The sequence below is a fragment of the Tasmannia lanceolata genome, unplaced genomic scaffold (genome assembly GCF_043159265.1).
Source record: "Tasmannia lanceolata isolate RefF3 unplaced genomic scaffold, GAP_Taslan_0.1 ptg000020l, whole genome shotgun sequence".
NCBI lineage: Eukaryota > Viridiplantae > Streptophyta > Magnoliopsida > Canellales > Winteraceae > Tasmannia > Tasmannia lanceolata.
The window spans coordinates 21,940,708-22,012,796 of NW_027518697.1; the positions used below are offsets into that span (position 1 = coordinate 21,940,708).

At 40.0% G+C, this 72,089-nt stretch overlaps 2 protein-coding genes across 3 annotated transcripts; one reads left to right on the forward strand and one right to left on the reverse strand.

Moving 5' to 3' along the window:
• Positions 1-4,300: 4,300 nt before the first annotated feature.
• Positions 4,301-42,863, reverse strand: LOC143855019 (DnaJ (DUF3353)). Its single transcript, XM_077365177.1, has 5 exons — positions 42,727-42,863; positions 16,601-16,819; positions 15,948-16,054; positions 15,344-15,788; positions 4,301-4,738 (listed from the first exon to the last, which is right to left on the reverse strand). The coding sequence occupies exons 2-5, from the start codon at positions 16,744-16,746 to the stop codon at positions 4,588-4,590; spliced, it is 849 nt and encodes a 282-aa protein (XP_077221292.1). The 5' UTR covers positions 16,747-16,819; positions 42,727-42,863; the 3' UTR covers positions 4,301-4,587.
• A 3,445-nt stretch (positions 42,864-46,308) lies between these two features.
• On the forward strand, positions 46,309-55,975 carry LOC143854959 (Pentatricopeptide repeat (PPR) superfamily protein). 2 transcript variants are annotated; one of them, XM_077365108.1, is made up of 3 exons: positions 46,309-50,117; positions 50,213-50,254; positions 55,413-55,975. In XM_077365108.1, exon 1 carries the CDS (start codon positions 46,573-46,575, stop codon positions 48,967-48,969), a length of 2,397 nt encoding a protein of 798 aa, XP_077221223.1. In that variant the 5' UTR covers positions 46,309-46,572; the 3' UTR covers positions 48,970-50,117; positions 50,213-50,254; positions 55,413-55,975. The 2 variants fall into 2 exon arrangements, with proteins under 2 accessions (XP_077221223.1, XP_077221222.1); XM_077365107.1 differs by having other exon boundaries at positions 46,309-50,254.
• The last annotated feature ends 16,114 nt before the right edge of the window (positions 55,976-72,089 follow it).

Here is a 72,089-nt window from a genome sequence, read left to right on the forward strand (position 1 = left end):
ACTTCCATTTCCGACAAGACTTGGGGAGAAGGCGACGATTCCTCCATCCCCACGTGCTCAATCAACCGATTTTTGTGAATCTGTTCTCCGACATTATTACTTTAAATAAATGAAATGAAAAGTTCGGGTTGAGAAACGGAAAAAAAGACCGTGAAGCTCGCCGGAGAAGACGAACCATCACCTTGAAAGAAAGGGGAAATCAATCCGAGAAAAAACTTCGAATCTTCCAAATCTCTGATTAACGTAAAGGAGCAAAGCAAAATGGGAGATTTCAGCAGAAAGAGAGAGATGATCCACCGGAAAACCTGTGAGTATCTCGCCGAAATGAGGGAAGAAGAGAAAGAAAGAGAAAATGGAAGAAAAAAGAAAAATGGGCGGGCTTTTATAGGTCCACCCGCGGGAAAACTCAAAAGTCACGTCACTCTGACGTTTTGCGACATGTGGCTCCTCATTACACGCGCACAATCACCAAAGTCATTAATACGATGTTTCACCATCATTGTTTAAAGCGCCAAACTACAGTTCCCCGAGAATCGCAACCATTACACGTGTCTCCTCGAAATACTCCTCGGGACGAATCAACCATCGCTTATGAAGTAAAAAGTCCCTCGGCACCGAACATCGTTTGATGAAGTCGAGCGTGCGACACACTCAAACTATGTTACGTCCGCTACAAGGTCAGAATACACCCGGGGCCGAATGTGCTCATTTGTGCCATGAGCATTACTCCAACTGAAACGACGGTCCTTCGCATGGTGATGCGTAAGTCGTGATGTTCGATTCCGACTGTTATTAATACTAAGTTCACATTATATCTACAAGCTACTTGCGACATTGAATACAAACATTACAAGGAGACATAAAAAATGACAAAAATCCTTTTATTCACAAGTAAAAGAACCTTTACAAAAGGTGGGCTTCTAGGCCAGATACAAGAAAAAGAAAATACATTCGGGGTCGTGCTAAACTACGGCTAGTTAAAAAAAGACAGAGGGGAATTGTAAAGAGTCGACGCCCGGAGCTTCAGTATCATACGTCTGGTGAACCGCCAAGCGCTACCGGACATCGGACCTCAGCATCGCCACGGCACCCACTTGGCACGACCTTCTTTGCCCCGGAAGGAGGCTTCAAAACCGACTGTGCCAAGGTCGTGGCCGAAGGTCCCAGCATTCGCCCGGATCTTCCTCCGGATCTTCTTCAGGGTCCTCCTCCGGTGAATTCGCCTCCAGATGAGGCTCGAGACAGGGCGACGCGGAGCCAGCCCTCGTGCCACCTTCGGTCACTCCTTGCAGCATCATCTTCAGGGCCTCGTTCTCCATCTCCAACTTCTCGACTTTGGCCCTCACCCGGAGAACCTCCAAGCCTTGCTGGAGAAGTTGATCCGCAACGAAGTGGGGAACGTCGCCAGGAGCAAGGAAATCCCTGGGAGCGGTGGAACCCGAACGGTCTGGGGTCTCCGCCTTCCACTTCTTCTTACTTTGGGGGCCGCGACTCTCCCCCTCAGCTCTAGCCGATAAAGAAGCCACCGCCACCGGAGTTACCATTTCCGGTGGACTAGGCTCCACCGCCGGCGAACCTTTCAGCCTTTGTGACCTCCTTGTTCTACGGGCCACCGGTTCCTTAGCGACGGGAAGCTTTTCTCCATCTCCATCTCCATCCGAAAGCGACTCCACTTCCACCGCCGGGGCTATCATCCCTAGTTGATCATCATCGGCGGCCTCTTGAGACATTTTCGACAGAAAAAAGATAAAGGGGGGAAAAGAAAAAGAAAGAGATGACGGATACCTCTCCCCCTCACCCCCCTTTTTATAAGGGTCACCAGGCGAAAATATCGAGCGGGATTTAATGTCCCGCCGATTTTTGAAATCTCCCATAAAGCGGGAAATAATGACCCGACCCGTTTTTCGAAAAAAAAAATAGGCGGGAATTAAGTGTTTTCGCCGTTTCCCGAAAAACCCTAAGGATAGAATGACGTGCCTATTAAATGACGCGACATTGAATCTGCCCGCCGATTCCTTAAAAAGACGCTTCGACTCCATCACCTCCAGAAGGTCGACACCGGCCCACCACTTGAAAATTTAGCTACTTCCTTGACCCTTACAAAGGGACAAGAAAGTAGGGGGCAGTATGTTAGGGGTAAAATCGGTATATCCGGCACCGAACCTCAAACCCCTTCTCCATTACTCAGCTGAGTCGACACAGTCCCCGCAGCAACACTTGGTAACGAACATTGATTGAACCTCCTTGATACTTCTCCCTTGAGCGGTACCGAGCTACCAAGGGAATCAAGCACAATCACAGGGATCTCGCCCCCAAACGGGAAATCTAGACGGCCGTTACACGTAAGGCGCGGCTTTTGAATTCAAAACATCCCGCCTAAGTAACCATCCGCAATCCTCGCCCAGAATCATCGGAAATCGTATCTCCACGTGTTTATCTGCCAGCCATCACGCTCCACGTGAGCGAAATTAAAGGCACGATTGATATCTCCAAGATCGTGGATCACCACACCTATAAATAGGGGCGACGCACTCAAGCAAAGGGATTGGACTCTCCCTCTCTTCTGAACTGGTCTGGTAACTTGAGTTAGCCCTCTCCCATTCCTCGTCCATGATCTGTGATTGCCCGTCTCTGACTTGAGTGTTGGAGTGGCCGTCCGGAATCACAACTCCGGGCCCAGTGACACTTTTTCTGTGAGCGCAGGTTACCCTGCGAAGCTAGTTCGTGTAGTCAGATTTTGGGCGACATCACTTAGTTCTTTAACCAACTCCTTCATCAAGCTAGATTCTTTTCATATATGACTGCTGCAATCCTCCTCTTCTGCAGGATCTGGTGTCAGTCGAAGAACGATTCCTTTAGCCATGAAAAGAAGGGTTGCAACTTGTGGGGCTTAAACCCAACCCCGACTGGTTCACCCCAATTTCAACTCGGGTTAGCTTGGCATTTCCTCGGGTTTGGTTGTGTTACGTTTGCGGTCTTGTGCAGCTTGACCTGACCCGAACCTGGCCTACGTCCTATTTTTTTTTATTTTTTTGGGTTTTGGCCAGGCTAACCAGAACACAATCTGACCCGATTTGGGGGGCAAAAAAAAAGATTAGATGGGTTAGGTTAGGGTTGAGAGTTTTAGAGGCAGGTTGGGTCAGGGCTGACTATCTTCGACCCGAGGCTTAAAGCCAAAATCCCGAGTCAAAAGAATTGGGCTTGTTACAGCGAAGTAGCCAGGATATCTCAGTCATGATATTTTGGGTTCTTAAAAGAACTGTGCTTGTTTCTTAATATATATTATTTTCTTTCGTGCCCAAAAAAAACATGAAACATTTTGCTTGGGGAAACTTTCGTTGGAAAAATGATTTTTCCAATCTTGATGGTTTTTCTAGGGAAAAAAATTAAGCTAAAACTATTCCAGCTAAAAAAACCTGGAATAATGCTTACATAGCCATGTTTGGCAGCCATGAAAGTATTTTTTTTTCCATGGAATATTAGTTTATCAAGTGGTAGTAGGGGTGCAACTCAGGTCGGATTGAGGCCAACCAGACCCGAGGAACCCATTTTTCCAACTCGAACCCGACCTGATTTCCAACCAGAAGAGGATCAACCCGACCCGACCCGCGAACCCATTTTTCCAACCCGAACCCGACTCGATCCGTCTTCCACCCAACCCAACCCGAGTTTTTATGCTTAAAAAAATAAAAAATTATAAAAAATGTCGGGTTCCACTCGGGTCGGATTGCCAAACCCTCAACCCGAACCCGACCCCGACCTTTTTTCAGGTTGAACCCGACCCGAGTTGCACCCCTAAGTGGTAGGATAGGGGCATGGAGGGTGGGAGAGGGAGAGAAGAATTGAGAGGGCATGATTTAGAGGAGAGGGGGAAGTGGCTGAAAATTTGGGAAAAGATAAACAATTCAAATTACACCTCTCTGAATACGTAGTAAGCTAATATTTCATGAAAAAATTTCATGGCTGCAAACATGGCCTGCACAGCCATAATTTTTTTTTCCATGGAATATTTGTTTGCGCAGTTGTGAGAATTAGTTAATTGTTTTTCCCTGTTTTTCAGCTTCTTCTCACTTCCCTCACTCATGCCCTCCCAAATCTCTCCCTGTCCCCCTTCCCCTCTCTCTTGGCAAACAAGTATTCCATAAAAAAAAGAATCATGGTTGCCAAACATACCCTAAAAAGGGAGTTAGCAATCCTTGGAAAAATCAATTTTCAAAGAAAAATATTCATAGTTGAGCCGGTTCTGTTTGGTCGACCCGCTCGATTTGTTTGGATATCTGCGAACCAAAATGAACAAAGATTATCATGCACTAAAAATCCTTAATTTCAATAAAAATAACTACAGCCTTGCAGATGGCTTCATTTCAGCTCTAAGTGCACAAGACATAATTTGAAAACAGGTCAATAGGCCATTTTTTTCCGGAATCCAAACAGGCCCCAAGGTACTCATTTGAGCAAAGAAGATCCAAAGAGAAATGAGATACAACACATGAACAGCTCTGATATACCCCATATCATGTTTAGTTAAAGAATGACACAAAAATTCACTTGTCCGCTTAGGAAAATCTGGGTGTGGATGGGAGGACACTATTTCAGATATGTAGAAGAAACCCAAAGAAATAGATATGATACCAGAGAAGTCGTAACTTCTAAGCTCCTGGGACCATGAAGTAGAGGTGGAATCACAGACACCATCAAGAAGGTACCCAACAGCCATGAGCCGAAGAACGCCCCAACCCTGAATAGCAACACAGTCATCAATAGGAATCAAGATTTTAGAACCATCATATTTGGATATTATGTATAAGTAAACAATGTGACAATCTTGGATGCAGAAAACCCACAAGACAATCATCAATACCAAAAAGATTTCAAAACTATCATATGTGGATCTTATGTAAAGGTAAACAATGTGACAATCTTGAATGCAGGATTAACTGAAAATCATCAGCTGTGTTTTGATGAATTAAGTCAGAAAATTAGGTAAAAAACACAACAGAAACGTAACAGAAATAAAAATAACAGACATGAGAACAATAAGTTAAATCTAGCTACACCCACATGATATCAATATGATCTGGAGACCCTTCATTTGAGAGAGAGAGAGAGACTAAAGATAATATAGCTTGAAAATCAGACAGGTTGAAATACCCAAGCAAAATTCAATGAGATGCGGCAAGTTGACAGTCAGGAAAAAGTTAAACAAGAGACACATTCATGTCCTTCGGTCAAATGGTTCGGATTTTGGAATCAGAACAACTTCATGCCATGGCAACCACAAAAGTGGCTGAAAGCAATAAGGGTGACAATAACCACTAACGTGGCTGAAAGCAAAATGGAGAAATGAAACAAGAGAGAAAAGAGAGAGAAGTGGAAGAAAATAAGTGAAGAGCAGATCAAAAGGAAAAGAAAAGGAGGTCTGTGCTTTCAAAGAAAAAGAACGATGGGCTTTGGATTTCGAAAAGGATGGAAGCTGGTATTTCGGTTTTGGAGTGATGTGATCAGATCTATATGGGTTTTGGGTTGCAAATGGTAGATGTGATCAAATTTGATAGGTTTGGGTTTCAAAGAGTGGATGCGATAGAATCTAAGATAGGGAGAAAATATGGGGGGAAAAGTTTTCGAATGGACAGATCTAATCTGGAGGTACAAATCTAGGGGTTTTAGTTATGGAACCAACGGTTTGGATCACAGATCTCTATATGTTTGAGTTATAAATCTAGGGGTGTTGGATACAAATTTAGGTGTTATCGTTGCAGATATGAAAGGTTTTGGTGTGGATCTGGAGGTCTTAGGTACAGATCCAGGGATTTGGGTGACAGATATGGGGGTTTGAGTAACAGATCAAGGGGTTTGACTTATAGATCTGATGGATTTTCTTGTAGATCTAAAATCCAAGTACGGTTTAGATATAATGGGATGGTTTTTTTTTGTAGTGTTATGGATCTAGGATCTACAAATGGGCTTTGGTTGGGGTTTTTGTAGGGCTTCAGATCTAGGATTCACAAATGCGTAAAGAGATTACAAAAGAAGAAAAGAAAAAAGGAGAGGGAAGGAGAGATTTTAGCTTGGATCTTTTGAGAACTATCAAAGACAAATGAATAGAGAGGAGAGCTCTAGGGCTTGCACAGGAAAATGAGGAAATGAGAGTATCAAGTTAAGTGCTGATTTGTCTCCCCTTCATTAAATTAATATTCCATTGATAGATTACAAGTATAACCTTAATGAATTATACAAAATCAAAAGGGTAGAAAGGTACATTCCTCTTATTTACAAAGGAGTTATGGTATATTGAGAATACAAGTATCTTCCATGTGACTTCTATACACACTATAATTGTATAAGCCGCCTTATCTTCCACACCTAATTGCTCGCCTCTTATATTCAAATCCAAGACAAGTATTCCACAACTCATTCTTCATAAGATAACGCCATTCAATCCCCTTCCTCAAGAAGAATCCTCCTACCTCAACACCCATCTTGTCACCAAAATAGATAAATGATGACAGATTCTTCAATTTGTTCGCATTTTCATACCCATACCGTTCCTTCCAGATCACCTACTGATTACCCTGCCTCCTCTCGAGTTTCAAATATAGCTTGCCTTTTGGGTCTCTCTTGCCTTTTTATCTTTTTGAAAAAATGCTCTCAATTGCCCTGATCACCCACCAAAGTCTTATTACCCTCCCTCCTCGAGTTTAAAATATGCCCTGCCATTTGGCTCTCTCTTGCCTTTTTTACCTTTTGAAAAATTGTTCTCAATTGCTTCTTGTTTCAATCTAGAGGCATGCTCAACGAGTCCCTAGCATCCAAAAATCTCTTGAACTTCAAGTTCTAAATTTCGATCAACACCTCCGGCTCAGCCGTGGAATTAGAGAGAGACTGAAATGGTGCTATAATTTGGCTTTGGACTTTCTAATTTGAGTTGCCAAATTGTGAACTTTCACTTCCAACCTTGTCCAAAGGACTCAATCAAATCAGCTCCATATAGCACCTCTATTCACTACTTCCACAGATTCCACCAACAAAATCAGCCACCTTACACCATAGCAATAACAAGAATAATGATGCCTCATTAATCACCTCATCTTTCTCCTCATTGCTTAGCCACACCAGCATCTTATTCGTTGAAATATGAAGCACCACCAAAACACACCCCACTCAGACTTCACTTCAAAAGTATCTGTTCAAACTGGTTGTTTACCCTTCATTAAGGGTATTTTTCATTTGTCTATGCATATAAGTCATTGTAATAGCCTTTTTCTGTAACAAATAAGAATCACGCCACTCTTCACCGCATCCCTCCCCCCCCCAACACACACACACAAAACCATATACTACTAGATCTTTTGCATGGTATCAGAGTGTCTAGGGTCAAGATTGCACGATTAAGGGACAAGATTTGAACCTCTGATAGAAGTGCATCTTCCCATTCCTAATTCTTTCGCATATCTCTCCACCTGTTCTTTGCAGAGTCTTCAAAACCCTAACTTCATCTTTCATGTGATATTCAGCTATGTTTTTCATCTCTTTTTTTCTTCCATAGTTTTCATTAAAATACCCTTACTTTATTTCCTTCATTTCTCTCGATTTCTCCTACTTTCTCAATCCATAAAATTCCTTAGGGTCTTTGTTTTTTTTTAATATTTTCAATAGGGTCTTATTCAACATATTTTACAACATTTTCTCCCTTTTCTCCACCTTTTTTCTCCTTTGCTAACGTGCACCACGCATAAGTGAAGGCTCGTGTTAGCATTACTTGAGGCATTATTAGTCATAACAAACGGGCCACCCTCAACTTGAGTTATGTTCTTTTTAGGACATAACAAAAGATAGTTCCACATTATCAAACATCTCTCGAATTTCTCCCTCTTGTCTCTCCCGAAAAGCCAAACTATGCAAGTTACCTGCTAATCGTTTTTTAATAGCAAGTTCCCTGCTAATGTGCACCTAACTTACAGCTTGCATTAGGATTTAACTCATTGTTTCAAAACTCCTCGCAACAATCGTCAACTTGCCCTAGTTGACTCTCTTTTACCTTGGCCAAGTTCTTGCCTGAGTCTAGGTGTTGCCCTACCAAGTCAATCAAAACTCCTTTAACTCTCCTGAGATACTGACTACGCCAACCAATTAGTAGGCTGTGCTGCACCGGGTCTGTGAGTTGTTAAATTTGTGGACTCCTGAACCACCATGCCAGACCTCCCCAATCTGCGAGTTGTTAAATTTGTGGACTCCTGAACCAACACTGCTGCTGATTTATATCATCGCCACAACCCGGAGTGTCTTAAGTTCCATTCAACGGCTCTAGCATATATCCACTGAGAGAGATCTCCCTCACCTCTTCATCAAAATCTGTGTGGGTCATTGATAAGGGTCTCTCCCATCATTTGTTTGATGACTTTAAGATGTCTTTGTTAATTCAATATTCAAATTCATCTTGTATTGTTATGGAAGATGGGTCCTCTCTACTCATCAGCCATGTTGGTACTACGTCCATTCCATCTTCGTTTGGGTCTTTCTACGTCCGAAATGTGTATTTCGTTCCTATTGTCATATAGTTTCACAAATCATCCATATCATTGTTGACACCCTTTTACTTTGGCCGTATCTTTGTCCGAGTCTGCATTTTCCCTACAAAATCAATCAAAACTCCTTTGGATTTCTTGAATTATGACCACGCCAACTGAGTACTTAGCCACGTTAGCCGAGTACTCGTCCGCGTCATGCCGAGTCAAGTAAGATTTGCTTTGGCCGTGATTTGACCTGCATCCGCTTTTTGAAACATTACTATTATTCAACATAAAATGTTATTCGTTCCACAATTTAATTCTTTTTTTCGAACAAGTGAATATATAAACAACTATCCGAAGCTATAAGGAATGTGATATGTGCATGTTAGTGGGGTTAGTTAGATTGTGGTTATTAATTATGTGGTTATGGGTTTAAGGTTGTGGATGTTAGTTATTTCCTATGTGTTATGTAAGTGGGTTAGTGGGGTAGTGATGTAAAACTACCTTTATGCTTGTATTTAAGTCTGTATTTCAATGGAATGGAGAAGAAGAAGAAAAAGAAGTCTACAGCAAAGGAAACTTTGTAGGAGAGTCATGGTTCCTCTCAATTTGAGCCATTAGGAGGTCCGGTTGCCTCGAATCAACATCTTTCCCCCTCATTTCTATTTTCTTTTTTATTTTCGTTACGGCAGATTAGGCACGTAGGAAAGTGGTATCAAAGCCGTCGATCTTGCGCCATGGCTGCGCCTTCGGAGTTTTGGGAGTCCATACGTAAAGATCCGCAAGAGATCAAGGCATTGGTTTTGAAAATGATGGAAGATCATCGACGATTTGCGGTGGGTTGGAGAAAATCAGCAAGGCGATCAAAGAAATCTGCGAAGATGAAAAGTTCAATCGTGACAATGTTGATCTTTTAGTGAAGAAAAATACAAGAATTGATGGTGATGAGGGTGATTCAGTCGAACGCATTGTCAAGGATAGAACTGGCAAACAGGCGGGCCAGGCCGGGTCAAAATGACCTGGAAAATTTTACGGGTCATTGAGCTTGGACCCGCACCCGGCCCGTACTGGCCGGGTCGACCTGCGGGTCACCAGGATTTTTGACGTATTTTTTTTAAGATTTTTTTTTTGTATAGGGATTCGCTAGCCACCTTCGTCGAGGCTACTTTTCAGCTTATCGCCCATCCTTTGCTGCAAAGATCGGCAGAGATCGGCAGAAATACGATTTGCGCAAAGGTGGCTAGCAATAAATAATAGCAATATATAATAATCATGCGGGTACTAAGTTTCAAATGAAAAATTACGGAAAAATGGAAGCAAAATAAAAAAATTACCAAAAAAAATACTAAAAGAATGTATTAGAATATGACAATTACCAAAAAAACTACAAAGAAAATCAAAAAATTATGACAATTACGGGAAAAAAAAAAGGCCACAATAAAACTTATGTACTTTTGTACTTCTCTACGGGAACCCGCGGGTCGACCCAACCCGGCCCAGTTTTGACATATGACAATTACCAAAAAAACTACAAAGAAAATCAAAAAATTATGACAATTACGGGAAAAAAAGGCCAAAATAAAACTTTTGTACTTCTCTACAGGAACCCGCGGGTCCACCCAGCCCGGCCCAGTTTTGACGGGCCGGGTGGACCCGCGGGTCAATTTCAAACGGGTCACAGATTGGTGACCCGGACGCGGAATTTACGGGCGGGCCGGGTGGACCCGCGGGTCCGGGTCACTTTTTGCCAGGTCTAGTCAAGGACCATCTTGATTTTGCTGACCCATTTGGTCGTTTCATCGTTTCAATTTGTGTTTCAATTTTGATCCCAACAAATTTTGAATGTAGAGTTCAAGAGATCGCGACCATTAAGATATGGGACCCCGGTGGATTAAAATGTTTAATTCAATAATTCGACCTTGAGGGCAAGGTTGTTTCTAAGGGGGGAGGAATGATATGTGCATGTTAGTGGGGTTAGTTAGATTGTGGTTATTAATTATGTGGTTATGGGTTTAAGGTGGTGGATGTTAGTTATTTCCTATGTGTTATGTAAGTGGGTTAGTGAGGTAGTTGGGTAGTGATGTAAAACTACCTTTATGCTTGTATTTAAGTTTGTATTTCAATGGAATGGAGAAGAAGAAAAAGAATTCTACAGCAAAGGAAACTTTGTAGGAGAGTCATGGTTCCTCTCAATTTAAGCCATTAGGAGGTCCGGTTGCCTCGAATCAACCTCTTTCCCCCTCATTTCTATTTTCCTTTTTATTTCCGTTACGGCCGATTAGGCACGTAACAGAGTGCATCGAACAAAACAGATCAAACAAAAACATTACATTCTAGGAATCTCATGCAACAACACCAAAGTCAGTTAATGAGTCAGTCAAGGCTTTATTTTTCAGCGTGGAGGTCGGAGGTTCAATCCCAACTTACCTACGATAAAAAGGAGTTAGCCCGATAATTTTCTTCATAGTGAATATGAGAGAAGCAGCACAAAAATTGCTCCAATATGTCCTTTCTGAAATAATGTTTGACCCAATAGGAAGGGATGGAGTCCTCTTTCAGCCAGCAGATAGTGTTAAGAGGGAATCACCTTCAATTCAAATCTTAGTATGGCTGAATTGGAAAGAAAGCTTAACCCCATTACACAACGCCTTCACTTCTGTCTCGGTCACGTCACTATTATTACCCCACAATCGTACATAAGCCAAAAAAGGATTTTGCCATTAGGTTCAGAGAAAGCACCCAGCCAAACAAATAGTAGATTCATCCCTATGAGAGACTTTTCTAATTCTGTCGAAACTAAGTTGAATCCACCAAGGGCAAGGACTAACCACACAGTAGGATGTCTGGCAGAGGAGAGTTAGGGGTTAGGTGGTGGGTCGCAGGAACTCATCACTAATAGATATCCAAGCACAAATAATGTCTTCACTAGCAATGCCTGAAAACATATCCATTTTGATGCATGATCGGATACTTCCACTATGATCCAGGTTATGATTTGACCAAAGTTTTTGCCTCTTCTTTTGAAAAATCTATCATATCTTTCCTTCCAGTTATCCGTAATACTGAGGGAAATAGGACTTTAAATAAAATTTGAGTCTCTTAGTTCCTACAGGTTTACACCACCAAGCCTATAATGGACTAAATGATAATAGATTGTTTATTTCAGAGAAAAATACGAAATAAACCAAAGAAACCACTCCAAATTAGTGCCAACTAGCACTAAATAAACAAATGCTTAGGAGACTGCACCACGAAGGAGTAAAACACATAGACACAACAAGAGAAACACACATTTTCCTTTTTCATTATGTAGTCACCAGTGAGAATCTTCCCATGGAAAAGCCACATGAATGATATCGCCTAAGGGGAAGCCATGGATTTTTAGATGTTAGGGAACCTGGGGAAATTCCAACAATTGGAAGACAGAGCATAATAAGACTTGACTGAAAAAAATCCCACCATGTTCAAGACACCAAAATAGCTCATATGTTTAGTCACCAGACAAAAAATAATGGTCCTTTAGCTTTCCTGACACTGAGAGAAACTCACTTCATGCTGCACTCTTCTCAAGGTTGTTGTGATAACATAGTGAGGGCCCTTAGAAAAGGGCAAATATGAGAGTCGGGCAAGACACAGACCAAAATGTTTCTGTTTCCATCTGCACTATCATGCGTACTGAAACCAAAATCCTAAGTGCATTAGTGGTATACTATATCAATATGTGTTGCATAATTATATTTATATGAATTGCAAGTTATATGTTGTGTATATATTATATATCAGTATTTATATGAATTACACCTGAAATGTGATATGTATTGAATTATTAGACATGTGCAACAATGTATATCACTATGTGTTTTCTTGCTTATGTGATGGTTTCTAAGTGTATATTTGTGCTTCTTCTAGTATTTCCTAAAGCTTAGTCTTAATATTCTATCATTTGAAGTGTTCCCATACATTTTCGTGATTTTACAGAATTTCCATCGAAATTTCACCCCGAAACCGAAATGTTTCCGTTTACTTGGCGACTGAAACCGAAGTGTTCCCATATATTGTTCCTGTTGATTTTTTTAAATGTTAATGTAACTGGGATGGGTCCGTAGTTTGATAGGGCTTAACTATTAATGATACTATTCATGTGTCACCATTCACCTACATGTTAGTGTTTATTAGTTTTTATTTTTGTGGGCTTTAAGGGGGAAGCTTCTAGAATTATAGTTGACACTTTGACTTATTTAAGTTAAAGAGAACCCTCAGATTGTAAGTGTTTAAAGGTCTCTAGAACTTGTGGGAGAAGTTTATATATTGAAAGCCTTAGGGCCAACAGAAATATGAATGAATGAAAAAACTCTTTTGCTATCTGTGCAAATTTGTGCACGTGATGTCTACATAGTCTTGGTGGGTCTTCTCTGGGAATACCCTTGGTGAGATGTCTTTGGTCTCATTGGTATAACTCCAAAAATCTATCCTCCTACTCCAGGTGTGCTGCCTTAATCCCCTTTCGTGTGATGCCTAGAGTTCCATTGGTGAGATGCCGTGGATTGGTAAGTGATGCTAACAATCTATCATCTTTATTCTCTCCAATAGTTTTGTTTACCTTTGTTACAAAATCTTCTAGTTCTTCCCTTTCACATAGTTTCTACCATTAGATCTCTAGCACCAGTTTTTTCTTTATCTTCTAGGACTCTTTAGAACCCATTCTATTGCCACAATCAATTTTTAAGATTGTATTTTTATCTTTGATAGTAAAGCCCGCATTTTCCATTCATGCAGCTTTGAAATTCTCGGTCCCTTACTTTTACAACTGAAATGTTCGTTTATTCCATCTAAATTCTAAATGTGATCATGTTCATACAATTCAGTTCTGTTTGTCAATCTCTCATTGCACTTTTAGATCTGAAGCTGTAAAGTAATTTTCCATTTTGATAAAAAAAAACCCAGTTTAGACTTTTTTAATTTTACTTTTTTACCACTAAAAGGAAAATCAAGTCTAGACTATTTTGTGGAGTTGTTAATTTATGCCACACTGGATGTAAGTTTAGAAATTTCAAGTTTTTCATTTATGCTACACTGGATTTAAGTTAAGAAATTTTAAGGCCTTCATTCTAAGATTAGGATTTTTTCATCGTTAAGTGCATCGAAGTGTTGAGCAACCAGGAAGCAGCATGTAAATAAGATGAGTGTAGCGGAGATGCGAATGCTTAGATAGATGTGACGCCACACAAGGTTAGATAGAATTAAAAAAGAAGACATCCGTAAAAAGGTGGGGGTGGCACCAATTGAGGAGAAGATGAGAGAACACCGCTTAAGATGATTTGGGCATATCCAACGTAGGCCTTTGGATGCTCCAGTGAGAAGAAGTGACTCGTGCCAAGTTGATAAAGTAAAAGGAGACAGGGGCAGACTGAAAACAAATTTGGTAGAAACAGTGAGGAAAAACTTGAGGGCTAGGAACATAACAGAGAACATGACCTTGGATAGGAGAGAATGAAAGAAAACGATCCATGTAGATGAACCCAACTAGTGTCAGGATTAGACTTAGTCACTTTGAGCCGGGTAGATCCTTTCACCTTCTTCATGAAAATTTTCTAAAGGATTCATTAGCCGACCCCAACTAGTTTGGGAAAAAGGCTTAGTTGAGTTGAGTTTGTAAGTGCATCAAAGTGTCCTTCATTAACAGTATGTGAATTTTCAATTTCGTCGCCTTCTTCCTCACCCTGCCCCTTCCTTTGGCGGCAAATTTTCCTTCACTATTTTAATTAGGGCTTCACCACACTACAATTGCCAGCTTTGTCATTGCCCTCCATTGATAAACATCGCCCACTAAGATATCTCCATCTTTCATGCAGCTTTTTGTCCCAGCACTGCAGGAAACAAAACCCTTCTACAAGCAAGGTTTTAAATTTCGGTTTCGGTGTTGGTTTCGGTCACCACCGAAACCGAAACGTTTCGGTTTCGGGCTGAAATTTCGGCCGAAAATCATGTAAAAATATGATTATGATTTCGTTTTTTTTTTTAATTTCGACCGAAATGTCTAAAATTTCGGTGTAAATTTTGGCGATTTTAGTGGAAATTTTGGCTATTTTGGTGAATATTTCATAAAATTCAGTGGGAATTGTAACATTTCGGTGGATCTATTTAAAATTTCGGTGGAAATTTTGTAAAAATGCTCAAAACAGTGACAGTTCGGCGAAATTTTGGAATTTCGGTGAAATATCGGTAAAATTTTGCCTAAATCTTGTAAAGAAACGACTTCATGTAAATTTTGTTTCGGTCATGGCCGAAACCGAAATATTTCACCAACAAAAATTCATGGAAAACCCCCTATAATTAGGGCTTTTCACCGTTCGAAAACTCTGGCTATTGCATAACAAATGACCAAGGTTATTATGATTCACTATACAGATCTCACAATGAAGACAGGCAGTCAGGCACAGGTGCAAGGATTGAAATTTCGGTTTCGGTTTCGGTTTCGGCCTCAGCCGAAATTTCGTAAAAAAAAATTCAGAAATTTCCGAATTTTTAGCCAGAATTTTGGCTGAAATTTGAGCTAAAAATTCCATAAAACAAATTTTACGTTCATTTTTATGTCGAAAGGAATGGAGCCTAGGGGGAATTTTTTTTTTTAAAATGGCTGAAATTTATGTTTCGTCTGAAATTCCGGACCAACACCGAATCAAGGTACTTTCAGTGTCGGTCCCGAACGAAATCCGAAATTTTGGATTTGGGCCGAATTTTCAGACCATGCACAGGTGCGGGCTCGCAGACACACACACACACATGCAGGCACACACACAATTCAGAATATAGCTGAGAATGAGTACGCATACCCGTACAAGAAAGCTCGGATTCCACTCTTAAGCCTCTCGTAAATGAAATATATGGATGCCATTAGGGAAATGGCTACCTGAAGCGTTGGTCCTTCCTCCGTTGGAAATAGAACAGTGAGTGCTCCAAGTATTACAAATGCAACAGTTGTCTTTATGATGAACTTTGTGGATGGAGCCTCAAACCTACTCATGACAGCCTTCACAACACGTGATTGAGTAACCTCTCTCACCTTTTTCTTGATGTTAATCTTAGGGTTTTTCCTCTCATGAAAGCTCTGCATAATTATCTTGTCATGTGCCGATTCAATTGCATCAACACTTGGTTTGTGTCCCGCATATTTGTTTACCAAAAAATTCCTGGCTGCCTGAATTTCTTCTTCGGAAGCCTCACGGCTTATTCCAAGCCGTTTGTAAGGGTCCCTTATGTTAATTCTGGGAAACACGTCTGCAGCCATTAAAAACATTAAAGACATTCTAAGAAAAATCCAAACCAAAAAAGGACTTTCCCAGCTAGAAATATGATTTCCGAACGGTATAACGAACAACTAAACACATTGATGATTTGGCCAATCAGAAAGTGAGAAACATAGAAAATAATTATTACCACCAATAGAGTCATCAGAGCTACCACCAAATGAAGTATCCATTGCACCCTTGATCTTGTGAGTTTGTTGAAACCTATATCTACGTCTGGAGCCAGTCCAATAATTTCTGTAGTAAGAGGCTGTCTTTAGCACTATTAAAAAAATTACGGGTGCAACTCAGGTCGGGTTCAACCCTAAAAAATCAAGGGTCGGGTTGTGTTTGAGCAGGGTCGGGGTCGGGGTCGGGTTGAGGAAGTTGAACCCGAGTCGGGTCGGGTTCGGGTAGACCTGACCCACATCAAAACCGACATTTAAAAAAGAATTACCATTTTTCTGTTTTGTTTTTTTTAGAACATAAAAAACTAACGGGGAAAGATATCACCATAACCAGGTCAACCATACCCAACCTGACTCAACCCGGCCCAAATTGGAAAATAGGTCGGGATCGGTTGGGTTCGGGTTGACATATTAATTTTTCGGGTTGGGTCGGGTTAGCCTTCATCGGGTTGAGAGTTGGGACGGGTCAGTTCAGGTTCTGCTTGACGGTTTAGAGTTTCGGCTTGACGGGTAGCCTTCACCCGAGTTGCACCCCTAAAAAATCATGATAAAGTACCACACCCAAGCAGCATCTCCGAAGTAAATATGCAACCAAACATTCAAGAAGTTTGTGTACCTGTCTAAATTGAAGTGATGTTTCATCCTTCCTCTAAAGTTGACGCTAAAAGGAGAAGCAGAAACTTGCCCATGTAGTGAACCTGATTGTTGTTTAGATACAATACAGAAAGAAGAGGAGCTACAAGTCAATCCAGCCATAGACATCTTGAAAGTAGCCAAAACTGTTGCCGTCAAAATGCCAGGTTCAGCTTCATCAAATAAGAAACAGGGCAAGGAACTGCAATAGAAAATTTGTCAAAATGAAACCTCTGAAAATTCACACGAGAAAAACATGAATAATCACAAATAATGAACTAATTGTAAGCTGCTTAAGATTTAATATTAACATAATTATTTAATATTAACATAATGACACACATGTGAAGCTTCATCCAGGCAGATCCACATGATTGGAATGTATTAGTGTCGAACTTTACCTAATTTTTTAGCCATATATTTTCCATCCAACAATTGAATGGTTAGGATTGTCTGACCGAATCAGAAAATAAACAGATAAGTACAAGATCACCCTTAAAAATAAAATAAAACAGAATGACCGATTAAACCTACCAACAAACTTCTAGAAAGTCACTAGATGCAGATGTTATGTTGAAGATGAGGCCCAAACTTCTAGAAAATCACTAGATGCAGATATTATGTTGAAGATGAGGCCCAAATCAGAAATTAAAAAAAAAAAAACATCTTCTTTGAATCTATCAAATGAAGCCAACTCCAAAGAGATCTTATGGGGTTTGAGCCTTTGCCAAATGCCGATAATGACCTCAAATGTGCAATATGAAGGTCAAGTATCTAAACCTTGCTTACCTCTCAAATGAAAAAAATAAAAACAGAATAAATATAGACATCTTACAATAATTATGTATCACAACAATGATTCAATGTGAAAACATTTTGAATGGTTGCATGAATTAAAATACTGAGACACCACGTACGTGTTGAAATGGGTTTCCTTTTCCATGATCAAAATATAAACAGCAAAATTTAATATATGCAAGTGTCACATAATATGTTAGAATATGTATACCATATACATACAGTATGCATTATATGCTTATTCTATGGACAACTATTTTAATATACACTACATTGTTCAATAATATCAAACGTAATTGAACACTCAAAAATATAATTAGAAGAGCAATGCAAGGAAGAAATGACTGTGCTACTATTTTATAGTAAAACGGTCCAGCTTCCCATGCACAAGGGCTCTTTATAGTGATCGGCTTTGCTGGTCTAGTGGGGCATCACTAGTTTGGCCCATTGCTCCAGTCCCACTCTGTCCAATGAGATTAAGCAATCAATCAAAACCTTAATATGAAGGATACCTTTTTATGTTTCTTTGAAAAGCATAAAATCATGCCATTTTTTATCAAAGGCGTAGGGTCATTGGATCACATGGGACCGAAGGCAATGGGCTGAACTAGTGGGGCACACTAGATAAATGAAGCCACCAAAGTAACTGCCACATGTGGTGGGCCAGAAAGCTTTACCAAGGAAAAAGCAACACGGTCCATATGATTATTCTAGTTAACTGTACATGTAATTGTTGAGTATGGTTGTATACGTGCACACCCCTTTTTGGGGGTATTTATCTCTTTCTCTGTATCACTCACACACACACACACACACACACACACACACACACGTGTGTGTGTAATTTTCTTTTCTTTTTTAAATGGTATATATATATATATATATATATATATATATATATATATATATATATATATATATATATATATATATATAGGGGAAAGTGATTGTGAGCGGCCCCTCATATAAGCTTATATGAGGTGACTGCTAAAAACATGGTGGGCCCACATTTTTGGGGTGATCCGAGCCGGTCATTTGATAGGCCCTGAGGTAGATAAGGGGTGCCCAAAAAAGCAGCTCCATAGAATCATCCCAACCCTTCGTACTGTGGAGGTAAAAGAGGGGGAAAATGGACGGGTAAGTGGGCAAATTTTTACCCGCCCATTTTCCCCTCTTTCACCTCAACAGTTTGAAGGGTTGGGATGATCCTATATAGCTGATTTTTTGGGCACCCCCTATCTAAGTCAGGGCCTATCAAATGACCGGTTCGGATCACCTCAAAAATGTGGGCCCACCATGTTTTTAGCGGTTACCTCATATAAGCTTATATGAGGGGCCGCTCACAATCACTTTCCCCATATATATATATATATATATATATATATATATATATATATATATATATATATATTGTGTGAGGGAGAGAAAACTTAACTCTCACTCACACAACTAGTTTGGGACAAAGGCTGAGTTGAGTTGAGTTGAGAGAAAACTTAACTCTCTCATTCACACATTCTCCTTTCCATCTTTTCTCTCCTCTCTTCTCCACTCTCAATTCTTCAATGTAGATTTAACATGGTATTGGAGCGAAAGATTGAAGATCGAGATTGGAGGTCCCTAACCCTAACCCTAAACCCAGAAACCTTAAAACCATAACCCAAATCATTATCGTGCGACCTTCCCTAACCCTAATCATCCTTTTTTGTGGTTTTCCTCCGCCCCCCCCCCCCCCCCCCCCCCCCGCCCAAAGCCACTCGCACTCCACCACTACCACCCAAACAGTGTCGTACAACCATTAATGATTAAACCCTCTTTCAACCTCCGAATCCTAACCCTAATCCATTACTCTCTACAAACCAGTCCCTAAACTTGCTTTAATCTACTTCATCTCTTTGTCATGATGTTCTAAACAACGATTCTTTGATCTTTCTCATCTCGTGGTTAGTTCCAGGCAATTGTTTGGTAATTTTCTCATGTTGGTGGTGTATGTTTGTGGTGTTGTTGCCTCTTTCTATCTCGGAGCCGTGTGTTAATGTGTGAGATAGCATCGATGGATGCTTTTGTTGGTAGCATGTTCACGATTTGATGGTAATCAGTTTGGTGATGGTGCTTGTCGTTGGTTTGGTGTTGGTTCTGGTGATATTAGTGATCATTTGTTGGTGGCTTGATTTTTCTGTACTCTTCGTAGTTGCTATTCGTTGGTGGTGCATATTAGTCAAATTGGTGGATCTGTCTGCGATTGGTCATGTGGTTCATTGGTTTGTGATGTACCTTTTCCGGTTATTGTCGTTCGTTGGTGTCGTGCACACCAACTGTTTGATGAAATGTCTGAGAGAATTTTTTGATGGCTTTGGTAGTGATCGGTTGTTCCTCGTTACTTAGTAGATGTTGGGTGCCTCGCTACTTGTGTTGTTGGCGGTGATTGGGTTGCAGTTGTTATTGGGGGTGGTGCGCTTCAGTCATGGTGACCTCCTGGTGGATCTATGTTGATCTGTTGTTGGTGATTTGATTTTATGGTCTTGGTGGCGATTTGGCGGTTGTTGTTTGGTGGAAGTCAGTGGAGCTTTTGTTTATGTTGTGGTTGTTTGGTGCTGATAGTGGCTGAGATTTCTGTTGATATTGGTTGTTTGCGATCCATATGTTGGAGTATGTTGGTGGTTTATGATTCGACGTGAATTGTTATTGGAGATTTCTTAGTGTCTGTCTTTGGTGGTGATCAGTTCTTGTTGGTTGGTTGTTTCTGTTGTGGTTATTCAGTATGATGACCCCTAATGATTCATCCGTGTTGAGCGTTCTGCTCTTGCCGTGCACAACGATTATGGTCGTGGTCGTGGCCGTCGCAGTCGTGGATCTAACAGAGATTCAAGGGGAGGCCATGGTGCTGGTGGTTGTGGATCACGTTACTGTAGTTACGGCCCTCCCGTGTCTCTCATCATGTTTCCAGACAATTGCTACAATCTACATCCGGAGTTACGGCCCTCCCGTGTCTCTCATCATGTTTCCAGACCATTGCTAGGTCATCTGCAGCCCCTCTCCCACCTTCTCTGCCAATACACTGGTCGTTTCACATGCTAAGTATAAGGCCTTATTGAGATCCCAAAATAGAGGAAACCAAGCCACTGTCACACTAGCTACGGAAGGTAGCAACCCATCCTGCTTTCTCAGCCGTTCCAGTTCTTGGCTCGTTGACTCTGGAGCCTCTCATCATATGACTGGTAACAATAGACTCCTTAGTTCCTTTGCGGCTTCTTCTACATCTACATCGGTTACCTTGGCCAATGGAACGATGTGTCCTATTTCTGGTACCGAGGAGATATCGCTCGGCCCTGACTTGTCTCTTTCCTCTGTTTTATGTGTTCCTAGTTTTCCTTGTAACTTTCTCTTAGTCAGCTTACTCTCTTCGATGTTCTGTAATAGTCAGGAAATCCCTTTCCTTTTCTTCCTAGAGTTTTTAACTGCACTTGCTTTGTTCATAATCTTACTCAAGGTCTAAATAAGCTTGATGCACACGCCATTAAATGTGTCTTCCTCAGCTACTCTCGAACACAGAAGGGATATAAGTGTTATAGCCCGTAGCTTCGTCGTGTTCATGTCTCTGCGGATGTTACCTTCTTCGAGTATACATCTTACTTTACTGAGTTTGTTCCTACACCCTCCCCTGACCCTCCACTTCCACTACTAGTACTAGTTCCTCAAGTATCTTCTTCTCTTCCGCTGCCAGTACCTCCTAAGGTGAAGATTTATTCGCGTGGTCCTCGACTAGTTTTATTACCCACATCTGCAGATGGCCCCTGGCCTTGGATAGGATAGAATGGAAGAAAATGATTCACATAGACGAACCCAACTAGAGCCAAGATTAGAGCCGGGTAGATTCCTTTCACCTTCCTCATGAAATTTTTCTAAAGGATTCATTTAGCCGACCTCAATTAGTTTGGGACAAAGGCTTTGTTGAGCTGAGTTGAGTTGAGATGTGCAGATGGCCCCTCATGCGCACCGCCTCCTCCTCAGCCTGCTAGTCCACCCACTGCTCCCGAGGTAATTGTTTTTTCTTATGCACCTGATGATGCTCCTGTGTCGTCCCGTACACGTTCTCGCTCTACTCATCATCCAATTTCTTATGCTTGTAGGTCACCCTCTTATAGTTCATTTTTACCATCTATGCCTCTACCTCTATTCCTCATTCTGTTGCCAAGGCTTTGGCTCATCCAGATTGGCGAGCAGCAATGAATGAAGAAATGGGAGCTATGAAGTCAAATCATACATGGCATTCGATTCCTCTTCCTCCAGGGGCAGAGGTGGTCAGTTGTAAGTGGGTGTTCACAGTAAAATACCTACCAGATGGGACAATAGAAAGACTGAAGGCTTGATTGGCGCAAAGGGGTACACACAGATCTACAACATTGATTACACATGAACTTTTTCTCATGTGGCGAAAATTCCTTCAGCACGAGTTTTGATATCTCTTGCAGTGAATATGTCATGGCCTCTCTATCAGTTAGATGTCAAGAATGCCCTCTTGCATGGTGATCTGCAGGAAGAGGTATACATGGAGCAACCTCCTGGGTATGTTGCTCAGGGAGAGATGAAGCATGTTGCCTGTAAGTTACACAATGCCATATATGGTCTTAAGCAGTCTCCTCGTGCTTGGTTTGGAAGATTTAGTGAGGCAATGATATGATTTGGCATGAAACAGTGTGTCGTAGACCATTCAATGTTCATCTCTCAGGGCAAAGATGGTAGGATCTTCCTGATTGTTTATGTTGTCATCATAATTATAGCGAGTGACAATGTAGGTATACAGAGGCTGAAGGACTTTCTTCAGAAGGAATTTTGCACCAAAGATCTTGGTCGTCTAAGATTCTTTCTAGGGATAGAGGTAGCATATTCATGTGGAGGGCTATCTTTATCACAAAGAGAGTATGTACTGGATATCTTGGAGGAGACTGTTCTTCTGGGAGCAAAGCCAGATGAGACCCTCATGGACCCAAATGTCAAGCTTTTACCTGATCAGGGGGAGTAACTAGATGATCCAGGCAGATACAGACATTTAGTTGAGAGGTTGATTTACCTCACTGCCACAAACCCGAATATCGCTTATGCAGTTGGCCTAGTTAATCAATATATAAGTGCACCGCGGACATCTCATTGGTTGGCAGTTATTCAAATAGTGAAATATCTGAAGAAAGCTCCCGGTAAAGAACTCCTCTTCAGAAAACATAGTCACATGAGGATTGAGGGATATTCAAATGCAGATTGGGCAGGATCTCCAGCAGATAGGTCTACAAATGGTTATTGTACTTTCGTTGGAGGTAACCTAGTGTCTTGGAAAAGCAAGAAACAGGAAGTTGTATCAAGGTCAAGTGCAGAAGCGGAGTACCGATCCATGGCCTATACAGGTTGCGAGTTGATCTAGTTGAGGTCATTCATGTCAGAAATTGGGTTACCCTACTCATCACCTTCGCCGCTCCACTGTGACAACAAGTCCGCCATTCATATAGCCATGAATCCAGTCTTTCACGAGCGGACAAAACATATAGAGGTGGATTGTCACTTTATTCGTCATCGGATTCACGAATGGGAGATTTGCGCTGTGTTTACAAGATCAAATGATCAAATAGCGGAAATGTTTACAGAAACCATTGAGCAAGGCTAGATTGAGCAATTTATGTAGCAGGCTGGGAATGTATGATATACATATTCCAGCTTGAGGAGGAGTGTTGAGTATGGTTGTATACGTGCACACCCCTCTTTGGGGGTATTTATGACTTTCTTTGTATCACACGCACATGCATATATATTGTGTGCGTGAAAGAAAACTTAACTCTCTCATTCACACATTCTCCTCTCCATCTTTTCTCTCCTCTTCTCCACACTCAATACTTCAATGTAGATTTAACAGTAATATATATATATATATATATATATATATATATATATATATGTGTGTGTGTGTGTGTGTGTGTGTGTGTGTGTGGGAAATTATTTCAGAGCTCCAATGTTTGTCGTGTAGTAGAGGATGTCAAAGGAATATTACGGTTCTCAAAAAGCTCTTAAAGCCCTTTAAATACGACACGACAAACATGGGAGCGCATGTTTATCAAAACATTGGAGCGCTGAAATCATTTCCCTATAAATATACATATATATATATATATATATATATATATATATATATATATGTATATGTATGTGTGCGCGTGCGCGTGGGCGTGCTGGTTAAATATGATTACAACATAAAATTATTACGATAGATAACTAGTTGTATCATCCACATTATTCTTTTTCTCTACTGTTTTCAGAGATAATAGAATGTATTGAGTGAAAAGTTATCTGGCATGTTTTATGTGTATTCCTAGAACATGTATGTGTTTTATAAATGTATTGAGTTATTTAAAAAAATGAATCCATACAAATCTCTCATAGATATGTATATTCATATAAATATGTATGTGGCTATTTATGAATACAAGCATGAGTAAATTTGTGTGTATTGTGAGAAGAGTCCCAACCCTGAACAGAAAAAAGTGATAGTTAATCCTCTCTGTTCTTTTTTTTTTTTTGAAAGATGACAGAAATTTCATTGATACTGTGAATGATACATTGGGGACCATAGGTCCCGTAAGGTATTACATAGCATCAATAAAGATGGCCAGAAGTATACTTCTAACAAAGGAGGTAAAAGGGTAACATATAAATAGAAAACAGACAGCATTATATTGAGTGTCCCACTACCTACATCCACTCCCCTATTTCACTGAACTTCGCGATTAAGAACTTCTGATATCCCTCGAGCCAATCCATGACTGGATTGCTAAAGTACTACCAAAACCCATTAGGCGAACGACCATGGTCACTCAAGCCATAATGGGGGACTTATACAATTGATTTTCCCCTCTGGAGTACTTCAAACTTCACCCAAAAAGTGTGGGGACCAACAACTCCTAGCAATTTACAGACGTGAGGCCAACCATCAAAGCCAAAATAATCCTTATTCCTTATCCGTCGGGCCCCACTAAAACAATCTCAAAAAATCTCTAAAGCATCTCTTTACACAAAAACCCCGAAGGGACAAGCTAGAGTGAAGATTTCTCTAAATCCAGAATAAGACCCACCAGCTTAGAAGTGAATACCTCATCATCAAGACTCAGGACTGAGAACTCCTCATCTGACGAGGTTTGCTCTTCTGATGCTCTCTTTATAGAAATCATATTCTTTAATTTCTGAATCCCCAGTTTCTTATCCTCCTCCCAACGAAGGCGTCTTAAGGTCTGTTCCTCCTCCAATAGTTTGATGAAAAATGGGTGCTTATGCAAAGGGGAAAGAGATTCTTTGATGGTCCACATACCAGTCAACCTAAAGAGCGCTTCCGGCGTCCTATTAGCTTCTTCATTTAATAACTTCCACTGCTGTTTGGAGAGCTCCCTAGAAACTTCCCATTGAGTTGGCGAGTGTTTGGATGCTATTTCCTTCAAATATTCTATCCTTCTCAGAACTTTTAGGGAGGTCTCCATCTCAAACAAATCCACCGGCAACATTCTCTTTTTGCCACAGAGCAAAGAGGAAGAGCAAGGGGGAGAAGATACCGAATCGGTCGGATTTTCCATTTGAATCCAAGAGCCCAAACCCAAAGGAAGCAGAGAAGAAGATCACCCAAAAAAATAATGTATCGCCTCAGGATGAATACAAAGGGAAAGCCAATTAACCAATTCTGTGAAAAAAAACCTCCCGCTATCATGAAACGGCATTAATTGCGCCGAATAGACGTTTCCCAATTTTGTCATTATTTCTTCCTTCATGTATTAAGATTATCCCTACTACACGTAAAACATCCTCCAATCCTAAGAAAGCTGGTGTCCTTCACGCTTCTCGACGTGCTAGCCCCATTGCTGTTGAGGGGTTGCACATTACGATAAGCGCCAAAACCCAAAAAATACAGAGACTTTTTAACTTCCCGGATTTTTCATACTTCGAAGATATCCTTTAACATTTTAACATCAATTGGGACTTCTTCTTGACAGCTGCACAAACGGAAGACATCAGAATCATCCAAAAAGTCCAAATGTCAGGAAGTAAGACAACCCAAGAAGCTTGCTCTTATACCGGGCATGCCACGAATGAGGGTCCACCCTCTTCTAAGTACTGATCGTGATTTCCAAAATCCTGATTCAGCCTGGACATACCTAGCAAGCTATTATTCTGAGCTAAAACAGGGCCCTGATCTCGCGACCCTAAATTGAAACTTAGATGTCCTTTCAGACCAGGCTTGGGAAGCGAGCCTTGCAAATTTCCAAATCTGACATTTGGAATTTTGAATTTTGAATCCTAATGAGCGAGTTTCAGAATGCCAGCTCGCCGCCTTACCTAAATCTCCAGGGGGCGCACCGACGTTCTGTTTCCCTGTGGGGCAATCAACGAAAAATCTCTTTGACCTTCTCCTGGGTCCAATTGGGGGCCTCTGGATCCCTGGACGGAGACTCCAACTATATAACACTGATTGGAGCTCCATAGCTTCACAAAGGGAGAAAATTTCCAGCGAGGGGCATAGATTTTGGCTGATACAAAACACATACATTGATTATGGAGTCCCTTCATTTTAACTTCCATCACCTGTTCAAAAAGATTTCCCAAAGCTTCAACCGTCGAGGAGGCCCACACATGTAATGGGATACTGTAAAAGTTTACCCAAAGTGTCTCAGAGCCCTCAGTGTAATCTGGGGACCAATGGGAGAGGGAAGATAGGGATACTCCCCAATTTCCGATTCCCAAATCTAGAATCCTGGAGGCCACCTCTGCGGAATCAAAAACAAAAAGGATCTCATCATTGGAAAGTAAGCACGGGCAATCGAGGGAGGGAGAATTCTAAGACTTTTTGGCCCACTCCCATAGATCCTGAAGGGATTCGGCCAAGTCATTCCTTCTACCCACCAAACATGCCTTTAAGGAATCCATTCGTGTTTCTACCTCTTTGCCAGAAATAGAGATTGACAGAGAACCATCCACCACCAAAGAGGACGAGATTACCCCGGAGTCAGGCCATGGATCAGATTCCAGAGCTATCGGGCCTCCAACCCCTGATGTGATGGGAGATGGATATGGAGGTTTTTGTTTTCGATCCAGGCGGCAACAGCGACATTTACTTCGTCGTTTAAAATTAGAATAATTGCAGGACGGGCAAGACCAATCCCCCTGCCTCCACCATTGATCAAGCTGTCTATTTCCGTCCTGAGCCACAGCCACCGGGCGATAAACTGAGGGTGATGAACTCTTCTTCCTCCGAAAACACCATCGACACCTAGTCCTCCATTTGAAAATTGTAATAAGCACGGGACGGGCAAAACCAATCCCCTTGTCTCTGATTTTTTTATTTCCACCTCTTCTGATTTTTTGTCGCTCCTCTCTCCATCCGCTCCTCTTTAAAGTGAAAATATTTTAATCCTCTCTGTTCTTGCCCCCACTCCCTTCCTAGCCTCTAAGAATCAAGATCATATCTTGAGCATGGGTTATTTACCACATCCCCAATGTACTATAAACATTTAACACAACCATGTCATTCTTTAGAGCAGTGTTACCTAGACAATCCAACTTTTGTAAAATTTGTACCTACAATGTACTAACAGTGTACCTTAGTGACAGTTTTTTTTTTTTTTTTGAGAAATTTTTTAAAACCAAAAAAGATACAAAGAAATGACCGAAGAGGTCATGAAAAAATGGAACCAAACAGCAAAGACAACTGAACACAGAAATACAAAGACAAACTAGAGCAGGATATAATGTCCCACCCAATAACTTAGTGACATATTTTGGGGATCAATCCCAATTGTCATCTTATTCAAAAAAGTAAAAAACAATCAAAGAAACCATTTAAGTGCAGTTACATTACTAGACCCTGAATCACATTTTCAATGGAACCTACAAAGATTTCTAACATTGTGAAGTGGCCTATGCCAAGAACCCTTAAAAGGGTTATGTGGGTGGGTTCTTGGGGCTCACGGGTTACAACAAAAAGTTTGTGAATGATTACGAGAATATCAGTGCACAACTCACAACACCCTTAAAATATAATAAAATGAGTTTTCGTAGAATTCGTTACTTCCAGGACAAGGATTGGTGGGGTATTAATGCAAGATGGTGATCTGTCTCTTTCACAAGCAATGGCTCTTTCTAGAAAGGACCTACTAAATTCTACATATGAGGAGGCTTAGCATTGGTGCACCCCGTTAAGAAGTAGAACCCTTATCTTCAAGGTCAACACTTCAAAATCCCCACAAATCATTGTAGGCAACGTCAAGTAGCGAAGCACTACTGAACAATTCACGTATCACTTGAGACGGACTACTTCTGTTTTTCTGCCAGACCAAACTCTTGACCTCCGATCGAGCTACGAGCACGAGTTGGTAGGCGGCTAGGGGGGCGGCTGGACTGGGAAGGGGAGACCTTTCTTTTTGCTTCGCGCCAGATGAGATGATGATGGGAGTAGGTCAGGGGAGGAGTGTGTGTGTGTGTGCGCGCGCGCGCGCTCTTTCTCACTATCACTAAAGGGGTGGGCTGGCTGAGCTGCCTTTCCAATCAATCTCTGGCCGCAAAGACAGATGCCGCTAGGTGGCAAGACTTCCTAGCGGAATTCGATATGGTGATGGAGTATAAGCCGGGGCGTACCAACTAAGTGGTCGATGCATTAAGTAGAAAGACCAAGCTTGCGACACTTGAGTTGGTAAATGCGGAGAGCCAACTCAAGGGAGCCATGCCAGACCGTATACGGAAAGGGTTGGAGAAGGACCCCTTGGCCCTAGTCTCAAATTGGAAAGAAGGGTTACCATGTTGGCATACTAAAGTGATCAACAAAGTTGCTCGGTTCTGACTATGAGATCATCTATAAGAAGGGAGCAGAAAGCATAGTCGTTGATATATTGTTGAGATAATTCGAAGAAGAGGCTATTCTCATAGCCATATAACCACAAATATGGTTTGAGAAAGTAAAAAGGGAATGGACAGACTCTGGAGAGTTACCGAACATCATTGAGTCTTTGCAAAGATCCAACACTCTCCCTAAGCTCTCCTTTATGGATGACAAGTTGCGATATAAGAGAAGATTGGTGTTGGGTCACACGTCCCCTTTAAAAACCCAAAATCATGGAGTGTCATCCATCTCCGACAGCGTGGCACTCAATGTATCTTAAAACTTATAAAATGGCCTCACACTCTTTTTATTGAAAAGAAATTGTTATTGGTGAAGCCTGATCACAGTCTAATCTAGAAAGTATTGTACACTTTACCCCGACTGCAGCGGTCCGGCTCGCCGCTGAGTGGGCCGGGGGGGTTGCAGGGGGGTTTGGGGGCGGTAGCCCCCGACTCGAATTTTTTAAGGTATTTTTATACTGGGGGTAGTTTTGTACTTTCATGAATTAGTATTTTTCCCTTTATGGTAACGCGTCTGAGAACGCCATATAAAAAGGGTATGATATCAGAAGCCGCCCTAGAGAGGTGTGAGGGTTTGTAATATCTTCTTCAGAATAGTGGAATCATTGGCTTGTCGCTCTGCCGTGGACGTAGCCCATACCATACTGGTTGAGTGAACCACGTAAATCTGTGTTCTGTGTGTGAATCTTTCGTTTATCTTTTGTGTATTGTTATTCTGCTGCGTTGTTAATTCCTAACAACTGGTATCAAAGCTGGGTTGAAAAGCGAATCTGACAGGATTTTTCGCTTAGTGGGAGCGTTGGCAGAAGATGGAAAATCGAAAGTTAAGAAATTTAACGGGCATAACTTTCAGTGGTGGAAGATGCAGATCGATGAAAGATCTATATCTTCCGTTGGACAAGAAGCCGGAAGCGATGAAGGTTGAAAATTGGAAGATTTTGGACAGAAAGGCGTTGGCTACAGTGAGGTTATCTCTCACGTCACAGGTGGCCTTCAATATCTCCAAAGAAACCACAGCCGCTGCAGTCATGGAAACCCTAGCTAAGTTATACGAAAAAACCCTCTGCGTCAAATAAAGTTTTTCTCGTGAAAAAGTAATTTAATATGACGATGTCGGATAACGTTTCCGTAGCCAATCATTTATATGAGTTTAATATGATTATTAGTTAATTACAATCTGTTGATTTGACTTTTGATGATGAAGTTATGGCTCTGTTGCTCTTGTGTTCTTTGCCAGCAAGTTGGAATAACTTGGTTATGGCTGGAAGTAATACAATCACAGGAAACTTGGTATTCAACGAATTTCTCAGTTGTATACTGAGTGATGAGATGCGTAGAAAAAGTTTAGAGGTCTCATCGGCACTGTTCTGTCGGTTGAAGCAAGGGGCAGACAACAACAGAGAGGAAGTACTTCGAAGGACAGAAAGTCACAATCCAGAGGCAGATAAAAGTCAAGTGGAAAAGGGAAAACTGAAGGAAAAATCAAAGGAAAATACTGAAATTGCGGCAAGACTTGACACATGAGGAAAGATTGCTGGAACGAGAAGAACAAAGATGAAAAAGGTCAGCAGAATAATGATGATGAAGCAAACATGGTGTCTACGAATGATGAGGTATATGGTGATTTGTGTTTATCTGCATCAGTAGATGTTAAATTTGAAGTTTGGTTCATAGATTCAGCTACTTCTTTTCATTGTACTTCTCATAAGCATTATTTTCATGATTATGTTCATGGTGATTATGGACATGTAACTGTGGGAAACAGACAAGAATGTAAGATGATAGGAAAAGGTACAATTTTGTTAAAATTGTCTAATGGTGGCCACTTGAAGTTGGAAGGGGCACGCCATGTTCCCGACTTAAAGAAGAATCTCATCTCAACAAGCAAACTAGACAGTGAAGGGAAATTTTGTTGGTTTCGGTAATGGTCAATGGAAGATTACAAAAGGGTCTCTGGTAATGGCCAAGGGTAATCTAGTTGGTACTTTGTACATGTTTACTGGCACTAATGATTATACTATTTCAGTAGCTTCTACAGATGGGAATACTACACTTTGGCATCACAGGCTTGGGCATATGAGTGAGACTGGCATGAAGAACCTACACTCAAGAAATCTGCTACCTGGTCTAAAAGGGGTTGATTTTGAGTTCTGTGAAGATTGTGTGTATGGAAAGCAGAAGAGAGTTAGCTTTCTGAAAGGAGGGAACAAGAAGAAAACAGAAAGGTTGGAACTGGTACATTCAGAAGTTTGGGGACCAGCTCAAGTAAATTCTTTCGGTCGAAAATCTTACTTTGTTTCGTTTATAGATGATGCAAGTAGAAAAACATGAGTTCTTGCAATTAAAAATAAATCTGATGTGTTCAATGTTCGATGTTTTAAAGAGGTGGAAAGCTCTTGTAGATAATGAAACAGGGAACAAAGTCGAGTGTCTTAAGACAGGCAATGGCAGAGAGTATGATGCTGGAAGTTTTAACAGCTATTGTTCACTCAATGGAATCAGAAGATTGGAAACAGTTCCAAGGACACCACAACAGAATGGGGTTGAGAGAGAATGAATAGAACCATCCTGGAGCGTGCAAGGAGCATGAGGATTCATTTGGGGTTACCTCAACAGTTTTTGGCAACAGCAGTTGACACTGCAGTTTTCTGATAAATCGGAGTCCATCTAGTGCATTAGATGGAGGGATTCTAGAGGAGTTTTGGATAGGGAAACAGGTAAATTACTCTTTTCTGAGAACTTTTGGTTGCATTGCTTATGCCCATGTTGATAAAGAAAATAGGAAGAAACTTGATCCTGAGTCTATTAAATGTGCATTTGTTGGATATGGTGGTGATGCATTTGGTTATCTTTTATGTGATTATGAACATAACAAAATCATCAGAAGTAGAGATATTATATTCAATGAGAAAAGCATGTACAAAGATAGACAACAACAAAGTAGAAAAGGTGAAACAGAGTTTTAGAACTCGATGAGACTGCAGGTGGGGTCATGCCTAGTGTGCAGGAAATTCCAGAAAACTCAGATGATGATTTTGGAAATTCAGATGGTGAATCTGCAAGGAGTTATGGTGATAATCTTCAAGTGCAGAAACCGAAAACTCTTGTTCTTAGAAGATCTTCAAGACAGATTAAACCTCCTGAAAGGTACTCTCCTGCTTTAAATTATGTTTTGTATACTGATTCGGGTGAGCCGGAATGTTTTCAGGAAGCAATGCAAGATGATTTCAGAATAAAGTGGGAGCAAGCCATGAATGAGGAGATAGCCTCATTAAAACAAAACAAGACTTGGGATTTGGTGAACCTGCCAGCTAGAAAGAAGGTATTGTACAACAAATGGGTATACGGGGTGAAAGATGAAATTAGGGGAACGAAGAGGTACAAAGCAAGGCTTGTGGTAAAAGGGTTTGCACAAAAGAAAGGTATTGACTTCAAAAAAATATTTTCTCATGTTGTTAAAATGACTTCAATTCGTATTTTGTTGAGTATCGTGGCTGAAGAAAATTTACATCTTGAGCAGTTAGATGTTAAAACTGCTTTTCTCCATGGTGATTTTGAAGAAGAGACATGCATCAACCTAAAGGTTTTGAAGTCAAGGGGAAGGAGAATCTAGTTTGCAAATTAAATAGGAGTTTGTATAGCCTCAAACAAACTCCAAGGCAGTGGTATTTGAAATTTGACAAATTTATGCAAGTTTCAAATTTTACTAGATGTCAGCCTGATCACTGTGTTCATTTTCAAAGGTTTGAAAATGGATATTTCATAATTCTTGCATTGTATATAGATGATATACTTGTTGCAGGATCAACTATGCAAAGAATTAATGGACTCAAGAAGAATATGTCCAAAAGTCTTTGACATGAAAGATTTGGGTGAGGCCAAGCAAATTCTTGGCATGTAGATAAGGAGAGACGGAAAGCAGAAGAAACTGTGGTTATCTCAAGAAGCTTATGTCGAGAAAGTATTAAAGAGGTTCAACATGGATAAGGAGAAGCCAGTAGCTACTCCATTGGCAGGTCACTTCAAACCTTCAAAGGATCTGTGTCCGTCAACAAAGGAAGAAAAATAGTACATGGCAAAAGTGCCATATTCTTCAGCTATTGGAAGTTTGATGTATGCAATGGTAAGCACGAGACTGGACATCGCACATGCAGTGGGAGTTGTCAGCAGGTATATGCAAAACCCAGGAAAAGAGCATTGGAAGGCAGTTTAGTGGATACTCAGATTTCTCAGAGGTACATCCAATTATTGCTTATGCTTTGGGGGAGCTGACACAGATGTGCAAGGATATGTTGACTCAGACCATTCAGGTGATAGAGATAGAGGAAGAAGCACCATGGAATATGTTTTCACTGTAGGTGGAACAGCAATCAGCTGGATTTCAAAATTGCAGAAGGTGGTTGCTCTTTCATCAACAGAAGCAGAATATGTTGCTATTACTGAGGCTAGCAAAGAGATGATTTGGCTTCAGAGATTTATGGAAGAGATGGGTAGAAAGCAAGAGAACAACATACTGTGGAGCGACAGTCAAAGTGTTATTCATCTAGCAAGGAACTCAGCATTTCATTCGAGGACTAAGAATATTCAGTTGAGGTATCACTTCATTCGGTCAGTTTTGGAGGATGGACTACTGAAGCTTGACAAGATTGATGGCAGCAAAAATCCTGCAAATATGATGACAAAGGTGATTGACAGCGAAAAGTTGGGCCTTTGCTCAACTTTGATTGATCTTCATGTATGATTGATGGATGCAAGAGCGGTAAGTCATGAGAAGTGAAGCTATTCAGCGGAAATGCAGATATAAGTCTTCAAGCGGGAGATTGTTATTGGTGAAGCCTGATCTAAGTCAAATCTGGAAAGTACTATACAATTTACCCCGACTGTGGCGGTCCCGCTCGCTGCTGAGTGGGCCAGGGTTGTAGGGGGGTTCGGGGGCGGTAGCCCCCGACTCGAATTTTTTTAAGGTATTTTTATACTGGGGGTAGTTTTGTACTTTCATGAATTAGGGTTTTTCCCTTTATTGTAACACGTCTGAGAACGCCATATAAAAAGGGTATGATATCAGAAGCCACCCTAGAGAGGTGTGAGGGTTTGTAATCTCTTCTTCAGAATAATGGAATTGTTGGCTTTTCGCTCTGCCGTGGACGTAGCCCATACCATACTGGTTGGGTGAACCACGTTAATCTGTGTGTTTTGTGTGTGAATCTTTCGTTTATCTTTTGTGTATTGTTAGTCTGCTGCACTGTTAATTCCTAACATAAATGAAACGTGGCATTGAACAATTTGTAGTCAAATGAGACGCCTTCCAGCGCAATAAGAGAGAGAGAGAGAGATGGTCACATATCCAGGAACATCAACTATTACCTGCATATCATGGTAAGAATGTTAATATGGTTTTTGCTGAAAACCGAGAGATATCTAATCTCTCCAAAAAGGATCAAACACAATATGCAGCTAACAACGAGATGAGATGTAAGATACACAAATATGTCGACAAAGAAGACCCCTTATGAAGTCATATGTGGCAACCATCTCCTATGATTACTTCTTATATTGCAACCAACATCAAAAGGTTGAAAGGATCTAAAGACACGATAACCTAAGAATCCTCAAGGAAACTCTTCAAATGGAACGCTGAATTGAACATCAATCTGGTTGTCATTGAGAGAGAGTAAATTTTGGATAGGGGACATCGCTCATTCATGCATGTTGTCGTACGAACAATCAAGTGCCACCATGTTGAGCTCAATGAAATTACCACCACGGTTCTACGGCTCATACAAGGTCATTCATAAAATAGGCCAAGTAGTATAAAGAATGGAGCTTCTCAAAGCATCAAAGATTCACCCAATCTTTCATGTTCCTTGTCTCAGAAATAAGGCTGGGCCAACAGGTAGTGGCATCGAATAATCTCCCAAAATTCAACGATGAAGCACAATCATGGTGCGGTAACAAAGGTACTTCTTCATTTTTTTTATGACAGAGAATATCCCCACCCCAAATTTTAGGGCGAGACTATTCTCTACGGATGCACACAATCACCCATAAACCACACGCATCAGGTAAGGCTGGGGGGTTTGAACTCGTGTCAATGGGGAGCATACCCATGACTTTAAACCAAAGAGCCACACTCATTCGGGTTACAAAGGCACTTCTTCGTTGCTCCAACATGTCACTAAACATGTCACCAGAGGAGGCTACGTGGGAAGTTTGGCAAAAGCTTCATGTGTTTCTTGAGAAGTTTCCAAATTTCCAGCCTTGAGGATAAGATTTTCCTCCAAGGAGGGTGGAATGATACCAACAAGTGTTTCCTAATTTTTCGGATCTAGGATGAGTAGGTTGAGTTTTCCGATTTTTTAGGATATTGGATTTAGTAGGTACACTTTTGCTTGCTAAGTTGGTTTGATTTCAGTCTATCTATTAGGTTTCTAGGTGCTAATTTACTTTGATTTGAGTCTATCTATTCGGTTTTTAGGTGCTAAGTTCATTTGATTTGAGTCCATCTATTATTGTCTATCAGTTTTCTAATTGGTAGCATATCTTTAGTGAGATCTTCAGGTGTTGGAAGTTGAGGATATAAATTATATATATAACACAAGAGAAGCCTACTTGAATACAAAAAATTATATATATAACACAAGAGAAGCCTACTTGAATACAAATTCTGTCTATTTGTACCAAACATAGGAGGTATTTTCCCCTCTCTTCTTTCTCTGCATTTTCTGCCATTCATCTCTCTTCCCATGAACTAGATTTTAACAAACATCTTTCATAGAATGTTGTTAGGAGAAGACGAAGAAGATAAAGGATAGCTTTCCACTCAAAGACAGCCTATCATCCACAGGCAACTGACTGCTGTCAATCACAGCTCATCTCTCCTATTATTAGATGGTAGATTAGATGCAATTTAAGTAATGTATATTTGTTTCTTTTTCTACGTGATTTGATTACTCAAATCATGGCTATCCGTTTACTCATTAGGTTGGACAGCACCATACATTACCATGTATATCAGAATTTCTAATTCATTATTTGTAAATATAATCACAAATATACATAGGCAGGAAGCAAAGTGGCAAGCAACATTTTCTCCAAAACGTTGCATCTCCATTATTCTTCTCTTTTAGCAGTTTTACATGGTATCAGAGTGATGCAGATTGTAAGCCCAATAAGAGGCATATTTGCCCAATAGGACTTTTAGAAATTTATTTCCATGTTATTTTAGTTTCCAGGATTTTATTTTCCATGTTATTTAGAATTAGGAAGTTTAGTCTTTTAGGAATTCTTATTTTAGTAGGTTTCTATCTTTTAGGTTGTTATTTGCCTATTTATAGGGCTCTTTATAGCTTTATTGTTAACTTTGAATGATTATTGAATAAAGATTAATTCTTCTCCCTCTAATTCTGGTTTTCTTCTTCTCTCTTCTGATTTCTTCTCTTCTCTCCCTAACTATTGATTCTTCCCCCTCTAATTCTGGTTTTCTTCTTCTCTTTTCTGATTTATTCTCTTCTCTCCCTAACTTCGTCTCTTCTTCCCCTATTCTTCTAATTCTATCCCCTTTCGTCTATTTCTCTCCACTTTCCTCAATTTCTCTTCACGATGCTGCATCACAGAGGGCACTCTTTCTTGAGTGCCAAACAATTCACTCTCTCTATCGCTCTTTATTTTTTAATGGGTCTCTGTCTCTCATTACTTTTCCCTCCTTTGTGCTACTAACCATGGCTGACAATGAGTCTTCCTCCACCGTCCAGTCTTCTATTCCTACCACCTCTCTTCACTCCTACTCTAAACAAAATCACCCACCTTGTTTCTGTCAAGCTTGACCGCAACAACTTCCTCATTTGGCAAAGTCAACTTCTTCCCATTTTGCACAGCCATGACCTCTACAAGCTTGTTGATGGATCCAATCACCCCTCATCCGATGGATCCACATCCACCCCAAACCCGACGTTCAAATCTTGGGAACGACTTGATCAAACTTTGCTTAATTGGCTGAACGCCACCATGACTGAATCCGTCTTAGCATAAGTCATCAATCTTCCGACAATTGACGATATCTGGCGCAACTTGGAGGCTACCTTCTCAGCTCAATCTACAGCCCGACAATTGGCGATATCTGGCGCAACTTGGAGTCTACCTTCTCAGCTCAATCTACAACACGAATTGTCCTTCTATGTAGTGAACTTCACGACCTGCGTCAAGGATCTCTTTCAATCACTGGCTGTCTCAATCGCATCAAATCCATCGTTGATGCTTTAGAAATCGCCCAAAGCCCCATTCCTAACTCTGATTTGGTCATGTATGCCCTCAGTGGACTTAACAGAGTCACGACCGCAATTACCGTACAGTCTCCAATCCCTCGCCACCCATCTCCGTTGCTTCATCTCCTTTGGTTGCCATCTCACCTATTATCAACACACATCCCATGGTGACCCGTCTAGAGGATGGTATCTGTAAACCCAAAGCACAGCTTGCTACCAAATACCGTTTACCCTCTTGCCTTCTTGTAACTCATGCTCCTGCACCGGACCCCACTTGCTACAGTCAAGTATCTAAGTTTCCACACTGGCGAGCAGCCATGGAGGCAGGGTTTAATGCACTCCTCCGCAATAATACGTGCTCCTTGGTTCCACCACCTCCTATTGCCAACATAGTCGGTTGCAAATGGGTTTTCAAAACAAAGCTACGAGCTGACGGTTTTCTCAAATGAAAAAGCACGTCTTGTTGCCAAAAGGCTTTCATCAACAACAGGGCATTGACTTTTTGAGACATTTAGACCTGTGGCTCGAGCCCCTACCATATGTCTCATCCTCACTTTCGTGTGCTCCAATCACTGGTCGCTGCGACAACTCGACGTAAGCAATGCCTTTTTGCATGCGCATCTCCATGAGGAGATTTATGTGTCGAAACCTCTTGGCTTTAGAGACTCCACCCGGACCACCCATGTTTACCATCTCAAAAAACGATATACGGTCTTAAATAAGCTCCCGTGCTTGGTTTGCTCACTTCAGTTCTGCACTTAGGAACCATGGTCTCTCGTGTAGCAGAAGTGACTCGTCGCTCTTTTACAAACACACAGCCAATGGATCAATATTCCTCCGTGTATACGTAGACGATATTATCATCACTAGTAGCGATGATGTTGGCATTACCTCTCTTATTGACTATATTTCACAGTGCTTCAACATGTGTGATCTTGGCAACTTACACTACTTTCTGGGATCTTGGCAACTTACACTACTTATGGGCATAGAAGTTTCACGCACTCAGCCATCTCTCACACTGACTCAATCTAAGAATGCAGTTGAGCTCCTCCAACGCTTCGATATGGCAGGAGACAAGCCCGTCTCCACTCCAACAATCAGTGGCTCTAAACTCTCCACACTTAACAGAGATGCTCTATCTGATGTGACCGGTTTCTGAAGTGTTGTTGGTGCTGTTCAATATCTCACAATGACGAGGCCTGATATCTCTTATGTTGTCAACCGGGTTTGCCAATTCATGCACAAACCTACGACCACCCACATGGAAGGTGTCAAACGCATACTTCGGAATGTCAGGCACGGTTGATCACGGCCTTACTTTTCATGCCTCTTAGGATTTCACTCTTCACGCTTTTTCAGATGTTGTTTGGGCAGGGTCGCCTGATGACCAGTGCTCTGCTCTACGACTGTGGCTCCATATTCCTTGGCCCAATTCTCATCCTATGGTGTTCCAAAGAGCAGCCATCTGCCGCCAGATCTAGGACAGAAGCCAAATATCGGGCCATGGCTACTGTCACCGCCGATCTATGTTGGGTTCATGCCATCCACACTGACTTGGGAATTCGCCTCCAAACCCGTCCCACTCTATCTTGTGACAATGTCAGTGCTACATGCCTCATGCCCAATCTTATCTTTCATGCTCAAACCAAACACATCGAGGTCTACTATCACTTGTTCGGGAACGGGCAGCTTGTGGTGCCTTGCAAGGCCAATACATTCACAGCAACGACTAAATTGCATATGGTCTTACAAAGGGGCTTCCCATCAAGTGCTTCGTATGGTTTCGTAGCAAACTACAGGTGGTCCCCACGATGAGTTTGAGGGAGAGTGATAAAAGAGAGCTTTCCATTCAAAAGCAGCCTTCCATTCACAGGCAACTGATTGTTGCCAATCAAAGCTCATCTCACCTTCTATTCTTAGATGGTAGATTAGATGCAATTTATGTAATATATATTTGTTTCTCTTTTTACGTGATTTGATTACTCAAATCAATGCTATTCATTTCCTCATTACGAAATTGTACAGTACCATGCATTACCATGTATATCAGAATTTCTAATTCATTCATTGTAAATATAACTATAAATATATATAGGCTGCAACCAAAGTGGCAAGCACCATTTTCTCCAAAATGTTGCATCTTGTTACGAACCTAAATCGATTCGTAATGGATTTGATCTCCTTAGAGGGAAGATCAACCTCGTGATCCACTTCGAGGGAAGGATCAATCCTCCTTTGTGCACAAGACACACTTTCTCAAACAAGTTTCTTCATTAATTTTGATAATAGAAAGTTACAATTAATAAGCTTTCTAAGAACAAACGACCAATTCTAAAAACTAGGGCCAACTATGAATGTAAGCCAATGAAACTTACCCACAATCCTTATCACAGATAGTCCTACTAACTAATAACTCTTATCCTACCAAACTAATAATATCCTACCAGATTAAAAAATAACTAATTTATTGTAAGCCCAAGGGTTCCCATGGGTTAATCATTCACCTTACCTTCTTGTTTTGATGCTAGCAAATCAAATTGATTAGCATTTATGGACTGATGTGTTGGCTTGAAGTGTTGTGTTGTATACAGGAATTTCATGTCATAATCGCCATTACACAACTCTTCACAACATATGGCTTGTGGATCAAGGAGCAAAGGAACCAAGAGCTTGCACCTACAGTGAAGACATCCTCATTTGAAGATGATCAAGTCAAGAAGCTCGAACGTGAAGATCCCACAAGTTCCTAGCAAGTATCAAGAAGGAGCTTGGAGTTGAACATGCCATGGTAACAACTCATGTACCTCAACATGCATTGAAGATAGGAGGACAAGTCACAAGAGCCAAACAAGGTCAAGAAGTTCACTCTCAAGCCAAAGAAGTCCAAGAAAGTGCAAAGGAGCCAAGATATTCCAAGAAGACTCAAGGTTCTTATTTTTAGAATGTATTTGGAGTCATCTTGATTTTATGTAAAAATGCACTTTCAAAAAGCTTTCAAATCTTGATTTTACATCTTGGAAAACCATTAACATACCCTAAAATGTGTTTGAAAACCTAGGACTTTAGCCCAAAGACCATGGCCCAAAAGCTCCTAAGCTTTAAAGTAAAAATGGAATTTTAACTAGGGCCGGTCGACCGGGAGTCTCCAGGTCGACCGGGAGTCTCCAGGGCGACCGTGGCAAAGTAGCTGGAAATCCAGCACTTGCCGGATATTGGCGGGCCGGTGGACCGGGTCAAGCCGGGCAACCCCGGAGGTGTCCCTGGACATCCAGGAACAATCCGTCATGGGTTTGGGCAGGCGACCGCCGTGGGTCGGTCGATCGAGATAGATTTTCTAGCCGAATTTTTGAGCTAACAGGTTAGGCTCGCCGGATGACCGCCATGAGGTCGGTCGACCGCGACGGTAAGAAATTTGAAAATATAAAAGGGGGACCGCGGTGGCTCGGTCGACCGTGACAGTCGGGCAAACTAGCCGTTGGGGTGTTTTCTACTTGATTTTTCAAGCCAGTTATTTACAGTTTTACCCCAAACGGTCATATTTTCAAATACACGATATATATATCATTAAAACCTATCTCTATAACCATTTCAAAAAAAAAAAAAAAAAAACTATCTCTATAAGCTTTTGAACATTTGAGAAAGATCAAATCTCATTTTCTCTTTGAGCTTCAAGTTTTTAATCAAAAGCCAGAAACCTCTTTGATCTTCCATTTCTACATCTTATCAAGAGGCACTCCATAGGGCTTTACATTTGTATTTTCTTGAAGTGATTGTGAGCTTTCAAATTTGTAATCCGCCTATCAAGAGGCATGAGAGTTTTTATTTTCTTTGTTCTTCATTGAGAGTCTTCTCTTCGGCCCGGTAAGAATTGTGAAGAAGATGGTCTTCTCTTCGGCCCGTTAGGAAAAGTGAAGACGAGGGTCTCCTCTTCGGCCCATTAAGAAAGGTGAAGACGGCTTATGAGGGTCTGTCCCCTCGCCGAAGGCTTCGTGCAGATGGGCTTCGCTTTGGCCATTGAGAATGGAAAAGCTTGGTCATGTAATGGCTCATTGATCCGACCTTGAAGGAGGATCGAGATAGTGGAACTCACGCAAGGACGTGAAGAGTGGAGTAGGTCTTGTGATAGACCGAACCACTATAAATCTTGTGTTCATTGTCTCTCTCTCCTTCTTTCCTTCTCTTGCGCGTGTGGTGATTGGTAATCTCTAACCCTAACTTGTTTATTGTTTTAATGGAACAAGGGTTAGTAAATGCACTTGAATTAAATATATAAACCCTAATTGCATTTATAATATTTATTTGAACAAGGGTTAGTTAAATGTGCATGATTAGAAAGTCTAAATCCTAGCTTTTATTGAAATACCTATTTGAACAAGGGTTAGACTAATTAGTGCTTAATTAAATGGATTAATTTTTAATCTTCCCTTAATTAAGCCTAAAATTTCTAATTGACCAATTCACCCCCCCCCTCCCGTCTTGGGTTGTCACACCTGTATTTCATTTATTTATCCTAATATATACGTAACATTCCACCCCTCTTGAAATCAACCTTGTCCTCAAGGTTGGAGATTAAACCAATATGTGAAAAATGAAATCTTCTTGTGCAGGCCATTTGAAATTCCTTTCTGTTTTCCTTTTCTTTTTCATTTGTGCTCATTTTCTTCTTCTCTTCGTCTTGCGATCAGTCATCATGATTTCATCGTGCCGTTCATCGAAGCTCCTTGGTTGTGCAATTGTGCTTTTTTGAAGTAATTTATATTTTGATGGACGGATGGTTGTCGGTAAGAATCTTTTCGATTGTGTTGGACAGATTGAGAGGAAGAGGAACGGTAGACTCTTCGGCGATGACCTTTCTCTTGTGTCTTCCTCACTTTTTCTTCTACCTGCTTTCTTTCTCTCTTATTTTCTCCCATTTTTCTGATTCTTCTTTCTTTTTCATCACACAAGTCTTCTCGACAATCCTCTCATTGAACTCTTCATTCAACTTCTTCAAACATGGGGGCTCTTCTATCTTCACTCCAAGTGAGAGTGTCATCTTGTTGAACTTGGCATTCATGGAAGCTAGGTGCCTTATGATCTCTCTTATCGTCTCATCCCACGGATCCATTACTCCTTTAATTTTCTTCTCCACGGCCCAGATCGTGCTACTCTGATACCAATTGTTACGAACCTAAATCAATTCGTAACGGATTTGATCTCCTTAGAGGGAAGATCAACCTCTTGATCCACTCCGAAGGAAGGATCAATCCTCCTTTGTGCACAAGACTTACTTTCTCAAACAAGTTTCTTCATTAATTATGATAATAGAAAGTTACAATTAATAAGCCTTCTAAGAACAAACGACCAATCCTAAAAACGAGGGCCAACTAAGAATGTAAGCCAATGAAACTTACCCACAATCCTTATCACAGTGAAACCTTCTAACTAATAACTCTTATCCTACCAAACTGATAATATCCTACCAGATTAAAAAATAACTAATTTATTTATCCTAATAGATACATAACACATCTCCATTCTTCTTCTCTTTTACCAGTTTTACAGAAGAAACCCAAAACAGGAAAAACGACGACCAGACCTCAGTCGGAGCACAAAACACGGCCATCAATCACTTCGAATTGTGAATTGTCAAAGCCTTCCAGGCCATGATTCAACATAAACCACAGTAAATCATTTTCAGGCATTATTCGTCCACAATTTTTCATCAGAAAACAGACCAAAAGGGTAAATGCATGAAACCATTTCTAGGAAAGTGTGCTGGATAGATTTCTCATAGAACCAATAGCAGAAAACGCATGCCCCTTCACAAAACAATTCCAAAATGAACCAATAAGAAATTCATTACCCAAAAGAGCTCAATAAGACTCATCTTGGCAATAAATTCATGACCCAACAGAGCTCAAAACCATTCAATCCACTCGGTCCTATTCTACACAAAGCCATGCTAAGCAGAAGGGAGAAGAAAAACAATATTTCAGACATACAAAAGGAGTCATTATTCTTTCATCTTTGTGGGTTTGCATCCATTTTTTCTATTGTAGGCAGTAGTAAATATATAAACAAAAAAATTGCATAATCTGTGTATGATGAGATAAAAATAAGACAGGGAAAGTGAAGATGAAAACCATACCTACGAAGTAATAGGATCAAGAAACTATCCCTCACAACTCTGTGCCCCGTGTGAAGCTTTTTCAATTTTAGTCTCTTGCACAGTTTGCTGTTTCTCCAACGGATAGAAAAGCAGGAAAGCCTTGCAGAAGGGACTTTTTGGCCTAATATTCTCCCGATGCAAGGGTTTTCTATTTAAAAGAGGTTGAGATTGCCCTACCCCATAGTGGGCCCCGCCCTACCATAAAGATGCTACAAAAATTTTAAAAATTGAAATGGGTTGTTTTTAGGGGTGGATATTCCCAATGGACCCAGACGGTCCGATGGCCTATCTGAATCCGAACTTAAAGGGACAGATCTAGATACATTACTAGGATCTATACAGTGTAACTTGGGTCAGGCTCAACCCGAACCCAAACCCGACAGGTTCAACCTGATTTTGGCTCAGTTTGGGCTGGGAAAGCCAACCCAATACAATTCCGGGTTGGGGTGAGAGTTGACGCCTTGGGGAAACCGATCCGACCTGACCTGAACCCGACTTTTGTCCTCTAATTTTATCGTGATTTCTTAGGGTTATGTTTTTTTAGTATTTTTCTGTTTGGCCGTAGGTTAACCCAAACCCAACTCAACCTGCTTTGAGAAAAATAGGTTAGACCGGTTGGGTTAGGGTTGATCATCCACGACCCGAGGCTCGGATTGGGTCTGGTTAGGGTTGCAGGATGCTATCTCAGGTTGGGCTAGGGTTGGCCTCAACCTGATCCAAACCTGGCCCGAGTTGCACACCTAATCTAGAGATACATTTTGTATCCTTATCATAGTATCCAAAATAATTTCGGACTAGATACTGACAACCAACAAAAGTTCGTAGGACAGTCCTACATCAGATTTATTATTAGGGGTAGCAATGGAACCTCCGAAGTTTTTCGGATCCAGACATGCGAAGAAAATCCGATGGATAGTCTCATTCCGATTTTTATTTTTATTTTTGTTTTTACAAAACACCCTTATAAAGAATGTAATAACATTTGTGATGTGTAGGGTATTTCTGTAAAAGCGAATAAATTTCACATTTCTGCGATTTCGTGATTCACTTTCCTGTCTCCTCCATTTTCGTCGATCAATACATTTCTTCCTCTTACTCCATAGTTTTCTTCTCATAACCATAATCCACTAGGCCACTCCATTCATGTCATCGCTAGTTGCTCACCCTTACACTAATCCACTCGGCCACTACATTCCGTCGATGGTCACAATCCTTGTCTTTAATGTGATGCATCCACAATAACTAGAAAGAAACGAAGAAGCGTCCTCATATGGACCATAACCGTAATGCCTCTATCTCTTTTTCTCTCCCATCTCTCTCTTTTGTGTCCCGGTTTTTGTTTTACTGAATTTGAGAATCTGATCCGCTCAACTTCTTTCCCTCTCTTGTAACAGTCAGTAATTTTAATGATTTTCGTTGGTTGACAAGGGCAGTAACATTGTGAAAATCATTTGATTTTTGCTAATGGGTTTTTGGGCATTGTTCCATTGACTATTCAGGCTTCTAGGATGGGTGTGTAGATGACTTTGGTTTTTGGGTGTTTTATGTCCGTGTATTGATTCATATTTCGTGACTGATATATTCCATGTATTGATATATGACTTGGTTGACAAGGCCAGTAACTTTGTGAAAATCATATATTTTTTATGATGGGTTTTTGGGCATTGTTCTATTGACTATTCTGGCTTCTAGTTTTTGGGTGTTTTATGTCCATGTATTGATAGATATTCCTTAACTGATATATCTAGGGAAGTGATATTTTCGCTCCTTTTCATCACCAGGGACACCCAGCGCCAGTGTACGTGGCAATCAAGGCCACTAGATTCTTCTGGCATCAAGTACATTAGGCCCCCTTTAGTCATTGGTATACTGGCACCAGGTGTCCCTGGTGATGAAAAGGGGCGTAAATATCACTTCCCTATATCTATTGTGCAATATATTTTTTTGTATTTGAATCATACTTACATATGCCTTGTGGCATTCGGAGTATCTATTGGATCGCACAGGCCATTCTGATTTATTTTTATTTTTATTTTTTTGAATGGTTTCACAGGCCATTCTAATGATTTGCAATCTTTAGTGTTCCATTCCATTCCATTCCTTTTTTTAGTTTCAATCTGGCATGGTTATTTGTAAAAACTTCATTCTGTAAGTATGTGTGGTTATGATTATTGAGTTGAGAAACTTACATTACTTAAAAGTTTGCAAATAATTAGCTCACTCTCTATTTGCAATCTCTGACTTTTAGTCAAGAAAAAACAGAATCACATTTTTATTCATTTGTATATTCAAAAGATCTATTTTGAATTTCATTTGGTGAACAGCTTCGTTCATGGGTTTCCATCATTGCACAATTACTTAGAGCTCTGAGTCATTTGGGAGCTGTTAGATATCTTATGATCAGCGAAAGACTGTGCTCTACTCATAGTGGACAAAACATTCAAACTTCGTTTTAGAATTTTAATTGCGTACAATTTTAGTAGGACCTACTGGGACTCTCTGATGGATGGACGGTCCGATTTGAAATGGATCGTGCTTGGAACATGGGAAGTAGGATCTGAAGAACACTCTGAATCCGATCTGACCGATAAGGGATTTGACTGGATCGTGACCGAGACATAGGTGGATCTGATCCAAAGTAGATTGCTGTAACCCCTATTTATTATACTATTTTACCAAAATACCCTCCAATTTTTTAGAATTATGTGTATAAATTTCATTGGTATTTTAGTAAAATTAAGTTATATGCATTTTTTTTCAAATTATTTCTAATTTTATTATTGTGTCATTCATCTTTCTCAAGCCTCGATTCACCCCTTCAGTTCCTTCTCTAACTATGGACCCCAAATTCCTAACCCATTGCTAATCTGCACCTCTTACGAGAATTTTAATTGTGCATACTCTAAAACCTACTAGGAAACTCCGATGGACGGTCCAATTTGAAATGGATCGTGACTGAGACATTTAAAGAACTTTATGAATCCAATAGGAAGTATGATCTGAAGAACATTTCGAATCCAATTCGACCGATAAGGGATTTGAATGGATTGTGATTAGGACATAGGTAAATCACATATGAAGCGGATCCATCGACGCCCTAGTCATTTTTAATGCAAAGAAAATGTATTCATGGAAACTTTTCCTTCGAAAATGAGGTTTTTGTTCTACAACCTCATCAACCTCATCTTCCACTGAAAACTTCTCTAGGAAAGATATTTTGATCAGGAAAGATCAACACACCATCATCTACTTTTAGAATTATTTTACTTCTTTTTGTCATCTATTCCTTAAGTTTCTCCCTTTTCCCCCTAATTCGCAAATATATTTAACACAAGCGACATGGCGACTGCAACACAGCCGGCTAAGGACTTAGGTTCAATGGTTAGAGAAGATGGTGACTCGAGACTTAGAAAGGCAGGCACGGGTGAAAAAATGCATGACTTATTTTTACTAAAATACCCCTAAAATAATACTTCAAGTTTACAAGATTAGAGGGTAGTTTTGTAAATAGCACAATAAAACTGTCATGCGGGCTTCTGTCCATTTAAGTTACGATTCAGAGTGGATCCGTTGAGATCGTCTGGGTCCAGTGACGCCCCTTTGGCCGATATATCGTGACCGAGACATAGGAAGTAGGATCGAAGAATACTCCGAATCCGATCAGATCGATAAGAGATTTGAATGAATCGTGACTAAGACATAGGTGGATCCGTTGAGACCCTTAGAAACAATCAATTTGAAGAAACTATCTTTCATCTTCATTTAAAATCCGCCCCCTCACAACAACAGCAGCAACGTCAATTATGATTTCCCTCCACCTCAAACATGAAAACGAACCCGTCATCTCTCTCTCAAGCTCTCCTCCAAAACGACATTCATAAACTCGCCAATCTCTACGCAGCCCACCTCACTATCTGCTCCTCCTCCCTCCACCTCCGCACCCTCCATGCCCACATCACAACCTCTGGATTCAAACCCCGGGCGCACATTCTCAACCGTCTAATTGATCTCTACTCAAAAACCCAAAATCTTTCTTACGCCCGCCATCTGTTCGACGAAATTCCCCAACCAGACATAGTCGCTCGCACCACACTCATCACTGCCTATTCAAATTCCAAAAACCTCACCCTTGCCCGCCAGATATTCGACCAAACCCCGTTATGTCTCCGCGATTGTGTATCCTACAATGCCATGATTTCAGGCTATTCGCGGAACGGTGACGGTTATAACGCCGTCAAGCTCTTTCGCGACATGGGTCGTGACCGCCTAAGACCGGATGATTTCACATTCACAAGTGTTCTAAGTGGGTTGTCTTATATTGTTGGCCGCAATGGCGAGAAGCAATGTGAACAGCTACATTGTGCTGTTGTGAAATGTGGGACTGAATCTATAGTTTCAGTCTTAAATGCCCTCATTTCTGTTTATACAAAGTGTTTGTCGGGGTCGTCAATGGATCACGCTCGCCAATTGTTCGATGGAATGTCTGAGAAAGATGAAATGACTTGGACGACTATGATTACTGGGTATGTTAAGTGTAGTGATCTTAATGCTGCGCAGGAACTTTTTGAAGGGATGGAGGAAAAAATTGATGTGGCTTGGAATGCGATGATTTCGGGTTATGTTCATCATGGGTTTATTAGAGAGGCTTTGGAGATGTTTAAAAGGATGTGTTTAGTGGGAATTGTGCTTGATGAATTCACATATACGAGTGTGCTCAGCGCTTGTGCAAATTGGGCATTGTTCAAGCATGGTAAGCAGGTTCATGCTAAAGTTTTACGTAGTAATCCGATACCGGAGCCAAAATGGGAATTGCCTGTGAAAAATGCTTTGATTACATTGTATTGGAAATGTGGTAAGGTTGACAATGCACGTCGGATCTTTGATGAGATGTTGGAGAAAGACCTTGTTTCGTGGAATGCTATCTTGTCGGGTTATGTTACTTTAGGGCGGATTAGTGATGCTCAAAAAATCTTCGAGGCAATGCCGGAGAGGAGTTTGTTAGCATGGACAGTGATGATATCAGGGTTTGCGCAGAATGGGCTTGGGGAGGATGGGCTTAAGCTTTTTAACCGAATGCGTGTAGAAGGTGTCGAGCCGTGCGACTTTGCATTTGCGGCCGCGATCATTGCTTGTGCAGGGCTCGGAGCATTGGAGCACGGCCGCCAGCTCCACGCTCAGCTCGTCCGGTGTGGGTTCAACTCGAGTGTCTCTACAGGGAATGCACTTGTGACAATGTATGCAAGGTGCGGAGTTGTGGAGGATGCACATTATGTGTTTCTTACAATGCCATATATAGACTCTGTGTCTTGGAATGCTATGATTGCAGCTCTAGGGCAACATGGTCATGGAGCTCAGGCGCTCGAGCTCTTTGATCGGATGTTACGTGAGGATATATCACCCGATAGGATCACTTTTCTCACAATTCTATCTGCCTGTAGCCATGCCGGTCTAGTCCAAGAAGGTTGCAAGTATTTTGAATTGATGGAGAGTGTTTATGGTATAAGCCCGGGCGCAGATCATTATGCTCACTTCATAGATTTGTTGGGTCGGGCGGGGTTGGTCTCGAAAGCAAAAGATGTCATTGAGTCGATGCCATTTGAGCCAGGCCCTCCGGTCTGGGAGGCCCTTCTTGCCGGTTGTCGTATTCATGGGGACATAGATCTAGGGATCTTGGCTGCGGAGAAGCTCTTCAAGTTGACCCCGCAACATGACGGGACATATATCTTACTATCAAACATGTATGCCTCATTGGGTCGGTGGGAGGCTGCGGCGACGGTTAGGAAAGTGATGAGGGATCGAGGGGTGAAGAAGGAGCCAGGTTGTAGTTGGATTGAGGTTAGGAATAAGGTTCATGTGTTCATGGTTGATGACACATTTCATCCTGAGGTGCAAGAGGTTTATGGTTTTCTTGAGACATTGGGGGTGAAGATGAGGAAGTTGGGTTATGTCCCGGATACCAAATTCGTGTTGCACGATGTGGAATCCGAGCAGAAGGAACACGGCTTGAGTACTCATAGTGAGAAGTTGGCAGTTGGGTTTGGTCTCCTTAAGCTGCCTGTTGGAGCTACAGTTAGAGTTCTCAAGAACTTGAGGATTTGTGGGGATTGCCACAATGCAATCAAGTTCATGTCGAAGGTGGTAGGAAGAGAGATTGTGGTGAGAGATGGGAAGAGGTTTCATCACTTTAGAGACGGGGAGTGTTCGTGTGGCAATTACTGGTGAACAATGATTAGCGATTTTATTTCTGTTTTGATGAATTTGGGCTATTGTGGCTCTTTCAAGGTGTTCCGCGGACGAGGAAGCTTATCATGGCTCCATCTGTATCCGTGGCTTCTTTATTCGGAGTCATTCAAATTTTGACTTTCATTAACCATACCAACAGATGATGGTTTTATTTTATGATCACAAGGAGCAGTTTTGACGGATTACTGAGATGATGAGTGTTGTGGAGATTAAATGGTGAATGAACTGTTGCTCCACTTTCAAAATAGGTGCAGTTTGAATAACTTACAGTTCAGTAGATTCTAGGAAGAACCTGACTACAAAAAGGTCCTACTAATTAATTGTTGGAGATTTTGAATAACATGGGTGGGGATGCAATTCCTCAGTCAGAATTCAGAATATTGCTGAAATTATTTGGATGGCTGTCCCTGTGAGATATTTAAGGAAACAAATTAAATTCCAGCTCATAACCAAACTAACACCTTGGCTAAGTACTTAGCAGTACTGTTTGGATTATCTCTAGCTTTACACAGTCCAAGTATGGACCTGCCCAAGTCAATAAAAAAGTCTTTTGTTTCCCTCGAGTTAATGAGAAATTGATTGCATCAGCCAATGACTTATTCAAGTTGACTCCATTTTATCTTGAGCAAGTTTTTGTCAGAGTCCGAGATTTTAAATACTGACCTGCATAAGAAGAGAACAAAACGTAGCCAGACATCTCTGTATCTGATTGGTTAATTGCCACCATGACTCAAATAATGGTGGCTTCGATCATGAATCTTCACACCTCTAAGCCGATTAGGAGGCACTTGAGCTGATGTTTGCCTTTTTATCAAAGTCGAAGAGTACACCAATTCAAAATCAGGAAAGTCCTCCATTGTTGAATATATTAAATGTATTGCTGATAAACCTGAGGCTACTGGTTTAGACTATTGGTAATGATAATATTTTTCGTGCCACCCTTCGTGATCTCACTTGTGACTAACAACCTTTCGTCACTTCAGTTCTATACAGGTCAGATGATACTATTCTTCCTCCTGTCTATTGGTTGCTTGAGATGCTATATATTGTCAAGAAATGATATTAGATGACTACCGAAAGAAGCAGTGCTGACATTCAACCTTTGTTGCATCAATGTCGTGGGAGAGGTAATAATTGATGTCAAGGTGGTAATTTATGCTACCACTCTGAATGCATCTTCAATGGCTCAATGATAAGATACTGATATTGTGGACCTGACCAGATACTCATTGGTAATAGAACGGGAATTCCCATCACTTAGCCGGTAATATTACTATCCACACTCCTGGTTCTTTACATCATTCTTGTGTTCTTCATGTTTCGAATGCATGCAATGATCTCTTCTTGCTCGACAGTTTACAAGAGAAAATACCTGTGTATATCTGTTTCAAGTGAACCTTCGTTACCCATTGTTGTCATAATGGATTTTGTTATTATCTACTTTTCATACTCGATTTAGCTAGTTTTTTTTCCCTTTATCTCACAACTCGGATGCTTTCTCATATGATTTATTAAATTTAAGAAATTGTATGAAAATCTCTTTATTCACAAAATCAAAATGTTCCAAAGTGACCATGGTGGAGAGTTTGAAGGCACATTTTCTCGCTTTTTAAAATAGTGTGGAATTGTTCTACATTTTTCATGTTTACATATAACCACATAAAATGGGGTAGTAGAACGAAAACACTTCCATGTTGTTGATACATAATTGCCATTATTAGATGATGTTGGTTTGAACAAAAGTTTTTGGTTGGATGCATTTCAAACTGCTATTTGTTTGATTAATAGAATGCCAACTGAATTGCTTGGCAAGGTGTTTCCATATGACAGTTTTTTCAGAATAAAACCCGATTATAAGTATTTTAGAACATTCGGGAGCCATTATTACCACCCTTGTAATCTGTGGCCCATGACAAGCTTGATCCACGTGTGCATTTTTATTGGCTACGCACAAGATCTTGCTTTCATTTTCATCCCTCGACATGTAATTTCTTACGAGTCTCTTTCTGGGATGGGGTGTGTTTGTGTGTGAGTGGGTGGGGTGGGGGAGTGGGCGTGGTTTGTGGCGTGGGGTAAAGCCCCAGGTCCTTGGAAAGTCTCTAATATCATTTTAGAAAATCGGGATTGTTACAAGATCATTCACCCGAGTTTCTCGCATGTCTATAGATCCGCAAACGAAAAGGCCGATGAGCTAGTGAAAGCCGGGATGGAAAGCAGTCACGTGGTAGAGAGAGTTTTCATCACATCTCAGGACAGTTAGGCTTCAGGAATAGGGGTTTTGTATTCCCAAAAGTTCTTATATTTGTACCTCATCTAGGGATGGGGGCACCTTGTCCCCTCCATGTACATATAAGTCTCCTTCAAATCAATAAAGTCACCTTTCTAAAAAGAAGTAGTCAAAGAGAGGGGACATGCACTGGATTTACCTAGAACTTACCTTGTATAATAGTGCTAAGTAGTGTTTGGTTGTCAACCTCGTAGTGTAGTGGCATGGAATGTCATTCCCAATATAGAGAGGAGAGAAAGGGAAAAAGAGAGAAAAGCATCATTCATGAGGAATCCAAGCAAAATTTCCCCTTTTTGTGGATTTTGGCATGGGTTTCATAGGGTGGGGACAAGGGTGACACATCAGCAGACATGCAATAATTAACCAGGAGACATAAACGTGCAATGATTAACCAGGAGACATACTTGGTAATCTCCTGGGGTGTCAATGCTATATTGGCAACCAATCAAGGGGTTTTGCAGACATGGAACCCAAATGCCAAGCAAAACCCCTAAGCTATTCAGGCTTTTGTGCAACCAAATAGAGCCTTACTGCACCAGGCAAACCAAATCAGACGGCTGATGTTCTGGACAAAGGATGTGGAGTGTGCAGCCTTGTACAAGAATAACACATGGGCGTTGGTCCATCGCAACCTCATCATAATGTAGGGGGCTATAGATGGGTTTACAAAATTAAGAACTAGACTGATGGCATGATTGAGAGATACAAGGCTACCCTAGTTGATCAATATTTTACAAGAACATGGTGTCAACTGTGACAAAATTTTAGCCCAATAATCCAGTAATCAAACCCACCACAATTCTTCTTGTTCTCAGTGTTGTAATTCCTTGAAATTAGCCCATTCACCGACTTGATATAAAAAATGCTTTCTTACATGATCCTTTACATGAAGTTTTATATATATATATATATGAGTTAAGTGAAGCTACACATATGTGTAGCTAACTTAGCTACACCAACGGCTTAAAATACAGTGTGCCCACATTGTTTGGGTGATCCAAACCATTCATTTGATTGGCCCTTACATTGATAGGGTATGCCCAAAAAATCAGCTCCATTGGATGATCCCAACCTTTCAAACTATGGAGGCAAAAATGGACAGATTTGTGAAGGTTTTTACACGTCCATTTTTGCCTCCACAAATCGTAGGGTTGGGATGATCCTATAGAGCTGATTTTTTTGGCACACCCTATCTATGTGAGGGCCCATCAAATGAATGGTTTACATCACCCAAACAATGTGGGGCCCACTGTATTTTAACCCGTCGGTGTAGCTAAGTTAGCTACACATATGTGTAGCTACACTTTTCTCTCTCTCTCTCTCTCTCTCTCTATATATATATATATATATATATATATATATATATATATAGAGAGAGAGAGAGAGAGAGAGAGAGAGAGAGAGAGAGAGAGAGGAAAAGGATTGTGAGCTTGAGCGTTGGAACATATTCATGAGCTTGAGCTCAAAAACCATTGAGGCCCACATTGTTAGGATGATCCAAAGCATTCACTAGAAAGGGCCTTACATAGATAGGGTGTGTACAAAAAATCAGCTCCATAGGATCATCCTAACCCATCCATTTGTGGAGGTCAAAATGGACATACCACAAATCTGCCCATTTTTGCCCTCCACTTTTGGAGGGGTTAGGATGATTCAATGGAGCTGATTTTTGGTACACACCCTATCTATCATAGGCCCTTGCAAATGAATGGTTTGGATCCTCACAGAAATTGTGGGACCCATGTGATTGGTGCACTCAAGCGCACCATTCCTTATTAGAGCTTGAGCGCACGAACATATTCCTCATACATATACATATATATACCGATGGAGAGAAGAACCTATGATTAGCTTTTCGGGAAATTTCCAAACGAACAATGGGCTTCATTGATATTCCCCAATTTGGAAGATATCCATTTCGGATGAGCAAAGCCAATAGGATGACTGGGGCGAATGGGTATCTTGATCCGTTAGATATTGGACAGGTAAAGAAATTTCTCGTTCAGTTACGTACCCACTTAAAAACAAACAAACCTCAGTTCCAAGAAATCATATCTTCTACCAAGACATTCACCGAACAAGCAGAAGCCCTTTTGAAGGAAGCTATTCCGGAACAGATGTATATATATGTATATGTATGAGGAATATGTTCGTGCGCTCAAGCTCTAATAAGGAATGGTGCGCTTGAGTGCACCAATCACATGGGTCCCACAATTTCTGTGAGGATCCAAACCATTCATTTGCAAGGGCCTATGATAGATAGGGTGTGTACCAAAAATCAGCTCATATATATATATATATATATATATATATATATATATATATATATATATATATATATATATATATGCGCCAAGTGTTTCAATAAACATGCGCTCCACTTGTTTGTCGTGTAGTATTTAAAGGGTTTAAAGAGCTTTTTGAGAACTGTAATATCCTCTTAAATCCCTTTAAATACTACACGACAAACAAGTGGAGCGCCTGTTTATCGAAACACCTTGGCGTAGATATCATTTCCCTATATATATATATATATATATATATATATATATATATATATATATATATATATATGAGGAAATGAAGTATGTGCAGCTGCATAGATAAGCTATATGTGCATGGCTGCACAAACCATAGTGGGGGCCACATTTTTTGGGGGATCCAAAGCATTCATTTGGAAGGCCCTTCTATGGATAGGGTGTGTACCAAAAATCAGCCCTTTAGGATCATCCTAACCCTGCCATTTGTGGACGGAAAAAATGGGCAGAAACAGTGTCTGTCCATTTTCACCTCCAACTTTGATTGGGTTAGGATGATCCTATAGGGCTGGTTTTTGGTACACACCCTATCCATGGAAGGGCCTTCCAAATGAATGCTTTGGATCCCCCAAAAAATGTGGCCCCCACTATGGTTTGTGAGCCATGCACAAATAACTTATCTGTGCAGCTGCACATACTTCATTTCCTCTCTCTCTCTCTCTCTCTATATATATATATAGAGAGAGAGAGAGAGAGATAGGGGAAAGTGTTCATAAGCTATAGCTTATCTAAGCTATAGCACAAAAACACATGTGACCCCACATTTTTGGGGGGATCCAAAGCATTCATTTAGAAGGCCCTTCTATGGATAGGGTGTGTACCAAAAATCAGCCATATAGGATCATCCTAACCCAATCAAAGGTGGAGTGAAAAATGGACAGACATTGTGTGTCCATGTTTCCGCCCATTTTTTCCCTCAACAGATGGCAGGGTTATGATGATCCTATAGGGCTGATTTCTTCCAAATGAATGCTTTGGATCCCCCAAAAATGTGGGGCCACATGTGTTTTTGAGCTATAGCTTAGAAACACTTTGCTCATATATATATATATATATATATATATATATATATGTATGAGAAAATATAGTATGTGCAGCTGCACAGATAAGTTATCTGTACATGGCTCACAAACCATAAGGGGGGCCACATTTTTTGACGGATCCAAAGCATTCATTAGGATCATCCTAACCCAATCAAAGTTGGAGGGGAAAATGGACAGACACTGTGTGTCCATGTTTCTCCCCATTTTCCCCTCCACAAATGGCAAGGTTAGGATGATCCTATAGGGCTGATTTTTGGTACACCCCCTATCCATGGAAGGGCCTTCCAAATGAATGCCCCCCCCCCCCCCCCAAGTGAGCCATGCACAAATAGCTTATCTGTGCAGCTGCACATACTTTATTCTCTCTCTCTCTCTCTCTATATATATATATATATATATATATATATATATATATATATATATATATAGAGAGAGAGAGAGAGAGAGAGAGAGAGAGAGCTTTGTTGTTTGCATATTTTTTTTGAAGCTGATTGTTTTGGATGTCCAAATAATCAACGATCCACCATTGGTGGTTGCATTTTTTCTTTGGCTTAATCTTATTTCATGGACATTTAAGAAGTAGACCACAATTTCACCCGTGAATGGAACCATTTCCAATTTTGATATACCAGCTGCCTCTTTCATGGCATTAATTTTGCAACAATGTTAGAGCAACTCATCTTGCCCAATCCTAATTTTCATGCACACACCAAACATGTCACTATAGATTAGATATCACCACCATTGATTATGGATTTGTTCGTGACTGTGTAGGTCATCAGACACTTTGAATTGCCTTTCCACTCGGGACAACTCAGCTGCTTGACCTCTTCACCAAGGGACTTCCTATTCTCTGGATCTTGCTACTAATCCTCGAAAAATGATACGAGAAATACGAAAGAACTCATATACAGTACAAGGGAAACCAATGGAAATACATTGGTTTCTTACTTGTGCAAAGGAACTATTTCTTAGCAACGTGGACAACTTATATGGATCTGACCGATCAGCTAGAGGGAGGGAGATGGAGAGTATCAACTCAAGACTGATGCACAAAGTCATTTCTATGCCAACGCTGTATTGCTCATCTAAATGGTAGGGTTCAAATATTTAATTCCATTGGGTGACCCACATTGGTTATGGATCAGAAAACCAAAAATTCACCTAATGGGTCCCACTATAAATGGGCCATGCATCTAACAACCATGACCCTACGATCAATGGGCAAATTCTGTCATACTATTCAGCTGTTACCTGTCATCAATTTGTAAGTCATTGATTGGAAAATCATCATCTAAATATGGAATCACATCAAGTCTTTAGATTGGAAAATATAATTTCAATGATGTTGTTACTTGAATTTATTCAATATGCTGATAAATTTCGGGAAGTGATATTTACGCCCCTTTTGATAACCAGGGACACCCATCGCCAGTGTACTTAGCAATCAGACCCACTGGATTCTTCTGACGTCAAGTACATTAGCCTCCCTTTCGTCATTGATACACTGGCGCTGGGTGTCCCTTGTGATCAAAAGGGCGTAAGTATCACTTCCCTAAATTTCTCACTATTGTAGATGTATATTCAATATACATCTAAGCCTTTGAGAGAGCATCTTGAATTGAAGTCCCTCCAATTTCAGCCTCCATCATGATCCTTCGAGTATAGTTTGGAAAAATAGAGCTCTTTGATTTGGTCTTTTTCTTTGATGAACTCATCACCGTCTATTAGATACTTTATGTCATTAATTCTTTTTCTGCCACTATCCTGTGAAGAATTTAAGAGTTCTTGTCCCCTTTTTTCCAAATAGCCCTTGGCTTTTGCCGCCAGCTTATTTCCTGTAGAGAAATTATATGATGGTTGGCCGTGCAAACACATGATTTTTAAAAAGTAAGTTACGGCCCACTCCATACGATGATCTAAACCGTCCATTTGTCGGGCCACAACATAAGTAGGTTGTGCCCCAAAAATCATTTCCATAGTATGATCCTAACCCTCCGATCTATAGAAGATTTCGTAAGTGATATTTGGGGCAGTACATCTATAGATCGGATGCTTAGGATCATCCTATGGAAATGATTTTTGGGGCACAACCTATTTATGTTGTGGCCCGACAAATGGACGGTTTGGATCATCATATGGAGTGGGCCGTGACGTACTTTTTAAAAATCACGTGTTTGCAAGGCCACTCACCATATAATTTCGGGAATTGCTAGCGTCCATCGCAAATCCCTATAATTTCTCTTTCCTCCATTCTTAAGATTTATTTTCCTCCTTATCTAAAGCACTTTGTTCATCTTTCATGTCAATCACACCGATTTCTCATAGTACATGCTCCTTGCCTACTTTTTCCATCTTCCAAAGTCTTCTGCCACTACTTAATTTTCGCCTTTAAAACCTTAAGCTTTTGTAACAGAACGAATCCTTTCCAGGGTTTTGATATGGTAGACCTGCACTGTCCATATCAAAACCATGTCTGCTCTAGATGTCTCTTGCTCTAACCAAACAAAGACTTATATTTATAAGAGGTTTCAGGGTTAGGTCTCCCACTCTTAGCCACTCTACTAGTTAGACATAGACTCCTTATAAGGTTAATCATCAATTACCTAAAACTCACTTAATTCAAACCCTAAATATAGATTAACTTAATGACCTACTTAACTGGCAATTTGGGCCACACTTAGATCTAATGAGAGACTCATCTCTCTCTCTCTCTCTCTCTCTCTCTCTCTCTCTCTCTCTCTCTCTCTCTCTCTCTCTCTTTCATTTACTTTTCATCTATGTAAAATCATCACTCTGGCGTTTGTGAACATTTGCAGTCACATTTTTCATGCATGTTAAGGGGCTTCATGTAAAACCCCTTAATTTAAAAGAGGGAAGTGATATATTCATCCTTTCTTTTTTACTCGGGACAGCCAACTCTGGCGTATTTATCACTACTCTTTTAACACCAGAGGGAGCTGTCCCAAGTAACCAAAAGGGTGATATATATACATCATTTCCCTTTAAAAAATTCTCTCTCTTACTTAGGGTGTAAATGACTAGTCATGGTATCTAATGATACAACACTCCCTTTCAAGCAAGGTTACTATCAGCTTAATATATTATTATCAGAGATGGTCATGTTTCACCAACCCACTAAATGACAAAGACAATGAAGTGATGATCCTCATAATTTTGACAAACTACCACTTTTCAGCAACATCATTCACATGATAGAGGGTCGAGATCATTTTAATATCACATGGGCTTGCTTAGCCATCTCATGTGCTTCTCATGCTAATTATTCCTCTCTATTACAATTTCTATGTCCAATATGAAAGGAATATGCAATTTATCGTTCTGGCTGAGAACATGTCTAAATTTTAAGAATGAATAGTTTTAAAGTATGTCTTTTGGTAAGTTTCTAATATTATATGAGATTAAAAGAGTACAAAGCAGCTAGTAAGGCACGGGAAAGGGTTGAGGAAACGCATAAAAAATAGTTGAATAAGCAAAAATGATATTTCCAACCCTTTTTGTTTGTCTTATCTTTAAAATAACATCATTTCAACTAATTCCTTCCTGAAAATAGTTCTATTTTCAGGAAAAGACAAACAAAAGGGGGTGGAAAATGCTATGAAAGGGGATGGAGTTATCACTTCCCTATAAAAGCATTAAGTGATATGTACATTAGGATGTAGATTAGGAGTTTATCACTTCCCTATAAAAGCATTAAGTAATATGTACATTAGGATGTAGATTAGGAGTTTATCACTTCCCTATAAAAGCATTAAGTAATATGTACATTAGGATGTAGATTAGGAGTTTATCACTTCCCTATAAAAGCATTAAGTAATATGTACATTAGTATGTAGATTAGGAGTTTTTATACCGTGTCTGCACATACATGCATGTATATTTTTAAACATATATTGGGGCCCACATTATTCATTTTCCTATGATCAAAACCACGGTTTTAAATTTCGATCGAAATCCGAAATTTTCCGAAATTACATTTTTCTCCATTTACCAAATTTCGGATTTCGGTAATTTCAGTCCGAAATTTCAATTAAATGGCATTATTTATTTTAAAAAAAAAAGTGTTACAAAATTTCAGGAAATTTATGAATTTCGGTCCGGAATTTCGAACCAAATTACCAAATTTCGGATTTCGCTTAAATTTCGGTTTTCAGTGGGGTCCGAAACGGTTACCGAAACCGATATTTTAAACCATGATCAAAACTACTTATTTGTTGGGCTTATCGTAAATAGGACCTGCCCCAAAAAAATCAAAATAAATGTAGTTTTTATTTTCTCCTCTAACTAATTTTTTATGTCATTTTCATAACTAATATTTTTTGAAAAGATTTTTCTTGCTTATAGTGAGGTATATTATGTAGGGATTTGCTAACCTCCTTCGCAGAAGTACCTTCGCGCTCCATCCTTTGAACATATGCGTCTGCCATCACTTGCAAAGGACGGAGCGGGAATGTGCTTATGCGAAGGAGGCTAGCAATTCTCTATTATGTATAATCTAGAGTAATCATCTATAAATGTAATAAAATATGTTTTACCTCATTTAGTGAGCATGATGTTTAAATCACATAGAACCCTTTTAATCAAACCTATGATTTCAAATTTCTTTCTTCTTTCCTATGGAAAGATTCCTTTCTGTACTTTGATCATACACAAATTTCACATTTACTTTCTAATGTTTAGTCATTCTTTTATAATTTTATTTAATGAAGAATAATTTATATAACCTAGCCTGTCATGCAAATTTACAGAATCAATAATATAACAAGAAGAGTAATTATATTTTATTCATGAAATTCTTTGATACATTTAGTTTGAATAGATCATTATATGAGTAGCTCTTTCACACAAAAGAACTATGCTTTGAAATTATTAATTTTTCTGTTTTGAACATAAATTTAAACTCTTTTTTGATCAAATTTAACCAGACAATAGATTCTGTAAAGTATCTAGTATATGAAGGCCTTCACCGAGATTTAGGAAGTTTTTAGGGGTAAACTTCAACAAAATTATTCATTTACCCATTGGAGTAGATGATGACGAGTTTCCCATGAAAAGATGCTCTCCATCTCCTATCACTTCTCGGGGTGCAACTTGGGTTGGGTTAAGCTTGCTAAAAAGTGTACTGGCATAAACTTGAGCCCGACTTGATTCTATGGTAAAAGATAAAGTTTAATTCCCAAAAATTAACCCAAGTTGCACCCCCTAATCATTTCATAGGAGAAAAGGACACTTCTTTCGCTAAAATTGAGCTCGGTGACTTCAATGTCCACCCACTAGCCTTTCATATTGTTGAATTAGGTTTACTTTAAATTGAGCTTGTCACTTCAATGGCCATAGAAAAAAGGTTTACTTCAGAAATTATGACCGTTAGATACTGATCTTCAGCGAGATTGTTATGAGATACTTTATTTTATATAGTATTCACTTTAGAGATTCCTTTTTTATGCCTATTGTCTTGGCATAATGATCTGTCTTCCGACATACAAAGCAAGCCCATTTTGCCACCCGCATCCGATTTCAGTCATTAGTGTGGATCCATCATCACATGCTTCCAATTGAGAGTCGAATTAGGGTTTCGACTGACCCAAGTCCCCAAATCTCAATTTCAAAAGGCAATTCCACATAAAATCATCAAAATTTCGATAATTCAAACGAATTCGCAGGCTCACCATTCCCTGATATCATTCATCAACACTTACGAATACTCACAGGGCCCTCACCATCGGTTGTCACAATCTGAAACGAACGGGGTGTAAAAAAAACGTAGGATTTCAAAAATCATTTTCCTTCTTATTATTACCAAAATGCTATTTCTTCTTTTATCACATCTTCAACTCCCCCCATTCAAATAGCCCAATTCCCATAATAGAAGCGGCAAATGAAACCTTTATCTTGTAAGGCCAACTATTAGGCTGTATTATGAACGTGAAACTTATGATCCTAATTTTTCATTCAGTGACACATATAGAAGCAACTGAATAGAAATTATAAATGGGAGAATGGTGTTCACCAGTCCCAACCTATTCTACCCGTTTCTCCAAATCATTAATTTGGGGCTGAAAATTCTGATTTTTTTAAAAAGTAGAAAATGTGAAGTTGAAAAAACTGAGCCTTGGGGTACTAAGGGCAAGTTTCCTTCATCCCCACTAAACTACCAAGTAGAGTGGCTCTATTTGGTGATCTCTATTCCCATCGGTGGAACCGATGATTGCATTGCCATGTGTGTTTAGTTGGGACCCATCCATTTAGAACAAAAATGGGGCCCACGATTTCAACACATTCATTTATTGTTTCTACCTATGGGAAACATGTGGGACCCACCAGTCAATAACATGTGGGACCCATCCTTACTGGGTAGTCTAGAGGACTACACCACTTCCCATTCCTCTTATGGCCTTACTATGAGCAAATGTGGCACAATCAAATCATTTCAAAGCAAATCTAAGAATCCCTTTGCAACTTTGGATTCTCCTACTTTTACAAAACCACTAAAATACACCTTTCTCTCTCTAGAATTTTTAAACCCCTATTAATAAATCAAAATGTAACCTCACTTAGATACTAAACCAACTGGAAACCATTTGTTTAGTCATAAAAAAGTTCCATCATTCTACTCATTTTTTAAAACCTTTTTTACTATGTGATCACGACTCCCTAATTGAATCTCTATAAGAATATTAGGGTTCATCCATAGAATATGTCAACTACAGATGATTGCAAAATGCTAAAAACACAATCATCGCCAGGATTTTTACTTAAGATCCTCGTCGAGCCTGAAGTATGCCATGTGGCTGCGATCTGACCCTTAATTCACTTGGAAAACACTAGTCAAGCCCATTGCAGATGATCGCATCTTGATCGGACAATCCTATTCCCTTAAATTATGAGACCCCATTTAGGGTTTCAAGAGGAGAAGCTAAACCGTTGATTTGGGATTTCCATTCGGAATAGGACCAAAACCATGTGGGTTTCCATGATGATCCATGAGATCAATGGTTCCGATTGCATGATCATGTCCCCCGTAGGATCAATCTTGATTGTTAAGATGCATTCCCAACAATGATTATTCGTTTAGTCGGGGTCAAGATAAATATATGAATATGATCGGATCCGATCTTGGACATGAAAGTGACAACAAATGAACCTTACTTTTTTGGGCCTCTATCCAAGCCCGATCTACTGTCACAATCAGGAAAATTTTAAATTTGCACCCATTGTTTTGATATAAACACACCCATCTCTACATATGGGCCAGATGGCACAGACTATCTCGCCCACATCATGTGGGGCTCCTCTCCTTCTAGTCAGCCTATTAATGCTAGGGGTGTCAACGGATCCACTTAGGGTCGGATCCACCTATGTCACGGTCACGATCCATTCAAATTCCTTATTGGTCGGGTCGGAGTCGAATTGTTCTTCGGATCCTACCTTCCACGTCATGATCACGATCAATTTTAATTTGGACTGTCCATCGGAGTGTCCTGTTATGTCCCACTAATCTAAGTAAACAATTAATTTTTTAAAAAAGAGTTAGAATAGCAGTCTACTATTAATGTGTTTCTATGCTTTTTCTTCAACTAAATCAAAATTTTATCTGTGTTTAATCTATGTGTAAAATAATGCTTGTAAACAACAAAACTAATCAAAATTACATACACAAATATAGTGTATAACTATTATCAAAGAATATGATGCATAGAGAACAAAACCCCTCTCTCTTTTCCTTTGTGAAAGTATGAAATGAAACGACTGAAATGAGAGAAATCGCATTCCCATCCGATTCATTAGTGATAAGAGAGGTTTTGACCAAAATACTCTTCATAAAAAAGTTAGCATTAAAAAAATTTGGAGGGTATTTTTGCAAAACATTTCGGATCGTGACTATCCAATGGGCATCTATGGCGTGCCCATACCGAATCCGAAATTTTTCGGATCCCAGATTTGATGATCCGAAATATGCCCATGGATCCTATTCCAATGTTTAGATCCCGTTCATTAACATTCGGATTCGGACGATCCAACGGACCGTGAAATGCAAGTAGGACAATCAAAGAGGGGGGTGAATTGGTCAAATAAAAATTTTGGACTTAATTAGTTAGATTATTAAAATTAAATTACTAATTAAGCATTTATGTCTGACCCTTGTTCAAATATTCAAGATGATGAAAGCTAAGCATTAGATGTTACTTTAAGCATACATTCACTAACCCTTGTTCGATTAATACACAAACACAAGTTACGTTAGAGATTACCAATCACCACACGTGCAAGAGAAGAAGGAGAAGATAAGCAACCACAAGGAACATACGATTTATAGTGGTTCGGTCTATCACAAGACCTACTCCACTCTTCCAAGTTTCACCTCCTTGGGAACTCCACTAAAGTTGAGATTCTTCAATGGGCGAATCTCCAAGCCGTACACCCAACTCCTCTAATCTCCAAAGGGGACAAACCCTTTCTGCACGAAGCCTTGTCGAGGGAACACACCCTCTTACAACGATTCACCTTTGTTAACGGGCCGAATCGGAGACCCTCAAATCAGAAGATGGAAGAGACATACCCTCTTCTCATCTTAACAACATGTCAGAGATACACAGATAGGTGTGAGAGCCTAGTGCTATTCATCACCACTACACAACTGAAACACATGATACTCTGAACATGATACCAAAATAAAATATAAAGCCCCTTTGGGCATCATCCATACATCCATAATTATGCCTCATATGGCATATCGATCCACATATTACAAAAAGAGAATAAAAGCCCCTACTGGGCATCCATCAACAATATCCACAAGCCCTTCTAAGGAAAAATCCACAGCAGTCATAAAGCTCATACTGGGCATATACATCCAGACATAAAGAAAATGAAATAAACATGGTCGCCCACACTAGGCAAGAGAAAACTAAACAAAAGATGATGATCAAGCAACAATCAAGATAAGGCAAGCTCCAGTGCATCTGCTGCCAAAAGGGTGCTGGGCATCGTCAGTTCTGAGGCAGAGGCTGGTGCTCATGAGGTGGACTACTGGTGTAGTATCTGGTGCTCTGGCTCCTCGAAAATACCTATAGCAGCTCAGCATGCTGCTGTGCTCGAACCTGTAACATCTCAGTATGCTCCTCTACTCGAGTCTGCCCCTGGGCAATGAGTAGCTCCATCATCTGAGTATGATCAGTGGCTCTCTGACTCTCAGCAGTCGCGAAGCTGGTAGAGAGGTTGCGAATCCAGTGGTGAGATTCTCTAATCTAGTCCCCATGATTCTAACCTCTCTGACAAGCTTCTCATATGATCCAGTGGTGGGAACCTGCGCTGCTGCTCGTGCGTGCGAATCTGCTCCTGCATCTGGGCCACTTCTTCATTTTCTTTTAGAGCTTCTTCAACCTCATCTGCTCCAACCGCGTTAGGGACAGCTCCACCTGGAATAGGGATTCTCATCAGAGTAATGGTTGTGTGGTTGAGAACGGGATCCGAGGTTGTAGAGAATGCATTTTTCAGGTTGATCTTCTTAAGCCTCATAAGCTTAGTGATTTATATCCCATATGGTAGACCTCCCTGACCTATTTTGACGGCTTCATCCATATATCCTAGAATGATGAATCCTAGGTTTAACTTGATCTTTTTCACAATACAATGAATCAGGAGGGCTTCAAAAGGTTTTACTGCATCAAAATTTCCGGCTCTAGGAGTAATGTTGTAGGCTATAATCTTATAAATCAACCTTGTAGTGGGATTCATCACATTGTCATTGATGTTCAATTTATCAGCAGGAGGGGGAATGGTTCCTAGTGTCTCATACCCTTTTTTTTTTTGTGAAGTGTTTTTCCATTTCGTCCTTTTTCCAAAAGAAGATCCTTTTGCCATCATTAGGCACATCAAGCCACGAACAAAGGTCTTTCAAATTTAGCCCAAATACATTTCCTTGCATATATCTATTCATCACTACTCCTCCATGGGCAATATCTAAATTTGCATAAAAATACCTAACTAGCTCAGGATAGACCAATGAGGAGTATGTGAGAAAGAAAGTCCAACCTTGGAACTCGAATAGTGGTAGGAGGTCAAACTTCTTAAAGTCCTGGAAGATTACTTTTCTCCCGGAGATGACGCCTCGCTTTTGAAAATCGGCAAATCGATCCATTGCCTTCTTGTTGAAGAAGTGTTTGGTGGGGAACAGTTCTTCTTCAGGTTCATTCCTTGCTTTTTGCCCTTTTGTGCGATGAATTTCCTTGAAGTCGACATTCTAGGGTTAGGTTTTATGAGAATGGTGAGGGAAACAAGAAGAATGTGAGATTTTGATGTAGGATGATGGGAAATAGGTAGATGAGATGAGAAATGAGAGGGATCGAAGGATTTATGAAGGATATGAGGAGATTGTGAGGAGAATGAGTTATGGTATGATTTAATGGAGAAGATAAGGAAAGAAGATGAGAAAATGAGAAATGGAGGAAGGAGAATAGATCAAACTCACTTAATACCCTTAATCTTGAAGCTTTGGCATCGAAAATCAATTTGGGGATGAAGAGGAGCAAAAACCCTAGGAGAGAAAGAACGGCGGAAGATAAGAAAATGACTTGCGGACGCCATTTAAAACACAGTTTTCGACCATCACAGTCTCCCTCCGCGACTCGCCTGTCCCTTTTTATTTTTCTTCTACTTTCCTACCGTGGTTGCCCGCTGAGGGTCGGTCGACCGCCACACTTCTGTTTTGGATTTTTCAATATCTCTCAAGGGATTTTGGGGTCTAACCCATTTTCTCCTATTTTTCTTGGGTTTATGGAATTCTAATGGACATGTATACTTGATTCCAAGCCTATGTGAAGACTCCTAAAAGTCTATTTCTATATTCCTTATATTTAGGCTTATGTGATTGAGTGGACATATGTTTCCATGAAGATATTTGTGGATGTGATTTTGATAGATTTTGCTAGAATCAAAATGTATACATGTTTGATCTATGTCTAGCAATGATTTGACATGATAGGCTTTCTAATTGTGGATGCTAAATGCATAAGGATGAGATTTGCACTTAGATGGATTCTTCAAGAAGATTTTCAATATAGCACAAAATATAGTCTAAATGCAACATTGTTTTCCTTATAGACAATGACTAGAAAGTGATGTGAACATTAAACTCTTATGAATATAGATACATTCAAGTTAAAATTTCATACTTACGAATATCTATATTCATGAATAACAGGATATATCAATTAAGCACAAGTGTTCTTGATACAAAGAATGATGCAATAACATAAAGTATCTAGAAGAAATTCATATGATATAACATTTAAGCGCAAGCCCCTAAAGATAATATTCAATGAATAGCTTGAATAGGAGACTTTGGAACCCAAAATTACTTTGGTTCTATTCAAGTTTGTTTGAGGGAGTGTATCTTTTCTTATCCAAACAAACTTGTTAGATTTCACAAATCTAAGCTTACACCTAGATTTGTGATGTCATAATCTACCACATTATGAACAAGAATAAACATTGGTAGATGAGGAACAACTAGAACCATGAGAATACACATGATGACAAACATGTTTGTCTATTTCTTCTTGTATTTTTTGGTTCTTTATAGAGAGTTCTTTATTTACTAATTTAATCTCATTTAATTGATCTTTAAGGCAATTTATTTCATGAGATGAATTAGCTTTTAATTTTTCTTCATTTTTACAAACAACTTTATATTCTTCGTTTAAATCCTTGTTTGTATTTTCAAGGCTTTTATTTTGTTTTTCAAAGACATTGAATCTTTGAATTAAGTCATCGTTTTTGTTTATCAAAATTTTGTTCAATTGACTTAATTTTTCATTTCTTTCCAAAATTTCATTTACTTCTGATTTCAAATTATTTATTTGACTTTCCAAATCGGAATTTGAATGTTTGAAAGACTTTTCATTTGCAAATTTTTTTTGTAAAGTCTGTTTTTGTCCAATTGTTTTATCATTTGAAAAGAGACAAACATTTTTCTCAAAAATATTTTCTAATGAGGTCCAAATATCTTTTGCATTTATGCATGTAGAAATTTTCTAAAAAATACTTGAAGTTAAACCACAACATAATAAAATCATTGCCTTTGAATGCAAGGAAAATACTTTTAAATGATTTTTTGTACATTTTCTTGAGATTGAAAATCCCCTTTCAATGATCTCTAACATGTCATAATCTATGGATTTGAGATAGGTAAGTGTTTGCACTTTCCTCGCTCCATAATTCGTTCCATCAAGAAATAGAGGAATTACGGAGGATCGGCCTCTCTCAAAATCCATTTGGATTGTTACAGATCTTTCTCTTGTAGATTTAAAATTTAAAAATCTCTTTAAGAGTCTTAGCTTTGATACCAAATGAAATGCAAGTAGGACAATCCAAGAGGGGGGGTGAATTGGTCAAATAAAAATTTTGGGCTTAGTTGGATTATTAAAATTAAATTACTAATTAAGCATTTATGTCTAACCCTTGTTCAAATATTCAAGATGACGAAAGCTAGGGATTATATGTAATTTTAAGCATACATTCACTAACCCTTGTTCGATTAATACACAAACACAAGTTACGTTAGAGATTATCAATCACCACACGTGTAAGAGAAGAAGGAGAAGAGAAGCAACCACAAGGAACACACGATTTATAGTGGTTCGGTCTATCACAACGCCTACTCCACTCTTCTAAGTTTCACCTCCTTGGGAACTCCACTAAAGTTGAGATTCTTCAATGGGCAAATCTCCAAAGGGGACAAACCCTTTCTGCACGAAGCCTTGTCGAGGGAACACACCCTCTTACAACGATTCACCTTTGTCAACCGGCTGAATCGGAGACCCTCAAATACAAATGAAGAAATAGAAAAGGAAAAGAACTCTCTTGCCTCTTGGTAGGCGGATTACAAACAATAAAGCTATCAAAATTCTCCAAGGAATAGATACAAATGTAAAGCCTATGGAGATCCTCTTGATAAAATATGAAAACACAAGTTCAAAGAGGAACTACCTTTGATTCAAAAGTTTAAAGCTCACAAAGATAGGATTTTATCTTGCAAAAGGTTTTTTACAAAGGTTTTTATGATGTATATATAGCCAATTTGAAAATATGACCATTTGGGGGTAAAATTGTAATAAATTAGGTTGAAAAAGTCAAACTGCAAAAGCCCAACGGCTCTTTTGCCAGATTGGCGTGGTCGACCGGGCCACGGAGGTCGCCCGCCCCTATCGGGCAACTTTTTTATTTTCAAAATTCAAACCGTCGAGGTTGACCGGCCCCATGGCGATCGCCCGGCGAGGGCTACCTGTTTCTTAAAAATTTAAGCGCAAAACCTTTCCACGGTCGACCGGACCTTGGCGGTTGCCAGTCCCAAACCATGATGGAATGGTTCTGTTTCAACAGAACATTTTCGTGGTCGCCCGGCTCATCCCCGGTCGATCGGCCTGCTATTGGATAGCAAGTGCTGGATTTCCAGCACTGCTTCCGCGGTCGCCCGAGACACCCCAGTCGACCGACCATATTTTAAAATCCTTTTTAACGAATAAAAATCAGGGGCTTTGGGCCATGGTCTTTGGGCTTTAGTTCTAGGTTTTCAAACACATTTTTGAGCGTGTGTATAGTTTTCAAAGATGTAAAACCTTAAGTATGAAAACCATTTGAAAACCTTTGAAAGTGCAATTTACAAAATATTAAGAGGACTCTAAATATATTCTAAAATGATACCGTTGAGTCTTCTTGGAATGTATTCGCTCCTTTGCACATCCTTGGACTTCTTCGGCTTGAGTGAACATCTTGAACTTGATTCGGCTCTTGTGACTTCTCCTCCAATCTTCAATACATGTTGAAAGGTGCATGAGGTGTCACCATGGCATGTTCAACTCCAAGATCCTTCTTGACACTTACTAGGGAAACTTGTGGGATCTTCATCTCGAGCTTCTTGACTTGATTATCTCCAAATGGTGATGTCTTCACCGTAGGTGCAAGCTTTTGGTTCCTTTGCTTCTTGATCCACAAGCCATGTGTTGAGAAGAGTTGTGAAATGTCAATTTTGACATGAAATTCCTGTATACAACACAACACCTCAAAGCAACACATTAGTCCACAGATGCGAATCAATTTGGTTTGCTAGGATCAAAACAAGAAGGTAAGGTGAATGATTGACCCATGGGACCCCTTGGGCTTACAGACCGTCTGGATCCATTGACACCCTTAATTGATGCATGTGCTTCTGTCATATCTGGCTAGATCAACATCCCATGTTGATTAAAAGTCAAGTAGGGTTTTTTTTAATTTTTTTTTTTTGGAAATTTATTTTATTAGGATTTTCTAGAGGTATTTGTCTAAGACTAGGAGACATAGTTTTAGTGTATAATTTTGGTAGGATTTGAGAAATTGTGGGAGAAGAAGTTTTAGACGAATTGTGAGATCTTTAGGATTTGTTTTAGAGACTTTAGAGGGATCGAGTTTAGGAATAGTTTGGTTACTATTAGTTTTCCTTTTTCATCTCAAACTCAACGATGTAAAGGAGATTTTCTCCTATAAATATGCAAATAATGGAATGAAAAAAGAACTCTGTACTTGTTTTTGAAAACATGCATGTTGCCTTTTGTTGCCTCAGGAAACTTGTTTCTCGGATCAACTCCTCCAAAGGGTTGCCGCAAGATTTAATTTTCAGCCACCTGCTGTTGAATGTATACCCCTTAGCCTTCAGCCTCTATATCCTTGATCGAGTGGATAACTTATCTACTCCACCAGCTTAAAATACAGTGGGGCCCACATTATTTGGGTGATGAAAACCATTCATTTGATTGTCTGTCACATAGATAGGGTGTGCCCAAAAAATCAGCTCCATAAGATCATCCCAACCCTTCAATTTGTGGAGGTTAAAATGGACGGTTATAAACCTTCACAAATCTGTCCAATTTTTACCTCCATAGTTCGAAGGATTAGGATGATCCTAAGGAGCTGATTTTTTGGGCTCATTTTGTCTATGCGAGGGCCAATCAAATGAATGCTTTGGATGATCCAAAGCATGAGGGTCCACTATGTTTTAAGCCGATAGAGTAGATACGTTATCCACTCGATCGAGGAGATATACTTCTCTCTCTCTCTCTCTCTCGCTATATATATATATATATATATATATATATATATATATATATATATATATATATAGAGAGAGAGAGAGAGAGAGAGAGAGAGAGAGAGAGACCCTATCTATGTGAGGGCCTATAAAATGAATGCTTTGGATCATCCAAACAATGTGGGCCCACTGCATTTTAAGCCGACGGAGTAGATAAGTTATCTACTCGATAGTGTAGATACACTTATCTCTCTCTAGTTTGTGAGCTAGAGCTCCCAAACCATATATCCCATAGTTGGTTTAGTCATCCAACCCATTAGTTTTATATGTTATAGTTATGGTTATGGTTTATGGTTAGGGTTATGATTTGTGGAGGTTTAAATGGATGGCTAGAGATTACGCTCCTATAGATCGGATGGTTAGGATTATGGTATGGAGATGGTTTCTTAGGAACATCCTATCTATGTGAGGTGCTATAAAATGAATGGTTTGGATGAGTCAAACACCTATGGGAGATGGGTTATTGTAAGCTCTACTGTAGGTTGAGCTCTAGCTCATGAACCGCAGCTCTTGCTCAGATAACTTATTTGAGGTATCACGCAGAAAATGTTTCCCCAAAAATCATGTGCGCCCACATTGCTTGGATGATCCAAAGCATTCATTTGATAGGCCCTTACATAGATAGGGTGTGCCCAAAAAATCAGCTCCATAGGATCATCCTAACCCTTCGATTTTTGGAGGTTAAAAATGGACAGATTTGTGGAAGTTTATACCCATCCACTTTAACCTCCACAAATCGAAGGGTTAGGATAATCCTTTGGAGCAGATTTTTTGTGCACACTCTATCTATCTTTGGACTATCCAAATGAATGCTTTGGATCATCCAAACAATGTGGGCCCATATGTTTTTTTAACTCTTACTCAGATAACTTATCTGAGGTATCGCATATATATATATATATATATATATATATATATATATATATATATATATATATATATATATGTAGAGAAAACGGTTCCTACACACTTGTGTAGATAAGTTATCTACACACTAGCTTAAAATACAGTGGGGGCCCACATTGTTTGGGTGATCCAAGCCATTCATTTGACGGGCCCTCACATAGATAGGGTGTGCCAAAAAAATCAGCTTCATAGGATCATCCTAACCCTTTGAACCGTGGAGGCAAAATATGGACAGATTTGTGAAGGTTTATACACGTCCATTCCACAAATCGTAGGGTTAGGATGATCCTATGGAGCTGATTTTTTGTGGACACCCTATCTATGTGAGGACCAATCAAATGAATGGTTTGGATCACCCAAACAATATGCCCTCCACTGTATTTTAAGGTAGTGTGTAGATAACTTATCTACACTTATGTGTAGAAACCGTTTTCTCATATATGTATATGGACTTGATGGGCTATTTTGCTTAAGGACGGTTCGCTTCTTACTTTCAAGAGAGAACATCCACCTCGTATCGGATTTTGTCTTATTCATGTAATTCATGTGAGGTGGCTGTTCTCTTTTGAAAAATTGAGCTGCAAAATGGCTTTATGCGAAATTGCCTAGCAATATGAGTGTGTATAACTCCCTATCATATATAGGTTGTGCATAGGGCTGCAAATGAGCCGAGCCGAGCTTTGGGGTGTTCGGGCTCGGCTCGTTTAGTTTTCGAAAAAGCTCGGCTCGACTCGTTAACTGGAATGAATTGAGCTTAAGCTCGGCTCGTCTCAAGAATGATAAAAAAATACATGTGGGATTTGAACCCAAGCCCCCTCTAAATCCAGTGACTTAATCACTCGGCCAATCCTTCATTTGTAATAAACAACCCACATTCTTTTATTATATATATAAAAAACAAATATAATCCAAGCCATAAAGCTCGGCTCGGCTCGGCTCGTTTATGAACCGAGCCTAAAAAGCTCACAAGCTTTTCCGAGCCAAACTATACAAAGTTCAAGTTCGGCTCATTTATTTTGGTGAGCCTAATTTTTGGGCTCGGGCTCGGCTCGTTTAGTAAACGAACAAGCCCGAGCCGAGCTTTTAACGAGCCGAACCCAAACATGTTCGCGAGCCGGCCCGGTTCATTTGCAGCCCTAGTTGTGCAACAAAAAAGGTGGCATAAGATGATTCTAACCCAATTTGTGGCTCTTATTTTTTAACAATATGATATAGAAAAGGGATTTGAAAGCATTTTGCGGATGGCCCATTGCAAGTGACAGAAGCCAAACCAGCTCACTTTTCAGCAGATTTTGTCTTCATGAATGATGCGGCTGCTCTCAAATGCAACAGGCCATCCGTGAAATGCCTTCTTTGATGGATGCTAGCAAATCCCTGTAGAAAAACTTCACAACTTGAGG

Bases quoted from the DNA above. Each gene is read 5' to 3' on its own strand.
- LOC143855019 (XM_077365177.1), bottom strand. From the start codon at position 16,746: ATGTCTATGGCTGGATTGACTTGTAGCTCCTCTTCTTTCTGTATTGTA. The intron at 15,789-15,947 runs GTAATAATTATT...TAATGGCTGCAG, and splicing joins CTCTGATGACTCTATTGGTG to ACGTGTTTCCCAGAATTAAC. The intron at 4,739-15,343 runs GTATGCGTACTC...GTTGCTATTCAG, and splicing joins ATCCGAGCTTTCTTGTACGG to GGTTGGGGCGTTCTTCGGCT.
- LOC143854959 (XM_077365107.1), top strand. From the start codon at position 46,573: ATGAAAACGAACCCGTCATCTCTCTCTCAAGCTCTCCTCCAAAACGAC.